This window comes from Pelodiscus sinensis, chromosome 8 (genome assembly GCF_049634645.1).
Source record: "Pelodiscus sinensis isolate JC-2024 chromosome 8, ASM4963464v1, whole genome shotgun sequence".
Taxonomy (NCBI): Eukaryota; Metazoa; Chordata; order Testudines; family Trionychidae; genus Pelodiscus; species Pelodiscus sinensis.
This window is the reverse complement of record NC_134718.1, coordinates 26,226,294-26,298,382: the sequence shown is the minus strand read 5'-3', so window position 1 is coordinate 26,298,382 and position 72,089 is coordinate 26,226,294. Positions and strand designations below refer to the sequence as shown.

At 41.4% G+C, this 72,089-nt stretch overlaps 1 long non-coding RNA gene across 1 annotated transcript; it reads right to left on the bottom strand.

Moving 5' to 3' along the window:
• Positions 1-15,759: 15,759 nt before the first annotated feature.
• LOC142830389 (uncharacterized) lies at positions 15,760-61,564 on the bottom strand. Its single transcript, XR_012905586.1, has 3 exons — positions 61,019-61,564; positions 31,476-31,526; positions 15,760-16,132 (listed from the first exon to the last, which is right to left on the bottom strand). It is a non-coding gene; the product is annotated as an uncharacterized LOC142830389 (long non-coding RNA).
• Positions 61,565-72,089: the final 10,525 nt, after the last annotated feature.

Here is a 72,089-nt window from a genome sequence, read left to right as displayed (position 1 = left end):
CTACACTAGCGCTCCGCTAGTTCGAATTTGAATCGAACTAGCGGAGCGCTTAGTTCGAACTAGGTAAACCTCATTTTACGAGGACTAACGCCTAGTTCGAACTAGCTAGTTCGAACTAAGGGCTGTGTAGCCCTTTAGTTCGAACTAGTGGGAGGCTAGCCCTCCCCAGGTTTCCCTGGTGGCCACTCTGGCCAACACCAGGGAAACTCTATGCCCCCCTCCCAGCCCCGGACCCCTTAAAGGGGCACGGGCTGGCTACGGTGCCCGTGCCAGGTGCAAGCCTGCCAGCACCCAGCTAGCAGACCCTGCACCTGGCACGGCACAGAGCCACCCACCCGATGCCCCCCAGCCCACCCCCTCTTGCCGGGACCAGGCTGGCGGCTCCCGGGAGCTTGCCCTGGACCGCAAGAGGCGGGCACCTTCCTGGGCTAGTGCGGACATCGTGGAACTCGTCCACGATCTCCGCACTAGGCACAGGAAAGTGGCCGTCTAGGGCAGGAGAGCTGCCAGCCTGGCCACCCAGGACCAGGTGTGCATGAAAATCAAGGGGGTCCACTGAGACCCCCGACACTGAGCCCTGAGCTTACAATGGCCGTCCTGGGTCAGACCAAAGGTCCATCTAGCCCAGTAGCCTGTCTGCCGACAGCGGCCAACCCTAGGGACCCTGGAGGGGATGGACCGAAGACAGTGACCAAGCCATTTGTCTCGTGCCATCCCTCTCCAGCCTTCCACAAACTTTGGGCAGGGACACCACTCCTACCCTCTGGCTAATAGGACTCCATGGCCCCAACCTCCATCACTTTATCTCACTTCCCTTTAAACTCTGTTCTAGTTCTAGCCTTCACAGCCTCCTGCAGCAAGGAGTTCCACAGGTTAACTATTTGCTTTGTCAAGAACAACAACTTTCTCTTACTAGTTTCAAGCCTGCTACCCATTCCTTTCCTTTGGTGTCCTCTAGTCCTTCTTTATGGAAACTCAGGAAGAACTTTTCTGAATGCACCCTCTCCACCCAACCCCTGTTTTAGAGACCTCTATCCTGTCCCCTCTCCGTCTCCTCTTTTCTAAGCTGAACAGTCCCAGTCTCTGTAGCCTTTCTTCATCTGGGACCTGTTCCCAACCCCTGATCATGTTAGTTGCCCTCCCCTCTCCCAGCCTCTCTCTTCCCCTCTCCCACCTCCTTTTCCCAGTCTCCCCCAGTTTTTTTCAATAAAGACAGAGTCAATGTTGGAAGAAACGTTATCTTTATTTTGTACATCAATAAGAAGGGGGGCTAGGGAAGGGTAAGTGGAAGGAGGTGAGGGAGGAATGGGGTACGAGCCCCCGATGGGGAGGACTGGGCTGGCTCTGAGGGCTTCTGGGGGTGGAAGCTCTCCTGCAGCCCCCCAATTACTCCCTCTCCCCAGATGGCAGCCTGTGGCAAGTGCAGCCGGGCTGATGGCCGAGTGGTGTGATGTGCCCAGTGTGGGCACTCAGGGCACTCCAAGCCAGAACTTCTTTGCAAGCGGGGCACCCCTTAGAACTGTGTGTCCAGGGTGGGGGTCGGGACCCTTTAAGCGCAGCCCTCGGCTAGCCTGAGACAGCATCTCCATGCTCTAAGTCCTCCTTTTATGCCCTGCCGGCACTGCTTCCGGCCATCCTTAAGCCCTGTTCAGAGTCCACTCAATGTGGACTTACTAGTTCGAACTAGCAAAACGCTAGTTCGAACTAATTTTTAGTTCTAGATGCGTTAGTTCGAACTAGCTTAGTTCGAATTAACTAATTCGAACTAAGTTAGTTCGAACTAGCGCTGTAGTGTAGACGTACCCTTAGTTCGGATTAACTTTAAACTGCCACGTGTAGCCACGGGCAGTTCGTTAGAACTAAGGGGGATTTAAAAATGGCGGCCGGACGGGAACATGTAAATAAAATTCAGGATATTTAAATCCCAGGCTTTATTTGCAACTCTGGTTGCCTGATTTGCCTACCTAGCTCGAATTAACGAGCTAGTGTAGACATACCCTGAGTGAGGCTGTATATTCACCATTAGGTGGCACAAAGAGAGTCATCCCCCCTTCCCTCCCAACCGCCAAAAATAGTCGGATCTCAGTTGCTTAGGGATTTAAAAGATGACAAAACTATGCAAAATATTTAAGTATTCAGTAAGGAACAACCCTACTTTGACATAAACATGATGACAGACTAGATGTCATGGTTATTTAGTAAACTAAGACGTTCACCAAATCATGGCAGGAAATAAATTATTGACATGGATTGAACAGGATCATTAGTTTAGAGAAATCATTATCTAGATTTATTAGGCACTTACTAATATTTCCCTTTATGATTTCAGATTGCTCAATCAGTAATTTGTCAAATCTGTTTTACCCTATATGCATACTTTACAAACAAGCCTGAATGGAGAAAACCAGGACCCTCAGTGCAGATCCACAGAGGGCTTGTGGTTCTGTTTACAGGATCAGGGCCCAAGAGACTAACCAGCTGAATAAAGGACAAAATTACATGGAATACCAGCAAGTAAGTGGCTTATCTTCCCAACTTCAGACCATAATGAAGTCAATTGTACAGTTCACAGTGTGAAATAGGAATTCTTAAACATCTTATTGTTTCATGAGTGTTATATATGTATAACAATGGTTTGATTCCGGTCAATGAAATCTTCAACTAAAGACTCAGGAAAAAATTTATGAAGCACATTAACTTTGTAGTTTCCAAGTTTTGTGAACAATAGTCTTCATTCAAATGGAAATTGAAACCATTGCCTGATAAACGCTGTGTTGAAAAAGTCCTTGTTTTAAAATATGGTATAAAATATATTTTAAACTATAATAAGCACATAAAAATTTTAAACATTAATTCTAGGAACAATGCTAGAAAATAGCTAATTATCTCTTCATATCAGTTTGTAAATAGATAAACAACCAGAACAACATTTTCACTTTGGTGAATGGTAATAAAACATTTGCCAGAACATATGATAATTCACTGGTATTACTATTTCAGTCTATTAAATTCAGTAAGGTGTTTCAGTATAAGTGGATTATAGAAACAATGAGCTACCATTAGAATGAAACATTCATGGAAAATGTGATACATTTCAATTTCAATTGCCATTTAGTGGTATTAACTCAAGGATAAGTCGTTTCTTTTTTCTCCACTCTCACACACCTTGGTATTACTCTGAATTTTTAAAAATATTTTAAAATATTTTTGTGAAGAGTTCAAAACAAAAATGTATGAAAAGCTAATGTTGTCCAAATGTCCTTGTTGACTGAAGAGGATATGGGCAATATTCTAACTCTGTAGTGAGAGAAGTTAATGATTATTTGAAGTCCACAGGAGCCTTCAGTAATTTCAAGGCGCTTTTGATCAGGCCCAATGTGTTGTGCAATAGATACTCTCTTTAAATAGTTGTTACAGGGTTTTAGCTTAATCGCAGCTAAGTCACATGATTAACTCAAACATGTTAGTTTTGATCACAAATATTTGTACTGTACAAATGACAAAAATAGTATTTTTCAATTCACCTCACAAGTATTGCAATGTAATCCCTTTATTGTTGAAATGCATCTTACAAATGTGGACTTATTACATAACTACACTCAAAAATAAAACAATGTAGAATTTTAGGCTACATCTATGAGTTCGGCAAAAAATATGCAAATGAGGGACCCATTTACATGGATCGTGATCTCATTTGCACATTGTCTGCCAATCCATTTTTGCACTGTTTTTTGTGCAGACACAAGCAGCGTGGACGTTTTATTTTTGTGCAAAAGCCCCTTGTGGAAAAAGGAGGTTTTGCGTAAAAAGAAAATGTCCACACTGCTTGTTTCTGCACAAAAACAGATTAGCAGAAAATATGCAAATGAAATGGACTCATGCAAATGAGTCCCTCATTTACATGTTTTGCCAAGAAAACTTGTAGTGTAAATGTAGCCTTAGAGCCTACAAGTCCACTCAGTCCTACTTCTTATTCAGCCAATCGCTAAAACAGTTTTGGTTACATTTAAAGGAGATAAAGTTAACAAGCATTCTGAGGACACTTTTGTAGGTGGCATTGTGATATATATGTGCCATATATGCTAAACATTCATATGCCTCTTCATGCTTCAACCATAATTCCAGAAAACATGCTTTCATGGTGATGTCTCCTGCTTCATGGTTTTATTCACATTGACAGGTTTTGTGTTCTAGTAATTTTGCCTACTTATTTTAGATAAGCCTCCAACCAAATATATTCTTTTGGCTTAGAGTCTGTATTTGGTGCTTCCCTGTGTCCTTCCATGCTTCACCTAACTTACACAATTACACAGTTGTCAGTAGAGCCTCTTTCTTGGCTCCTGTGTTCCTGATCCAAAGTCTTGGTTACTAGATTCTAGGCCTATTGCTGCTTTCATGTTAGAGGCCCCTATTCAGGCCTGATAACTCCATATTACCGACCCTCAACTTACTACAAGTGGGTGTACTAAATTGTCAAGGAGGCACCAATCACCTGCAATCTCTGCACTGGCACCAGAGCTCTAATCAGTTTAGTGCAGAGGGGAGTGAGTGTTTGGAGGGCAAGCTCATTGCACAGTCCCCTGGTGTGGTCAAGGACTACTAGAGAGGGCAGAATACCTGGGTTGGCCACCGTGGAGTCCTGAACTGCTTCTCTCCAGTGTGCATATTTGCCTTTTTTCGATTTTCCAGCAATTCAGATTGTCCATTAGTACAAAAGGGGAAAGACTATTGTCCTAGCTCCCCTTTGCGCCACCTATGTTTGCAGCTCTACTTCCTGCAGCGAATAATCGCTAAGCTGAAAACTGAGCAACAATCTAGTGATGAGACATTCAGGGGAAAAAAACAACAACAATGATTCTGTAGCACCTTAGAGAAAATAAAATGTATAAATAGTATTATGATTCTTTGGGGGCTGCAACCCATTTCTTCAAATGACAAAAAAATCAGTGACCAAAATCAATGCATTACTTACCTCGTGAAAGGGGGGTACCTAATTAGTAAGGGAACATACTTGCTTGTTTATGTCTTAGAACCAACTACAAAACAAAGATAGTAACTCAGTGACCATCATGATAGCTTAAAGTAGCCTTGAAACTTTAAAAAAAAATTGTTTTGTTAACTGGACTTTGTACTGTATCTTCCAAGTTACTGATTTCATGCATAGTGAGAAACCACTTTCCAGCTTCAATTGAGATGGCCATTTTTACCAGTGCTTTGCCAAGTTCATAATGTTCTATGACATTTACCTTGCTTGCTCACATAGCAGGGGAGACTACAAACAGGTTGCCATCTACCACCCCTGCAACTGGAGATTCATGATGTAGCTGGGCAATACTGTCAGCAATGTTAAGATCTAGATATTTAGGCCTGCCTCCTATGGCCTATAGTTACGCTGGCTATATGTCCCGATATTTATGGGCTGTTCTCAAATTTAAATACCGTACTCTATCCCAGAGTCCCCATCAAGTAGTGAAGTGTCCCAGAACCTCCCTTCAGATCTGCTATCAAATCTCCCCTCACTTTTCTCTTCTGCTTACTAAATAGACCCAACTACCTCAGCCTCTTCTCATAGGTCATATACTCCAGCCCCCTAATGTTTTTGGCTGCCCTCCACTGGATCCTCTCCAATGCATCCACATCCTTCCTGTAATTGGGGGCCCAGAACTGGATACACTACTCCAGATGTGGCCTCACGAGAGCCAAGTAAAGAGGAATAACCACATCTCTGGATCGACTGGCAATGCTCTTCTTAATGCAACCTAATATGCCATTAGCCTTCTTGGCTACAAGGGCACACTGTTGACTCACATCCAGCTTCTCATCCACTGTAATCCCCAGGTCCTTTTCTACAGAACTGCTACTTAGCTAGTCGGTCCCCAGCCTGTAACAATACTCGAGATACTTCCGTCCCAAGTGCAGGACTCTACACTTGCCCTTGTTGAACCTCATCGGATTTCTTGTGGCCCAATCCTCCAATCTGTCTAAGTCACTCTGGCTCTGCCCTCCAGTGTATCTACCGCTCCCCTTAGCTTAGTGTCATCTGCAAAGTTGCTGAGGGTGCAATTCATCCCCTCACCCAAGTCATTAACAAAGATATTGAACAAAACTGGTCCAGGAACCGATCATTGGGACACTCCGCTAGAAACTGACTGCCATCGAGCCGTTGATCACTACCCGCTGGGCCCGACCTCCCAGCCGGCTTTCTATCCATCTTACAGTCCGTTTATCCAATCCACATTCCCTTAACTTGCTGGCAGGAATATTGTGGGAGACCGTATCAAAAGCCTTGCTAAAGTCAAGGTATATCACATCCACTGACTTTCCCATATCCACAGAGCCAGTTACCTCATCATAGAAGCTAATCAGATTGGTCAGGCACGACTTGCCCTTCATGAATCCATGCTGACTATTCTTGATCACCTTTCCCTCTTCCAAGTGCTTTAAAATGGATTACTTAAGGATCCCTTCCATGATTTTTCTGGGGACTGATGTAAGACAGGCCTACAGTTCCCTAGATCGTCCTTCTTCCCTTTCTTAAAGATGGGCACTACATTTGCCTTTTTCCAATCACCCGGGATCTCTCCCAATCTCCATGGCTTTTCAAAGATAATGGCCAAATGCTCCTCAATGACATTTGCCAACTCCCTCAGTACCCTCAGATGTATTAAGTCTGGACCTATGGATTTATGTACTTTTAGCTTTTCTAAATAGTTCCTAATCTGTTTTCCCCACCAAGGGCTGTCCACCTTCATCCCATATTGCATCACTTAGTGCATTAGTCTGGGAGCTGACCTTGTCCGTGAAGACAGAGGCAAAGAAAGCATTGAGTACTTCAGCTTTCCCCACATAATCTATCACTAGGTTACCTCCCTCATCCAGTAGGGGCCCTACACCCCCTATGATCACCTTCTTCTTGCTAACATGCCTGTAGAAACCTCTCTTGTTGTTCTTCACATCCTTTGCGAGTTGCAATTGCAATTGCGTTTTGCTTTCCGGATAACTCCCCTGCATTCTTGAGCTATACATTTATACCTCTCCCTAGTCACCTGTCCAAGTTTCCACTTTTTGTACTTAAATTCACGAAGGGTTTCCCCAGTCAGCCAATCTGGTTTATAAGATATTTATTAATAATTTGGGTGCCACAGTGGCACATGTCTGAACAAGCACACACGAACTCAGTACTGGTATACAAGACAAAATTCACTCTGGTCGTGGCAGGAAAAAAAATCTTAGAGGGAACACTTCCCCCAGTCTCTCTCCCCAAGTTACTGCAATGCAAGTTGGGTTAATGCAATTGCATAGTAGTTATATGGGGAGCTCTGTGGGGGCCAAACCCATCCCTAGTGGTAAGACGACATGGGAAGAGCTCTTAGAGGGGTTACATGACACCCTTTACTTCTGGATATGTCCATCTTGACCCCGGGTGTACTACCTCCAGGGGTGGGATTTCTTTTGGCACGGGGTGTGGCTAACATGTCCCTAATTTTGGTTAAAAAAAATTCTGATTCTTTGTTCTTACCTATCTGAAGCTGAGCCTTTAGGTTAAGTAGATGAGGACTTTCCAAACTAGATATATTGAAATAAGGCAATTTGGGGGTGGGAGGTGTTAAAAAGGCCATCCCATCTATCCCCTCAAATAAAGGGAAGAGTCTAGAAGATTTAAAGGAAACTTAGGTTGATAGCTTCCTGCCCAACAAGGACTCACTTATCAATAGTTGGGTTGTAATATCCTTATTGTTTTGTCATTATGCTTGCGGTCTCCCTATTGTGTATCTGTATGGTTCTCTCTGGTTTTTGAGTGTTTCTGTCTCCTATATAACTAATTTTACTGTGCGTAAATCAATTAATGTGGTGGGATATAATTGGTTATACAATCACATTACAATATTATTAGGACTGATTGGTTAAATTTCAGTAGAACGATTGCTGAAGGCATAGCTGTAAATATTCCTCCCTCTCCCTATACATAAGTGTGGAAAAAAAGGAAAAGAATCTGGTTTCATGCTTGCTGGAAGTTAACCCCAATAAACATTGAATTATTTGCATCTCCAGACTTCAGGTGTTGCTGTTCAAGTGAGGATCAGAGAAGTGGGAGGGTGAAGGGATGAGCAGCCTATGAAACCTGGGCAGCTCCAGCACTTTTCATCCTATACATCAGCAATATTCCCCCAACAGCCTCTCGCAAGTTCCTGTGCACAAGTAACATTGTGCTGGCTACTCAGTATTCCTCAGCTGAAACCTCAGGAATGGTTCTAGGATGAGACCTAAAACCCCAGGAATCTATGTCAAGGCATGGCAGTTAAAGCAAAATGTCTTAAAACAATGGTGCTTTCCATTTGATAATATCCAGGTCCAGAAGACATTAAAAATCAATTTCTATATCAAGTCATCAATGGGTTACTTGATACAGATCATAGTTTGTGGTACCTGAAGAGAACCCTGAATGCAAGCCACCTTCAACATACCAAAAGGAGCACTGTGCCCCAGCTTGGGCTAGAAGCACACAACATTTTAGTGGATATGGAAAGTCTTTAATAGTTTATACTGACCAATTTTCAAGTTGTTAGCCAAACAGTAGTCCAGTATTATTTTTAATCTTTTTGTATCTTATACTACTAGATGCTGTTAAGGATATTTAATACATGTCTAATAAAAGTAAATTATTGAATTATTTTTTCATTTAATAATAAAAAAGATCCTAGGAAAATAGTACAAGTAGTCAGTTAAGCAATTGCTTTGTTTTGTATCTTGTCCTACTCTATTTTGCCAACAGCTCCTTCCTAAACAAACGAACCAACCTGCCCGCCCCCTACCCAACTTCACAAACAAGCACAACATACTAGAAACTGTAAAGGACTCCACATTGGCACAGAACAAAATATGATAATTTTTGTGTTTCAAGAAGTTGAATGGGGCTAGAAAACAGTTTCTGCGTAGTTTGTATTAGTAAAAGTACTGCTATGCACGGGATAACAGCATTACTGCTACGTGGACAAATTTGCAGTATAGGGACGGCCTTAGGCAGGCATACTCTGCCAAATTACAAAAGCCACATCTTGCTAAGCTCCCTAACCAACCACTTGGCTATTCCTTTGAAGACAGCCTTGTTTTCTTTAATTACCGAAAGTTCTACAAGGATTTCAAGGTGTCCTTTGCTAAAGCCTGAGATAGAGAATGAAGAGACTGAATATAAGGAAAAGAAACATTTTAAGAAGAGAACAGATCAGATGTCCCTTGACCTCCAAGGTACTTTACTGGAACCTATCTATGCATAGTCTCAAAGCAACAGGCCATTTGCATCCCCAGCACCTGTAAAAATAGAGATGAGCTAGAGCTGAAATGCCTTTTCCACTTAAAAAATAAGAATTTACAGTACAAGATTTTTCAGTTGATCTGACTTGCAAATTCCCTAGAAATTCAGGCTGAGAATTCAGTTCCTAAGCTAAGTACCCCAAAATTACTATCTGAGAATGGACTAAGTATAGTATATTCTCATCTGCATTTAGTATTGTACTGCAGTGGCAATGAAATCAGTGTGGGATGGGATGGGGTGAGGGGGAAATAAAGTATGTTAATAGTAATTTTACAGCATTTTTTCCTTCTTCTCCTAAACTACCCTGAAATAAAATAATGAAGGTGGCATCTGTACAACTGTGTATAGAGCTATATTATTCTGAATATTTAGCTGCTTTGCTAGCCTGTACAATAAAGAGAAATAGGCTTTATTAAAATGAACAACAACAAAAAAACCAACAACACTCTCCCAAATACTTCACATGCAAAATCTTGAAAGCAACAAAGAATAGTTTTGTTGTTGAAAGGAAGAAATGGAAGCATAGTAGAGACTTGCAAAAAAAAAAAAAGTCAAATAGAATAATGAGAAATCTTTGTTCTTTTATGGTTTATACATTTTATGGTCCCACTTTTCTTTGCTTTTATTAATTATTTACTAGAAAATAATGGTGAACACATTGTCTGCAGATTGTGCGCAAACAGTTGCAACTATTCACACTCTACATTACAAAATATTTGGTTGATTCTGATAGGATATGGAAATAGAATGTGGGACCTCTTCCTCAATTAAATGACTCAATTAAATACGGTAACTTCTCAGACTTTTTTTTAGCACAAATACTTGTGCTTATGAATTTAACATTTGCTTAACACATTTTCCATTTCTATGATTATCCTCTGACTTTAATATTTAAGTCCTAGAATATTCATGGAGGGCAAACAGATGGGAAGCAAATGAATGTAAAAATTCTAGTCTGTATTTATGGGAAATGTTTATATGCCCACTTCTACAAGACCCTGCTCCTGCGTGATCTGAGTCAGTGAGAGCTTTGTCATTGACTTAGAAGGGATAATAATGAGTCCTAAAACCTGTAGAAAAGGCAGCTGTCTGTAATTTTTGCAACTCTAACTTGAAAGCAGGGAAGAAAAGTCAGGTGTTAAGTGCGTGCACGTGCATGTGCACAGACACAGGTTAATGTTTCTGGCTCAGATACTGCTGCAAGCACCTAGAGTCAATAAGTACATTGCATTTTGACAACAAAAGATGTTTATTAGTGGTCTTGGGTAGGGCTGGTAGTAGCTTTAAGAAAGACCTTGATGGCTTCAAGAACAGCATTTATAATGGCAGAACTGACAACGGTTGGCAATTTCTTTAATCCCCCTCCATACTGTCACTGCTCAGCACTCTTTAAAGTGGTTGGGCGGCCCTCAGCATCCAGCACATTTGTATCTATTCTTGTTTTTACTGATAATGGTAAGAGACCAGAAGGCCAATGGCTTGCACTGAAACAGGCTTTCCAGCTCACTCAGTGCTACATAGTTCTGTCTTTTGTGTCAGCAGCTGTTTGTGTTCAGGCACAGAACTGTGTTATCTGGAAAAAGTGATTGCAAAAGGGAATAACCTGATAGTGAAGAAATCCGATATCCTACAGGACCCTGTCTCTGCAAATGCAGTTTCAACAATTGGGTTAACTCTCACTGAAGGGAAAGTCATATGCATGGCACTGGTGGCAAATGACCATAGCAACATGTCTCAATTTGCATCAGAGAAATGTTATTAAAGGCCAAGTTAGATTTGATAGAAGAGTGCATAGTTTGTGGGCATCCCAGCAATTACTATCTTAATATCTTAAGAAAGGGTGGCTCAAAGATTGGCTCCAATCTGCTACACAATCCAGTGCTACCCAGTTTAAAAACAGAACAAGTTATTTCCTCCTCTTTTTACAGTCATGCTTTCCTGTACATCATTTTATCATCAGAAAGGGATCCCACAGGGGACAGAGGAGGTCAGATATTTTACTGGTTAGCTTGTCCATGAAGTGCTTTCCATGTTACAGCCCAATCCTGGTTAACAAACAGAAGACTGCTATTATGTCAAACAAAACAATATTCAAATGCTGGGATCTTAGACTGTCTCTATTAAATTCCCTATTACATAGCAGAATGTCATTACAGTCATTTCCTAAAAGCTATATTGGGGGGGGGGGGGGGGGAGGTAGCATCACTTCCCAAGCACTCTCTCACACTTGAGGCTGGCTCTAGGGAGAGCTAATTCACCCTACAGCACCTGGATTTAGAAACTTCTTCTCTAAAAGTCCTTGACTGCAGTACAGAAGAGAACCCAGGCCCACCCACTCCACTGGGTTCCAGTTAAGGGCCCTTGTTTGGAACTGGAACCCCCAGTCCTTCTCAGCCCATACTGTTCCCCTATGCTACTTCTTATCTCCGTAATTTCCCCCCACCCCTTTCTATTCCCTTAGCACATTGGTAGTCTCAAGCAGCTTCTTACTGTAAGCGGGGGAATGGTCCCGCTATTGTGGGGAACTTTCCTGGCTTCTATACCACCCCGGTGAAATGGACCAGCGAAAGGATCTGAGTCCCCGCTCCCACTCCCTTTACCCCACGGCTTCCCTGATCCTGAGGGCTCCCCCTCCACTCTCCTGAGTAGCAGAGTCCTCAAAACCCCAACAAGGCTGGGCCCAGGTTTCCTGGGGCTTAATCCCCGACCTTGTAGTCACTAGGGGCAGGAGTTAGGGTGTCCCCACTCCGAGGTGCTCTCTTCACACTTCATGCTTTCTTGGCCCAGTGATCATTTCATAAGGTTCTAAGCAAATACATTTTATTAAACATCAACACACAGTCCTGCTCTGTAGCATGGGGGCATCAAAACAGCAGCCTGCAGAGTGTAAGGACAGTTCACAGTCTCTTCCTTATAGGCCCCTTAAAGGCCCTGGATGTGCTGCGGGGGGGAGGGAGAGGGGGGGAGCTGAGGCTGGACACGCTTGCTTTTGCAGTGACCACACAGCCTCAAGATCTAAGTGGCCAGACCCCTCTCCCAGTCTGGCCTGCGGGGCCTCTTGGCTGGTGATATCTCCCAGTCCAGAGCCTTTCCCCACACTTTGCTGGTCCCAGCTGCCCACCACACCCAGCTGCAGGCTGTGCTGCTTTGCCAGTCTCCAGATCCTTGCATTGCTTCTCTGTCCCTTTTGGCTCTCTGAGCACTGCCAGTCTGCTGCTCAACACAGGGTCTGCGCTCCTTGGGCTGTGTGTGCCTGGCTCTGTTGCTGCAAAACTGCCCCTCAGCACAGCTTGCACTTCTCTTAGCTGTCTCTCAGCTCTCTCCTTGCTCAGAGAGACCAGAACAATCCCAGCTCACAGGGAAGAGGGGGCCTGGCCTCTTGCTTTCCTCACTGGCCTGTCCAACCTGTCAATCAGGCCAAGCTGGAGTGTTGGCTGCTTTCCATTGTCTCTGGGGTCTGTCAGTCTCAGGGCCCTAATTTTTCATGGACTCTTCACCTTTTGATATTGGGAGCTGGTGAACCAAAAACTCCCACAGAGTTTTAGTAAGGGGCTAACAGTCCCTTTACATTACCAGGCTTCTGGACAGGTCTGTCTCTCTGGCAGTTGCCTTTCTCCTCAGGAGTTCTACCTTAAAAGATCCTTAAGCTTTCATCATGTCCATGTGTTTCCCTGCCTAATTAACTGCCTCCCAGCTGCTTGGTGAGATAACAGCTTACAGGTGAACCTAAGGTGCCTCATTTCCTCTTACAGAGCCTGTTAGTTAGGCTGGATCCTGCCCCTTTTGCAAGGAGCCAGCTACCGTCTGAGGCTGTGTCCAGACTTAGGGGTTTTTTCGGGAAAAGTAGCCTTTTTCCGAAAAAACTTCACCTGCGTCTAGACTGCAGCCGCGTTCTTTCGAAATTAAATCGAAAGAACGTGGCTTTTCTTTCGACGGCGGTATACCTCATTTCACGAGGAAGAACGCCTTCTTTCGAAAGTGCTTCTTTCAAAAGAAGGCGTTCTTGAATGTAAATAGGGCTTCTTCGAAAGAGAGCATCCAGACTCACTGGGTGCTTTCTTTCGAAAAAGCGGCTTGCTCTTTCGAAAGTTCCGTGTGCAGTCTAGACGCTCTCTTTCGAAAGAGGCTTGCAGTCTAGACATAGCCTGATAGTGTAGATTCACTTCTATCAATCTGATGTTAAGAAAGAACTAAGGTAAAATACCTGTATTTGACAAGTCCTTAATTCAGACCAAGCATTAGTTAGTTAAATATGGCACAACTGAGAACCTGACAGAAATTGTTTTTATGTTGATAGCCATTGCCTTGTCTCACTCCCATACCAGTTTCTAAGGTTCCAAACTATTTATTTTATTAATGTCTAGAACTAATCCCAAAATTCCCAAATGAAGTTGTGTAACAACTTGGGGGGAGGGGATTTTTAAAAAAAAAAAAAAAAAGATGTTAGCTTTTCCACAAGAAGATCCAAACAGATTCAAAATTAATACATCCTTGTTCTTTAAAATGAAAAAAAAAAACACCCTTAAAACAAGAACTCATTTTGAATCAATATTTTGCCTTAAATTTTATTTTTTAAAATATAAGCACATTTCAACATTAAAAACACATACTGATTTTTAAGTTTTCCCAAGAAAAACTGGCATATTTCAGTAGAATCAACTTTTCCAGTGAAAAAATTTCAGTTCAGACAAAAAAATTCCAAAATTCCAAAATGAGATTGTTATGGATTTTTCAAGTTCCCTTAGATTCAAAGTGTTATTCTTTGCCACACTCCTCATCACAAGTTTTCCTTTTAGTTTTTTCCTGAGTGTGGGGTATTAATTCACTGGTGTTTGTAGTCATGGCCTAGCCTAAGATGAATAATTAACACATGGGAGGCCTCATTTTGTGAATGACCAAATTAGGGAAGTAAATAGATCATTAGGTTGAAAATAGAATGTTTGTGCTAAATAAGACAAATAAATATGCCAGGAAGCTAAAAAGGCAGAATGTCTGATAAGAAGAAAAATGCCTATGGAGCCATTTACCAACAATGGAAAAGATAAATTAGGAATGTAGACATAAGTCAAAGACTAGGTCCAGCATGGACAGAGCATGTTATACAAGGACTAGCTCCTACAAAGAATCCAAGCAAATTTAAAAATGCATGATGCAATGTATATTAAACACAGTGTATATATCTGAGGAGATTTTCTGTGTAGCTTTGAACATATAATATTCTCCATACCACGTCATTATAATGGACATTACACTGTGTCAAATAAGGAAACAAAGTGATGAAATCTCAAATGAAAGTGAGTTGTTTGGATCCCAGAGAACATGATGAAATCTTCTCCCAGAATTGTGAAAGGGGATCTGGACAAGCACAGTGGAAAAGCTCAGATGGAATCCCAACAGCATTGGCAGCTGCACCCACTGTGGCTAACTTGATAAAATAATTCCAATATTAGCAACTTTAAATATCTCCAGCCTTCTTTGTGCTTTGTTTCACATGTCAGTTTTCTGGAGAGAGAGCAGATCTCCTGCTATTTTCTGTTGGCATTTTTGCTCTCACACACACAAAAAAATGTTTTTGAGGACTGGTGCACAGCAGTAGCATCCCAGGTTTTCCCTCCAATACAAACAGACTTCCTTTTTTTTTTTTGAAGTAATGCATGACAGAGAAAAAAAGAGAGAGAGAGAGAGAGTACATAAGAAGAGTGCTGCACAAAATTGGCTGTAATTATTACAGTTCAGAGAAAAATGGATTCTGCTAACCCGAGGAAACTCACATTTTAATAATTGCATAATTTAACTTAAGTTGCTTCACAAATTCAGTTTAAAAGTCTAATTTTGCTTTGATTGTTGATGTATGCTAATATTTACCATTAAAACTCTGAATGTTCAATATGTACAGACATGAAGCTCTATAAAAAGAAAAACTATGTAGCATAATAGAGTGCATAAGAGAGCAGAAATGTTCAGGAATAGAAGTCTATAAAAAGACAATATTAAGAGGAAGAAAATACAGCGGACCTTTTCTTTTCCTCACTTTTTTGAAACTCTTCCTAGTGGCAGAAATGTTTTCTGGTTTTATATTTAAATACAATAATTATAGGTTTAATTTACCATGCACATGGTTTATATAGTCTTGAGTTCCCCACTTTTTTCTCCACTCAAACTCATCTGAGGATGTGGGTTTTGTCCATGAAAGCTCATGATAATTTATATTTTTGTTAGTCTCTAAGGTGCAACAAAACTACTTATTTTTAATATTACAGACTAACCCTCTGAGACTATTGAAAGTATTGGTGAGTAATAATAAATTTAATATTTAATAATAAACAACAATTACATATTAAATAGTTAAAATATTAAAGTATTATTGATTGAGAAATTCAAACTTTATTCAAATAAATTTTAAACAATCTAATGTAGAGATAATAAGCAATTCAATACATGTGACAAGAAATGGGTTAGTATGTAATGTCTTGGTGACAATAAAATGTACAGTCAAACTGTATTGTTAATGAATAACAAAGGGATTCAGAAAATAAACCTACATAGATGCAGTTTAGTCCAACGCTTATTTTGTTTGTCAGAATTTGTCAACTGTACTATACCTACTATCTTGGTGTATGTGTACAAATAGCTTTGCTTGTGATCTGGCTCACATTATTTTGATCAAAAACAAAGAATGGTTTTCCTTCTTTGCAAGATTCCCAACTCCTGGTTTCGGCTGTTGGCCAAATGCTATATACAGTAAACTGTCGGGTGTTGCCAAAGGTTAAGAAATCCAGGTAGGTGTTTGTGTTTCTTCAGTTCGCAGTAACTGCACATCTAGAAAAAACCCAAGAGGAGAATATACTGCATGGAACAAATAAAAGAGGTGCAAGCAAAGATTTCAGTCACTGTTTTTAGATACCTGTACAAATTTAAGAGCCATTGAATTCTGCTGGGATCTGATTATTCTCTTTGGAGTAAGGATGGAAAAGTTGCTCAAAATATTTCCCCAAACAGTGGAGAACAATGGCCTAAGTGTTTACAGTAAGGGGCTGATGCTCCATAAAAGGAAGCAGTGTTTAGCCTCACATTGACAAACTCCCTCATGTTTCAATTCTTTATGAAACAACAGAGAAGATTGGCAGTAACCATAGCAATGAACTTGCATCTAATCATTCACTCTTATGCATAAGACTGGGGTAAAAGCAATAGATCATCTACTTGCTTTCACTGATACTAAGTAGGAATGCAGATGAGTGAACAATATGAAAACAGTTCATTTTCTCAGAAAAGAGACTATATAAACCATAACAAATGCTGTAAATTAAGGGAAGTAAAATCAGAGGTGTGCAGGAGGAAAACCCATCTAGATCAAACTGTTGCTATGTTCTGGTCAGAGCCATCCCATCCATAGGCTGGTAGAGGCATTTGTCCTGGGCCCCACAAAAGCTACCCCAACTGTCCTATGAATGAGCTAGTCCTCCATATTGATATTAGCCTGAGGGGCCCAGAGCAGCCTGGGGGATTACCTGGGAGGGGGATGGTGCAGCAGCAACAGGGGTTTGGCCCTGAAGAACTCACCACAGTGGTGGGAAGCTGGACAACACAGCAGCCTGCTCTGCTCCACTGCCCATCTCCTAGCTGGGTCGCTCTGCTTCAGTGCGGCATGGGAAGTAGAGTGCACCAGCCCCAACCCCAGCCCCAGCCCACTGCATTCAACTCTGCTGAGCAATGCAGAGCTTGGGGGAGTGGCAGTGGGGCCAAGACACTTCGCTTCCTACCATCACAGTTGGGGGGAGAGCCCTGCTCCACCTATCTACTCTGGAATGTTTTAATGGTATACAGCTTGCATGAAGTGGGACAGGAGATCATTCAATTACAAATATTAGCAACAGAGTAAAATGAACATGGACCATCACGTTGTTTTTGTATAGTGTAGTCATAGTAGTGAACCTGTAATTAGAGGCATACCTGGGAGGTCGACAAATGCCTTTGATGTCGACCCCCGCGCATCCAGACTACCGCGCTGAGCCGACAAACAGCTGATCAATTACATATGCGTAGTGGTTCAGTAGAGTCCAATGACAACTATAGGCAGTCCCCGGGTTACGTACAAGTTAGGGACTGTAGGTTTGTTCTTAAGTTGAATTTGTATGTAAGTCGGAACTGGTACATATTGTAGGGGAAACTCTAGCCAAACATTTCTCCAGAGCTCAGTTTTATTCTCCCACACCTCACTTCCCTCAGTCCTTTATTCTCAAGCTGAGGTGTCTGCTGAGAAAAGCCGCTCCGCATCTCCCTGGTCTGCTGGGTGCGGGGGCCCTAGATTTGCGTCTCCTTGGTCTGCTGGGGGGAAGCAGCTAGTGCGGGGTTGCCTCACCCCGTTTGTAAGTAGGGATCTGATGTAAGTTGGATCCATGTAACCCGGGGACTGCCTGTATTACAGTACAGGCAGTCCCTGAGTTACGTGGATCCGACTTATGTCGGATCCGCAGTTACGAATGGGGTTTTTCTCGCCCTGGAGGACGGGAGCGGCGGGACGCCCAGATGCGCCGCGGTCCCGCCGCCCGCGTCCTCCGGGGCGAGAAAAGCTTCTCCGCGTCTCCCTGGTCTGCTGGCAGGGAGGAGCCCCCCCAGCAGACCAGGGAGATGCTGAGCAAAGCCGCGGAGCATGCGGGCAGCGGGACAGCCCAGACGCACCGCGGCTGTCTTTGCTCCCCATCTCCCTGGTCTGCTGTCTCCAGCAGACCAGGGAGATGCAGAACAAAGCCGCGGAGCACGCAGGCAGTGGGACAGCCCAGACGCGCCGCGGCTGTCCCGCTGCCGGCGTCCTCCGAGGCTTTGCTCCCCGTCTCCCTGGTCTGATCGGAGGACGCTGGCAGGGGGACAGCCGTGGCGCGTCTGGGCTGTCCCGCTGCCCGTGTGCTCCGCGGCTTTGCTCCGCTTCTCGCTGGTCTGCTGGAGACCAGGGAGATGGGGAGCAAAGCGTCAGAGGACGCCGGCAGTGGGACAGCCGCGGCGCGTCTGGGCTGTCCTGCTGCCCGCGTGCTCCGCGGCTTTGCTCCGCGCCTCGCTGGTCTGCTGGAGACCAGCAGACCAGGGAGACGGGGAGCAAAGCCTCAGAGGACGCCGGCAGTGGGACAGCCGCGGCGCGTCTGAGCTGTCCTGCTGCCCGCGTGCTCCGCGGCTTTGCTCCGCGCCTCGCTGGTCTGCTGGAGGCCAGCAGACCAGGGAGATGGGGAGCAAAGCGTCAGAGGACGCCGGCAGTGGGACAGCCGCGGCGCGTCTGGGCTGTCCCGCTGCCCGCGTGCTCCGCAGCTTTGCTCTGCGTCTCCCTGGTCTGCTGGTCTGCTGGAGACCAGCAGACCAGGGAGATGGGGAGCAAAGCCGAGGAGGACCCGGGCAGCGGGACTGCGGTGCATCTCGGTCCACAGCCCGTGTCTCCCTGGTCTGCTGGGGGGGGGGGGTGCAGCTAGTGCCTCCCCTCCCCCAGCAGACCAGGCTTTTCTCCGGACGCCTGTGGTAGAGCAGCTGGGGCGCTGCCTGTTGGTCCCGCAGCTCCGCTCTGGGCACTACTGGACCAACCCGGCAGCACCCCAGCTGATCTGCCCCAAGTGTCCTGATTCAGCCGCCGCTGCTGGTCAGTTTCAGCAGCAGCTGAATCAGGATGCCTGAGGCAGAGCAGCTTGGGTGCTGCTGAGTTGGTCCAGTAGCGCCGAGGAGCGGCGCTACTGGAGCAACCCAGCAGCACCCCAGCTGCTCTGCCCCAGGCGTCCCCAAGTCAGCCCAAGTCAGCCCAGGATTCCAGGAAGCCCGGAGCAGAGCAACTCTGCCTCGGGCTTCCTGTAGTCAGCCGCTGGTCAGTTTCAGCAGCCGCTAAATCTGGATGCCAGTTCCGACTTACATACAGATTCAACTTAAGAACAAACCTACAGTCCCTATCTTGTACGTAACCCGGGGACTGCCTGTACTTCGTTCTACAATAAACCTGGTCTGGCACCTTTGATCCTTATCTGGTTTGTGGTCTTTGGGGGCTCTCTTGGTGTCTGCTGTGGAGACCAGAGGCATAGCGAGGGTGTTATGTGCCCCTCCGTGCCTGGCATGGCCCCGAACCTGGTGCACACCTGGGGGGAACCTGTACCACATCTTCCTTCACCTCCTACAGTTTGGGCCTGGGCTCCCACGTGCACTAACCCACCAGTGGAGATGAAGGAGGGTCGGGCTTGGAGCAGAGAGGCAGGGAGGAGGCTCCAGCTGCAGGTGGAGTAGGAGCACGTGAGCTGAGGGATGATGGGGGGACCAGAATGGGATTAAATTGGCATATCTCCAGCATGGTGCCCAGGGGCAACTGAACCCTCCAGGCGCCTCGCTATGCCACTGCTCTCCCTCCCTCCCCCGCAGATCCATCATCTTATTCATGTGAAGATCTGTGAGAGCCGTCCCATGAATCTGCAGTTAGTGTCCGTGGTGCCGGCTTCTGGGTGGTGTCTCAATGCTGCCACATTCACCTCCAAAGAGGGGGCTTCCCAAAGCAGGTCCTTGCTGCTGACCCCCAAGGCATCTACAGGTCCAGTCTCCTTTCAGTGGGCCCACTTCCCAGGACTCATTGATCTTGGATCTGGCTTCCATCCCCTCTCCAACCTTTGCAACTGCCCAGAGGTGCTCACCTTCCGCCTTATCCATTCCCACCTCGTTCACCCCACAGGGACAGTCTCTGCCTCATGTGTCCTAGGGACTATTTTACCAAGACATAATACAAAGTTTCCATGTAAAAGGACTCAATACAAAGCTAAAAACTTCAATGAGAGAATGATTAATACAGAGACGTGTCTACATCTGTTGCAGGGAGACACCTCCACCTGCCTCCACCCCTCTCCTCCCAGAGTCTACAGCCCCATTGCAAAGCGGGGGAGTGGAAGGATAGAGGCTGAGGCCCATCAACAGGACTGAAGTAGTCATGAGCAGGGAGCCATTCTCCTGTCCATTGCTGGTGATGTGTTGTTTCAGGCACGCTGAAATGCAGTCACCTCTAGGGTGGGCTGGACAGCTGTTTAATACCTGGACAAGGTTTCAGGCAGGGGGCAGTGTGGGCTGCCTTCCTGCAGAGCCTCCATTAGAACTACTGTGCCCTCCTGGCTCAGTAAAAGAATAAACAGGAGGATTGGAAATTAACTCAACCAGTCTCACGTCCCCTAGGCAGGGAATGAGCCATCTACATTAGGCCCCAGCTGGAGTATCATGTCCAGTTCTGGGCACCACATTTCAGGAAACGTGGAGAAACTGGAGAAAGTCCAGAGAAGATCAACACAAATGATGAAAAGTCTAGAGAACATGAGATATGAGGCAAGGCTGAAGGAACTGGCCTTGTTTACCTTGGAAAAGAGAAGACCAAAAAGAGACGTGAGAGCAGCTTTCAAGTACCTATTTCAAATTAGTTTTTGCATCTAGATGCGTTATTTCAATTTACCTTATTTCGAATTAACTAATTTGAAATAGCGCTGTAGTGTAGACATACCCATAGGCTGTGTCTACACTGGGCCACTTATTCTGGAAAATCAGCCGCTTTTCCGGAATAAGCTGCGAGCTGTCTACACTGGCCCTTTAATTTCCGGAAAAGCAACGATGCTCTACTGTACAAAATCTTTACAATTCTTGGATACAAGTTTTCTGGAACTGCAGATTTAAAAATGACTAATTTTAGTAGCTGAAATTCAACATTCTTCCAAGTTATTACTGGAATAGAATATGATACAACTTCCTTGTCTGTTTTCTCCAAATACAGAACATAAATATTTATTAAAGTTTATTTCTACCTTTTCTGCAGCAATTTTGATAATTCTACCATTTTCATCTAGTAACAGACCAATGCAATTGTTAGGGTTCTATTTAATCCTAATATACATTAAAAACTTGTCCTTCATATCCTTAACTCTGCTGGCCATAGAGTTTTCCTTTCATCCCTTTGCTTCCCTTATCAATGTTCTATAATTCTTAGCTTCTGGTTAATATTCACAATTAACTTCTTAATTTCATGTGTAATACCTTTACATTATTTTTAAAACTACTTTTACTTCCCCTCTAAACTAGGTTGTTTATTTTACCAATGCGGTCTCCTTCCTCAACTGTGGAATTATAGATTTGGGGCCATCTTGTAAAATATTCTTTAAAAAAATCCCAATTATCATTATTCTCTTTGTTCTGATTACATTGTTCCCCTCAACTGATTTGATCCACAGCTGTTTAAAGTTTTGAGAAATAGGTCCTTTTGAGGTCCAAAGTGTGTATATATACACAAGTGAGTGACTAGACTGGAATGACTGGTGTTGCATATCATATACAGGCAGTCCCCGACTTACGTGGATCTGACTTATGTCGGATCTGCACTTACGAACAGGGCTTTTCTCGCCCCAGAGCTCACGGGCGGCGGGACCGCCCAGAGCGCAGTGGTCTCACCATCGCGTTCTCCGGGGTGAGAAAAGCTGCTCCGGGTTTCCCTGGTGTGCTGGGGGGGACTCCCCAGCACAGCAGGGAGACCCGAGCAAAGCCGCACAGGTGGTGGGACCCCGCTGCCCGTGCGGCTTTGCTCCTTTGCCCCGGAGCAAAGCCGCACAGGCGGCGGGGTCCCCCGCCTCTGCGGCTTTGCTCCTGTCTCCCTCCTGTCTCCCTGATGTCCGGGGCAAAGGAGCAAAGCCGCACAGGCAGCGGGGTCCCGCCGTCTGTGCGGCTTTGCTTGGGTCTCCCTGCTGTGCTGGGGGGGACTCCCCCAGCAGGGAGACCGGAGCAAAGCCGCAGAGGCGGCGGGACCTCTGCGCCTCCGCGGCTTTGCTCGGGTCTCCCTGGTCTGCTGGGGGGGGAGGGGGCACAGCTAGTGCACCCCCCCCCCCAGCAGACCAGGCTTTTGTTGCGGGACACCTGGGGTAGAGCAGCTGGGGTCCTGCTGGGTTGGTCCTGCAGGGACCTACCCGGCAGTGCCCCAGCTGTTCTGTCCCAGGAGTCCAGATTCAGTCGCTGTTGAAACTGATCAGCGGCTGATTCCAGGAAGCTGGGGGCAGAGCAATTCTGCCTCGGGCTTCCTGTAGTCAGCCGCTGATCAGTTTCAGCAGCGGCTGAATCTGGAGCCAGTTCCGACTTACATACAAATTCAACTTAAGAACAAACCCATAGTCCCTATCTTGTACGTAACCCGGGGACTGCCTGTATGTGATCAAGTCCTGATAATTTTTGCCTACATTACTATTACTTTTTGGCTCTGCGATCAGTCCCTCTTTATCTGTCAGTCAGAATGCAAAAAGCTGTAACAAGTTCTCATTGCTGAATTTATCCGATGCCTACAAAATATACCAGTTATTTATATGGGTATGAAATTTAAACACGATATCTAGAAACAGCTTATAAATACACCACTTTCTCACAGGTTTCATGCTTTATCTACTCTAGTGTCTCAGAATGGGAGCCTTCCTTAGTTTTAGGTCAATGTAAAGAATAATTATCATTTCCCCAGGTGTGAACTCACATCAGTCATCATGGTAATAGTGTATCCAACTGCAGAGGATGTGTACATGATAGGTCAGCTAGTGCCATAATGCTTATCTGAAAAATTTGTTCCTATTTACTTCTTGTTATTTAGCTTGGTTCACACTTTACAACTACAAAGCAGATTTAACAAAGGGCAGCAGGTTTTTACAGTGACCTTTGAAGCCAATATAGAACTGCCCATTTACCTGTTGTGATTTTGTCTTTCATGTTTTTTTTATTAGACTGCATCGACAAAGTTACCGTTAGGTTTCTGACTACAGTGAATTGGTTGCAGTAAAGATTGAGGTAATTAATTTTGAAACACTAGTAGCTGTTTCAGGTTGTACATTATTTTCTTTAGTGAGGTACATCAATCATTCTACAAAAAGGATTTACAATAATACATTAACTCTACTCCCAGTATGAATCTAAAGGTACAGGGACAGATATAACCTCTAAAAAGTCTTTATAAACATTACATTCCTAATTCTTGAATAATTTGTAGACCATAACTATTGTATTCATGCTTACATTGTTTCAAAGTCTGGCCTACGTCCGTAGAAGTCAATGTGGAAACCAAAATCTCAACAGGTAAAAGGGTAGCTCTTTACTGGTATCAAAGAATCGGGCTCTTAATTCCTGAAAAGGGAATTTCAAATAGAAAATACTGAACAGGTTTTAATGGCATAATTGGACCGTCATCAAGAAACAGTAGCCTGAAGCTAAGATAAGAAACTGATGTACTTCAGTTTTTAATTGACAGTAGTGTTTATAGGTTCATTATATGAAATAATGGTTCACTAATGCTATTGTTAAAGTCAATGTTCTACATTCACTGATGTATATTTCCATTTTTTGAGGATATCTCCAAAATACCTTTACCCATAGTCTGAATCATAAAATCATAGGATTGGAAGACACCTCAGGAGGTCATCGAGTCCAACTCCCTGATAAAAGCAGGAGCAATCCCAACTAACTACCACTCATGGCTTTGCCTAGCTGGAACTTAAAAACCTCTAGGGATGGAGATTCCACCACTTCCCTAGGTAACCCATTCCAGTGCTTCACCACCCTCTTAGGGTGCATCTACACTGCACCATAGCTCGAAATAAGATATGCAAGTTGAGCTACGCAAATTGCATATCTAATTTCAATCTTATTTTGAAATAACCTGCTATTCTTAAATGTCCCTTACTCCTTGTGGAATGAGTTTTACAGGGACATCAGAATAGCAAGCCCGTTATATCTTGAAATAATGGGCTTGCTGTGAAGAAGCAGGATAGCTATTTTGGGATACTTCAGTATTCCGAAATAGTGTTGCAGTATAAATGTAGCACTAGTGAAATAGTCTTTTCTAATATCCAACTTAGATCTCCCCCACGGCAACTTGAGACCATTGCTCCTCAATCTGTCATCTATCACCACTGAGAACAGCCTCTCTCCATCCTCTTTGGAACCTCCATTCAGGTAGCTGAAGGCTGCTATAAAATCCCCCCTCACTCTTCTCTTCTGCAGACTAAATAAGCCCAAATTCCCTCAGCCCTTCCTCATAAGTCATGTGCTCCAGCCCCTAATCCTTTTTTTTTTTGCCTTCTGGTGGACTCTCTTAAATGCAACCATATCCTTTCTGTAATGGGGGGCCCAAAATTTGATGCAATACTCCAGATGTGGTCTCACTAGTGCTGAATATAGGGAAATAATCACTTCCCTAGATCTGCTGGAAATGCTCCTACTAAAGCTTCTTGTTAACTTATATCCAGATTCTCATCCACTGTAATCCCCAAAATCATTTTATACCTAACTGCTACTTAACCAGTCTGTTCCGGGCCTGTAACAATGCTTGGAATTCTTCCCTTCCAATTGCAGGACTGCACTTTCCTTGTTGAGTCTAATCAGATTCCTTTTGGCTCAATCCCCCAATTTGTCTAGGTTACCCTGGATTGTATCCCTACATTCCAGTGTATCTTCCTCTCCCCCTAGCTTAATGTCATCCACCAACTTTCTGAGGGCACAATCCATCCCCTAATCCAGGTCATTAATAAAGATTTTGAACAAAACCAGTCCTTGGGAAACTCCACTTGATATGGACCACCAACCAGACACTGAGCTCTTGATCACTATCCATTGAGCTTGATGATCTAGCCAGTTTTCTATCCACCTTATAGACCATTTATCTAATCCATACTTCCTAAACTTGCTAGCAAGAATACTGTAGGAGACTGTATCAAAAGCTTTGCTGAAGTCAAGATATATCATGTTCACTGCCTTCCCCATGTCCACAGAGCCAGTTATCTTGTCATAGAAGGCAATCAGGCTGTTGAGGTATGACTTGCCCTTGGTGAATCCATGTTGACTATTTCTGATCACTTTCCCCTCTTCCAAGTGTTTAAAAATGGGTTCCTTGAGGATTCCCTCCATGTTTTTTCCCAGGACTAAGGAGAGACAGATTAGTCTATAATTCCCAAGATTCTCCTTCTTTCCTTTTTAAAAGATGTTCTCAACTTTGGAACCCCAGGGGATCCCAAGACTTTGTCTAAGACATCTGCAAAAGAATTAAACTGAAAACTGACTGAATAGAATTCAACTATATATACAGAAAATAGATTTCCAAAAGAGGTAAATACCTCCATTGAAAATGTGTAGGTGTCTGCACATGAAAACAAATTGAGAACCACTGGGCTAGATTTTCATGTACCTGGGTAACAATGCAGAATTGACCCATACAGAAATGGGTTTGTTTACTTTGGAAAAGAGAAGACTGAGAAGGGACATGATAACAGTTTTCAAGTACCTAGAAGGCTGTTACAAGGAGGAGAAGGAATAATTACACTCCTTAACCTATGATGATAGGACAAGAAGCTATGGGCTTAAATTGAAGCAAGAGAGGTTTCCGTTAGACATTAATAAACATTTCCTAACTGTCTGGGTGATTAAGCACTGGAATACATGGTCTAGATAGGTTGTGGAATCTCCATCACTGTCTAGCCTATCTGATCTAGATGGTGCTTGGTTCTGCCACAAGTGTAGGGGACTGGACTTGATGACCTCTCAAGGTCTATGATTGTGTATTTGATCCATATTGTTAAGTATGAAATATCCATATATTATCTGCTAATTTTAGAATGATTTTAAACAGTCTCTGTAGTAAGATGAGGGCCTGAAACATAAGCCAATGTTTTACAGATCTGGCTCAAGGCCTGAGCTAATATAAAACAAAGTTAAGCTATGAGGAAGAGGCAGGCCTCTGCTCATAGAAGTTGGCAAAAAGAGGGCTGATATTACAAAAACACTCATTACTAAGAGGTACAAGGTACAGGCTATAAGAACATTTCAGTGAGATCATAAAAGGACACCTCGTAAGAAACATCTCGGTACCAGCACACACCCAACAGATACCAGGAACATAGCGACTCAGGTTCAGAACAGGATCTGAACTGACAATATGATAGACAGTGATTAAACCCCCAGGGTATGTCTTCACTACCCCGCTAGTTCGGGGTAGTGTAGGCATACCGCACTTGCAAATGAAGCCCGGGATTTGAATTTCCCGGGCTTCATTTGCATAAGCGGGGAGCCGCCATTTTTAAAACCCCGCTGGTTCGAACCCTGTGCAGTGCGGCTACACGGGGCTCGAAGTAGGTAGTTCGAACTAGGATTCCATGAGGTGTACCGGTAGTTTGGAATAGGAATCCTAGTTCGAACTACCTACTTCGAGCCCCGTGTAGCCGCGCTGCACGGGGTTCGAACCAGCAGGGTTTTAAAAATGGCGGCTTCCCGCTTATGCAAATGAAGCCCGGGAAATTCAAATCCCGGGCTTCATTTGCAAGTGTGGTATGCCTACATTACCCTCCTAGTTCGAACTAGGAGGGTAGTGTAGACATACCCCCATTTACAAGGTAATGGGGTGGATCTAGGTACATGAGAGAGTGGCAACTTAACACGTCAGAAGTGAAGTGTAACTTATATATACCTGTGTATAAAAATGTACCCCAAAGCATTGGGAACTGACTGAATTGGTTCTTTGTCAGAGGATACATTTGCATAGTGGTTCAGTAGAGTCTACTGACAACTATTATTGTACTCTATTTGACAATAAACCTGGCCTGGTACCTTTGATCCTTATCTGATTTTGTGGTCATTGGTGGCTGCCCTGGAGTCTGCTGGGTTGACCACTTGTGCAAAGTCAACACAGCACATAGGAAGAGCATATACACACACAACCAAAGGATTATCCTCACTGAAGAACCAGAAAACTTGTCAGGACACCCCACCCAGGATGCCTGACTACCACATTCACAGTAATTGCACAGATTTATTTATTATACCTGAAGGATCATATTCTGCAGTTCTTAGGCTAACCTCTTACCAAGACTCATGTCAAATGCTATTTTCATGAGTATTGTCATTTATTTGTATTACAATAATGTCTATGGACTGGAATCAAGGATCTGGCCTCATTATGCAAGATGCAACAAAAGAATAAAAAGATTATATTCTCTGCAACAAAGAACTCACAATAAAACACAATTGGATGAAACAGAATTTGAGAACAAAGTAACAGTAAAACGAATATATTCTGCAAAGTAGCCAGTAACCTCAGTTCATATTTTCTTGAATATCAATTGATATTGTAGTTAGGGATTTAAGCGACTAATTGATTGGTCAAGTATCCAATAAGAATAAGCTTATCGGAGAGTCGACACACTAGTCAGCTAGTCGCTTTCCCCCCTTGATGTATCTATCAGAAAGAGGTACAAAGGGAGAGGAAGGATGTGGGGTGCTGGGGGGAAAGCGTCTTAAAAGCCCGTTACCCCCGATTCAGCTCCATGGGAGGGGGCAGGGGAGCAGCAGTGGTGTTCCACATTTGAAATGTACAAGGGTCCCCACTGAAGCTCCTGTGCATTTCAAAGTGGAAGCATTGCATGGAGCCTGGTTCCAGCTGGGAACTTAGAGAGTCCCAAGGCTCCACATGGCATCTCAGTCTCTGAAATGTACAAGAGTCCCCGCTGGGAAGTCACATACAGACTGGGGCCAGTGGGGAAGTTGGAGAGTCCCCTGCTGGCCACAGCTCCATGGCGCATTTCACTCTTTGAAATGCACAAGAGACTCTGCTAGGGCTATTGTACATTTTAAAGGTGGAATACCACACAACACTTCCACCTTTGAAATGTAGCAACAGCCCAGGGGACTCTTGCTACATTCCAAAGCGGAAGCACCCTTATCAACTAATCAAATAGTCAATGGAAATTCCATCCACTATTTGATGTGTTGATTAATCTCATTTTTAACATCCCTAATTTTAGTTGCTTTTTAATACCTTAAAAATATAGATATTGGACAAGGTAATACAGCTTGCTAACCTCAACTATATTAAAACACCAAACATTAACAAGACCTTTGAATCAAAACCATATCAACATTAATGAGACTGAAAAGATAAGTTTTGTGACAGGGTGGCTCAGGCACTGAGGCCAAAGAGGCCAAAGAGAAGTCATCCAGGAGGCTAGAATGGCGATAGAAGAAATCAGCCAATGGGGACCAGGAAGGTCTATAAGAAGAAGCTATAGGACCAGAGTCAGCTCAGTGTATCTAGAGCCCTGAATCAGTGAAGACTAGCTTTCTGGCTGGTTAGCTACAGGAGCAGCAGCTCCATGGAAAGCTTTCGAGGGGAGCTATTGTGGACTATGATGTACTATATGTTGAGACTGAGATAAGTCCCTAAGGTAAGGGTGAGGAAGCAGTCTCCAGGAGGGGACACCTTGGAGGCACCACTGTCGAACAGAATGGGGAACGAACTAAGGCTACGTCTAGACTACATTCCTCTTTCATCAGAGGGATGTAAATGAGCACTTCGAAAGTGCTAATGAAGCCGGGATTTAAATATCCAACACTTCCTTTGCATTTTCGCATTATGGCACTCTTTCAAAATACCACTATTTCGAAATAAGAGACGCTGTTAAGATGCGGTTATTTCGAGAGAAAACCCTTCTCTCGAAATAACTGGTAAACCTCATTGTATGAGGAATAAGGGTTATTTCGAGAGAAGGGTTTCTCTCAAAATAACCGCATCTTAACAGCGTCTCTTATTTCAAAATAGTGCCATAACACAAATATGCAAATGAAGCGTGGGATATTTAAATCCCGGCTTCATTAGCAATTTCATATGTCTTCATTTGCATCCCTCTCTTGAAAGAGGGTGCAAGTGTAGACATACCCTAAGAGGGACACTAAAAGAGGGCACTGAGATGGGCCCTTGTTAAGAGTGTGCTGTGGAAGGGGTATAAGTGATTCACACCAGGTATTACACCATGAGGAGTAACAGTTAACTCGAACTAAGGACTTAGTTCGAGTTAACATTTGACTGCCACGTGTAGCCGCAGGCAGTTAGTTCGAACTAAGAGGATTTAAAAATGGCGCCTGGATGGGAAGATGCAAATGAAGCCCGGGATATTTAAATTCCGGGCTTCATTTACAACTTCGAATGCCTACACTAGTCTCCCTCATTCAAAATAGGGGGCTAGTGTAGACATACCCCTAGATCAGTGGTCTCCAACCTTTTTACACCCAAGATCACTTTTTAAATGACAGACCAAGCCAAGATCTACCGCCCCGCCCCTTCCTTGAAGCCCCGCCCTCTCTATTCTCCTCCTCTCCATCACTTGCTATCCCCAATCCTTATACTGATGCTTATTTTTTTTATTATTCTTCTGTAGGAAGAGGTTTTTCCAACATTTAGCCTGTCTACACTGGACCAAATGTCAGAAAAAAACCCCTTCTTTTGGAAGCCACCTTATTCCTTGTGGAAAGAGGAATATAGGGGTGACCAAAAGAGCCTGTTTGCTCTTCCACTAAAAAAGCGGAAGAACAAACGCAACCCTGGATGCAGAAGAGTTTTTCTGGGATATCTCCAGAATCCTGAAAAACTCCTGCAGTCTAGCTGGACCATTGCTGTGTTGAGACAGGATGTGTAGGCTCTGGGATGGGAATGAGGGATTTGGGTGTGGGAAGGGGTGAGAGGTGCAAGCTCTGGGAGGAAATCTGGATGCAGGAGAAGGTGGAGAAGGGGACACTGGCTCGGGGAGGAGGCTCCATGCTGGGCAGTGTTGCGATACTAAGCAAGCAACAGGCTTGTGGATGTGAGGGTTCAGGAATTTGGGTTGGGGTATGTGAGGGCCTGAGAGCATGAGGGTCCAGTGTTTGATAGGCTCAGATCTAGGATCTGGGAAAGGGGGAGTGCAGGAGTGGTTGTGGCCAGATGGGGGCTTGGCCCCAATTGGGTGTTTGTTGGCCAGGCTTCATTTTTAAATAGAATACTATGTTAAACACAAAAAGTTTCTGCATTGTCTTTATTTATGAGAATGGCAGGGAACCTGCCTTGAGTCAGGTGTCACTGACCCATATAAAAGTCATTTGGGAGCAGGGGACACAGTACTGGGGAGGGGTGCTAGTGGGTTCTGGAGCAGGGAACAGGGTGCTAGTGGAGGCAGAGGAGACGGGGCAGGGTGCCAGGACAGGTTTCCGCAGCAGGGGACAGGGTGCTGGGGGGGACAGGTTTCTGCAGAGGGGAGCAGGGGGACAGGTTTCTGTAGTAGGAGACAGGGTGCCAGAAGGAACTGGTTTCTGCAGGGGGGCAGGGTGCCAGGAGACAAGTTTCTGCAGGGGGGGCAGGTTTCTACAGTGGGGTCGGGGGGGCAAGGGAGAGGGAACAGGGGGCCAGGAGGGCAGGGGACAAGTTTGGGGCAGAGAAGAGGGAACAAGGTTGGGGGCAGGGAGTTCCCTACACCAGCCACGGAGGGAAGCCTCCAACCCGCACTCCCTCCGGACTGACCGCAGGGCAGCCGGGCTGAAGCGAAGAAAAGTGGCTGCCTGGCCAGCTGGTCATGGTGCTCAGCCAGGGTGCCACCAAGCTCCACGTGAGCAGGCACAGAGGGGAAGCCGCCCAATCAGCTGGAGCGCGGTTCAGTCTCCTCTGGGCTGAACGCCACAGCCAGAAGGCCAGGCAGCTTCTCCTCTGCGCCAGCCCACGTGGAGTGTGGTGCACCCTGGCTGAGCACCATGGCCAGCTGGCCAGGCAGCTGCTTCTCTTCCCTCCAGCCCAGCTGCCCTGCGCTCAGCCCAGGGAGGCTGCGCCTAGCTCCAGCTGTGAAAGCCACAGTCAACTGGCTGGGGTGTTTCAGCTCTCCCGACCTCCCAGCTCCCACCATTCCTCGCAGCTACTCACCTGTGTTGTTGCTCAGTGAGTAGCTGCTCCTCAAATGAGGAAATCTAATGTAAATGTACTGTGCAGGTGCGCAGTTCAGAGAGGGCTCAAGAGCTACTCTTAGAGCCCCTGAGATCTACCGGTAGCTCACAATCTACTGGTTGGTGACCACGGCCCTAGATCCATAAACAGAGATGACGAGTTCCTAAAATAGTGGAAGCAATTTTTCCAGATAATATATACTAGAAGAAATAGCACTCACTTTGTACTGATACGTTGCTAGGCAGGTGAAATAGTGGAATCAAATTCAACCCCTACTTTGAGGATTGTAAACAGTGTGGACCAAACAGATCTAATGAATTGGAGATGTACCAATTTGAGCAGTCTGGTGAAGTGTCTTCAAAATAATTTAAAAGATCTGGTAGGCAACTGGAATGCTACTAAGAGAGGAGAAATATGCCATACCTAGTGAGAACTGATGATCTTTTAATAATCAGCATTTCTTATTGAATCCATCTGCAGATAAGACAAACAGTGTCAGTTTAGATTTTTGTAATAGTCCCATTACTGAAGTATGCCAGTTCCTCATCATTGACAATAATGGGCTCTAAATGCTGCAGTGGCATAAACCCAAATCTCAAAATTAGTTTTATAAAAATGATGATGTGCTCTAGCAATAGTGAAAGAAATATAAAAAATAGGTGTCTAATATGATGCAGCACAGTCAGCTCAAGACATACCATCATCCTCAAAATTTTTCTAGAAAACACCAACACAATACTCTAAATATAAAACACCATGGTAACAGAATTCAGTATTCATTAGTGGAACTTTATAGCTACAAGATAAGGGTTATAGCACCTACAGCCTTTCATCTCGGAGTAACGTGTTCAAACCCAGTTCAAGCTAGTAACAGTAAAGTCATTATAGTAGCCTCTCATGACTAGGCAGTCTCCTACTATTATGTTATGAGCCCCTGAACATTGTCACAAATGGTAATCTTCAAAGCAGTTTTCAAGGAGAAAAGGGAGACAGAACAACCCTCCTATCTTCAGAGATGGTCCATTCAGAAGAAGGTAGAAACAAACTGATAGGCACCTTGCAGCAATCTGCATTGTTGCTCATTATATGCTTCTTTTTTATATAAATAGAAGAAGTCAGGCTAGAATTTTCATGCTTAAACTCACTTGCCAAAGATCAGCAGAAGTTACCTTTTTGTTGATGTGGACCATGCCACTTTGTTAAGGCTATTGATTAACCTCAGTTTGTTTAGCTCCGCCCATTCTCAGATGCCTAAATCAGAATCCTAACAATACATAGGTAATAGCTCTAAAAGACAAGTAATAGGCAACATCTATCTGGACAAAGCAGTAGGAGCTGTGCTAATTAAGTTTAGCCAATGAAATATGCTCTTTGAGGGTTGGCACATGGCATAAGAGCTTCAGTAGATCTGACTCAAGGATAAATCAGCAGGGGAGCCTAAAATCATTTGACTAAAAATGGTGTAGTTCAATGTCCCCTGGCATCTGGAGGAGCAGTATCTCCCTCTGTGACCACAGGGCCAGAAGAGCCATCATCGCCTGGCCAACAGCCTGAGGAGCTCATTATCCCAGCTCTGGCCCTGGTGGAGTTGTGTCCACAATGATTTGGGGGGCCATACCCCTGCTCATCCCCCCTTACATGCCTCTGGCTGTAGGTATTATGCAGAAAGGAATAAAACCTATTGCACTGAACCTCGCTGCAAAACACCCCCAATCCAACAGAAATACCATATCTCTGCTGTATGTGTCTGCCAAGAAATGGAAAGATCATGCAGAGGGTGACATAGAATCCAGCTCCATGGTCATTCTCCTTCTTGGTGCACAAAGTTTCAGGAGGGTTGTATGCAAGTCAGAGCACTGACAGGAACATAAGAAGTTAATCCACAAACAATGGTACTAATGAAGCACAATCCCAGGGTGTCTCTGGGTATGTCTACACAACACAGTTATTTCGAAAACACACATGTTATTTCAAAATAATAAGGTGAGAGTCCACACAGCAAGAGCATTATTTTGAAATTGTTTTGAAATAACAGGCTTCATACTCTGGAATAGCAAACTCTCATTTCACAAGGAATGACACTTATTTCAAAATAGGGTGAGTGTGGATGGCACGTGTGCTTATTTTGAAATAATTTGCCAGGGCTTCTCATAGCTGCCCTGGTAGCCACTCTATCCACACTCATCAAAATTCTATTGTTTCCTTTTGCTTGCAGCCTTTAAAGGTACAGGCAGAAGGGAAAGTGCTTGTGGCACAATGCAGGCCCTGCTCGCACCATGCCACACACCAATACCCTGCCCCACCTTCCCTGCTGCCATGGCAGACCCCAGTGATCCCAGTTACCTGAAAGATGTGAGGGAGGAATGAGGCACAAGCCCCCAGTGGGGCATACCAGTGAGGCTCCTCAGGATGGAAGCTCTCCCGCAGGGCCTCCTGGATACTGACAGACTGCCGATGGACGTCCTGGATGGCAGCCTGCAGAAAGTGCAGCCAGGCTCACAGCAACACATCCAAGAGAAGCACCAATGCACCCAGGGTCAGCTATGGCTCTATGTTGCAGAGTGCTGTGGTGTCCCAAGTGAGGGCAACCAGAGCACGCAGAGAAAATATGCTTTGCTGCTCCTCAGTGAGGTAGGCAAGCAAGCAGAGAAACCTGAGAATCAGCTGTCCAGCGGGGTCCCTTTAAGCACAATCCTCAGATAGCCTCCAGCAGCAGCCACACAAGGTAACTCCTGACCTAATGCCCTGCCAGAGCCAGTTCTGGCCAGCCTTAAATGTGATTCAGCGTTCAATCAGTGTGGATGCACTATTTCAAAATAGCAAAATGCTATTTCAAAATGCATTTTGCGTACAGACACATTATTTCAAAATAAGATATTTCAGAATAATGCTGTAGTGTAGACATACCCTAAAAGAATAAATATTATTTTGTTTATGTAATTTAAGTGAGTCTCCTGCTCTCCATTCTACATATTAAGACTAGTTTTTAAATATTTTAGCAGTATTTATCCAGTCTTTAAAGAAGCTGCTTGTCTAATTTCTTTTATGAGGCTGATGTGAGTTGCCACAATCCTAAAATGTCCAAACCAACTGTCAAGGCTGATTCCCAACTCTGGTACAATGAATGCAGAAGTGGGGGCCCACAAAAGTACCCCCAAACCTTATCTTTACAGTCTTGGGCATAAAGCTTCTCCTCAAATCTTAAAAGCCTAGATTTGGGGGATAAAAATCCACTGCCATCACCCACGTAATGGTAAGAAAACCAGAGAAGAGATCACTTGGGAGATCTCAGCCCTGCAGTAAAACCAGGACACAAAAAATAACCAATACCAGGTTAATAAAAAAGAAAGAACTTTTATTATCACCACAATATTCCTGTTACAAGCATAGTTGGATTGGCTAGATGATAAAAGCCACCAATTAATAAACTCATGGGGAATTTTCCCATGGGGAAGAAAACTTAGTTACAAAAGAGAGGAAAACCCATTTCTAAATGCATAGACATCAGATCCACAATCCCAAACCATAAAACAATAAAACCTAATGGATTTATCTAAACTTTACCCTACTTACAGATAGTGAAGAGTCTTTTCTTGGAGAGAGACATTTTGTCTGTAGCCCTCAGTATCTGGATAGAAACTGATCAGGGATAAAGGAGGGGAAAACCCAAAATTCCCTTGTCACAATTTGAAATTCCTACCTGCATTTCTATTGGCTGCCTGCTACCTGGTTAGGTACAGTTAACCCCTTAGTCCCCAGGCTGCTAGCTAACCCTCATGGTCATGACACCAACAAAAACAAATACAGCACGATGTACTCTAAATTCGGACATACCCAATTGTTCAAATTATTAATATTTACTTCCATTCAGATGTATTAGCCTGTTTACAAATACAGATATATTCATTACTAATTGCTTTGGTATTATTTTTGTAGCTGCTATTTCAGGGAGTTATATTTTCATATCTTTGTTAATTCCTGAAAAATATTGTTACATATAATTCTAACACTGTGTTTTTGCAATTGTATTTAAAAAAAGGGTGAATGTAGGATACTCAGTAACAATTCTTGTGTAAGGCCCAGTTCAATTCCCATTAGAATCCATGTAAATATCCCCTTCATTTTAACGAGAGTTATACATGGTCCTGTAATAAGGTCCTGGAGTCAGTTTAGTGTTAAAAATTATAACTTCAGTGAAATATTTGTTACTTCTGCAACACAGGCAGATGCTGTATATTTTCTTTATACTAACATCTACCAACAAGTATATTAGTACACTTTAATCCATTATAGGAGAAACCTGGTGGTTTTCTTCTTTTATTATTTTCTAACAAAGTATGGACAGCTGAGAGCTTTGTAACACTGCATGTTAAAGTACTTAAAATTAATAATCAGGGAATACATTTGCAAATATAGGGGCCAAGGTTTGACCTTTAAAAAGTATATGCAAGGGAACACAAGTAATTGGTTTTGTAAAGGATGCACATATGTGGTTGCTAGCCCTACAATTAGGGCAAGTTCAGGACTAATCATTGAAGAACACATGCAGCACTAATCCAGATTTACCCCAATAGAGTCTGGTATTGAACAAAAAGGTGTAGCTATACAAGTGCAAAATTAAAACCTAATGAATTAAAATGACCCAACAAGGGGGTGTATGCAGTATGAGGGCATTAACACACAGAGCCATACTTTAATCAGTAACTAAACAACTTTCTGAGAGGGTAGCCCCTCTCTTTATTAAGATCCCCCTACAACACACATCCTCATGCTGTCTGGTGAAGGTGGAGGATAAGGAATTCTATACACACTCTACAGTGGGCAAGGACAGGCAATAACCCAAACAAACCATTAGGAGGTCATATATAGGTAACCATTTTGGGGTTTAAAGAGGATGTGTCCTTTTAACACCTTGTCCTGAAGCAAAAGAAGTGCTGATGCTTCCAGGAAGAGTAAGTGCTGGTTATTCCTAAATTAAGGAAATTAGTTAGGGAAGTGGATTAGACTAAAGAATTTATTAATCTAAAAGTGGAGGAGGCCTGGGATTATTTTAAGTTAAAATTGCAGAAGCTATCAGAAGCCTGTATCCCAAGAAAGAGGAAAAAATATATAGGTAGGTGTTTTAGACCCATTTGGATGAGCACGAATCTCAGGGAGGTGATTAAGAAAAGGCAGAAAGCATATAAGGAGTGGAAGATGGGAGGGATCAGCAAAGAAAGCTACCTTATTGAGGTTAGAGCATGTAGGCACAAAGTGAGAAAGGCTAAAAGTCATGTTGAGTTGGACCTTGCAAAGGGAATTAAAACCAACAGTAAAAGATTTTATAGCCATATAAATAGGAAGAAAACAAAAAAAAGAGGAAGTGGGACTGCTAATCACTGAGGATGGAGTGGAGGTTAAAGATAATCTAGGCATGGCCCAATATCTAAACAAATACTTTGCTTCAGTATTTAATGAGGCTAATGAAGAGCTTAGGGATAATGGCAATATAACAAATGGGAATAAGGATATGAAGGTAGTTATTACCAAATCCGAGGTAGAAGCCAAATTCGAACATCTTAATGGGAGTAAATCAGGGGGCCCAGATAATCTTCATCCAAGAATATTAAAGGAACTGACACATGAAATTTCAAGTCCATTAGCAAAAATTTTTAATGAATCTCTAAACTCAGGGGTTGTACCATTTGATTGGAGAATTGCTAATATAGTTCCAATTTTTAAGAAAGGGAAAAAAAGTGACCTGGGTAACTACAGGCCTGTTAGTTTGACATCTGTAGTATGCAAAGTCTTGGAAAAAATTTTGAAGGAGAAAGTAGTTAGGGACATTGAGGTTAATGGCAATAGGGACAAATTACAACATGGTTTTACAAAAGGTAGATCGTGCCAAACCAACCTGATCTCCTTCTTTGAGAAAGTAACAGATTTTTTAGATAAAGGAAATGCAGTGGATCTAATCTACCTCGATTTCAGTAAAGCATTTGATACAGTACCACATGGGGAATTATTGGTTAAATTGGAAAAGATGGGGATCAATATGAAAATTGAGAGGTGGATAAGGAACTCGTTAAAGGGGAGACTACAGCGAGTCATACTGAAAGGTGAACTGCCAGGCTGGAGAGAGGTTACTAGTGGAGTTCCTCAGGGATCAGTTCTGGGACCATTATTATTTAATCTTTTTATTACTGACATCGGCACTAAAAGGGGGAGTGTGCTAATAAAGTTTGCGGATGACACAAAGTTGGGAGGTATTGCCAATTCAGAAAAAGATTGGGATATCATAAAGGAAGATCTGGATGATCTTGTAAATTGGAGTAATAGCACTAGGATGAAATTTAATAGTGAGAAGTGTAAGGTCATGCATTTAGGGATTAATAACAAGAATTTTAGTTATAAACTGGGGACACATCAGTTGGAAGTAACGGAAGAGGAGAAGGACCTCGAAGTCCTGGTTGATTATAGGATGACTATGAGCCGTCATTATGACATGGCTGTGAAAAAGGCTAATACGGTCTTGGGATTCATTAGGCGAGGTATTTCCAGTAGGGATAAAGAGGTGTTAGTGCCGTTATACAAAGCATTGGTGAGACCTCATTTGGAATACTGTGTGCAGTTCTGGTCTCCCATGTTTAAGAAGGATGAATTCAAACTGGAACAGGTACAAAGAAGGGCCACTAAGATGATCCTAGGAATGGAAATCCTGTCTTATGAAAGGAGACTCAAGGAACTTGGCTTGTTTATCTTAACCAAAAGAAGGCTGAGGGGAGATACTATTGCTCTCTTTAAATATATTAGAGGGATAAATGCCAAGGAGGGAGAAGAATTATTTAAGCTCAATACCAATGTGGATACAAGAACAAATGGATATAAGATGGCTATTAGGAAGTTTAGACTTGAAATTAGGCGAAGGTTTCTAACCATCATAGGAATGAAGTTCTGGAACAGTCTTCCAAGGGAAGTAGTGGGGGCAAAAGACCTATCTGGCTTCAAGATACAGCTAGATGGGTTTATGAAGGGGATGGTTTGATGAGATAACATGATCTTGGCAATTAACTGACCTTTCACTATCAGTGGTAAATAGGCCAATGGTGGGAAGATAGGAGTTACTATAGAGAACTTTTTTCTGGGTGTCTGGCTCGTGAGTCTTGCCCACATGTGCAGGGTTTAGCTGATCACCATATTTGGGGTCGGGAAGGAATTTTCCTCCAGGGTTGATTGGCAGAGGCCCTGGAGGTCCAGACACCATTAGATGTAGGAGCAGCATGGGTTCAGTACAGCCCAACACAAGGGTTGTCTGGTGAGTTGGGTTCCCCTGCAGTGCAGTGGTTCCTGCTCTAGGGTATAACAAGATGGTACAGCCTCTGAATACACTTTCCAATAAGTGCCCGTGTCTGCATTACAATTAGATGACAGGGTTGCACTTGAATGAAAGAACATGCATAAGCTCACAGTCCAAGTCAAGTAATATGGGGTTATAGTTTATCTTTTGTCCATGCTACAACAAACCATTTGCAAGATCAGCAGAAGCAGAGGTTAGCAGACTTCTGTGGTTGAGACATGGTCTCACCCAGATATTTTCCCGGGACTGAAAAAGGGGAACTTAGATCTGGACTTTTCACCCACATAGGATGGTAGGGAAAATACCCTCAGACTCAGCAGATGTATTATTAAATATAAGTCCCAAATAATTGATTCAACATTAGAAACATCCCCTATTGAATATGTATCAAACATGTTCTCGTCAGCGTCACTTAGTATAAAAGTGGGACCTCAGCCAATGGGCGATAGGGAGGAGAAGATGTAGTCCTTGGAAGGGCCAGAATGATGGCTCCTGGTGATGAGGAAGGTGAAGGTAATGACTGAGATGATGGGCTAACATCTAAGATTGTTCTAGAAGGAATGATGTAAGCATATGGTAAGGAAATATGGAGGCACATTCACTGTCTTATGAAATTGAGGTGTTTGTGACTTTGCTAGCCATATTAATAAACTGTAAATATTGTAAATATACAAGAGTTTCTATATTGTGAGTGTTGCAACCATGCACATCAGGGTTCCCAATCATAGTATAATTGAACACTGCACCTGATCCTGGGACAAAGAACCTGTCAACCCTAAAGGTGGGTAATTAGAATTTAAACATAATCTTAGATCAGGCTAGAGCAGGCCCTCTTGCAGTGAAGCAGATGAGAAATCTGCTCAAAGGCTGAGATGGATAAAGCAGCCAAACCCACATGAAGCACACACAACTCTTCACAGTATTGTTTTTGGTTTTAAAAATGGAGTAATCTTCCATCCGCTCATATAGGGATATTGAACAATAAAAATGTATCTGACTTGGGAGACACCAGCTGCCACAAAATTAATTCATTCCTCGTCTATCTTACAATTTGGAATTTGAACTTATTGAAATAAATTTAAGCTCCTAGATGAGAGAGTCTCTTTTTTTAATTGATACGTATATCTTTTATATACATGTACAAGTGTTACATGTATGAAATTCCAAATACAAAATTACTTCCTAGTCATTTTAATTAAAGCATTTATTCACTGTACTTCAGATGTTACGTCTCTACTTTATTACACTTTGAAGCATGAATCACCACAGATTTATACTTTATAATGCTATGTATCCAGTCCTCAGTATCTTGAGGAGATGACTATATATTTGTTTAATTTTGCTACTGTAGATGATGTTACCAATTTATCTCATGTTCTTGTCAATCTGCTCCCTTATACTAATAGACTTGAATTCCATTTTTACCTTCTGAAAGAGTTGCACAACCATTTAATTTTGTCCCTTCTATTATAGCTTTTATTTACCCATTTTTGGAATATTCATAGATTTAAAATGCAGATAGGATATCACAATAATTGAAACTGCCATCAAACAGCCCCTGGTTCCAAGGGCGAAAATACTGCTGGGACACCAGTGGGACACAGAATATTGGAAGTTAGGCTTCAAGCAACATAGTGGCATGGATAGAACAGTCCACAGTGTTTAACAGTGTGCTACTTGTTCATCTTCCTCTACTTTTAGTTTCACCCATTGCAAATAAAACATGGTAGCGGGGATGGAACACTTGGCAGCTCAAGCCATGGAACTTGGGCTGAAGCTCCCTAGTGCCTCATATTTTCCAGACACAAATCTACCCCGGGAATGGAAGGAGAGGAGTGTGAGCCATATACACCTGCCCATCCTGAGCAACAGCAAGAATGTCAATGTTGTTTTAATTTGCCTGGGGGCAATCAGAGAGATCAGTACCACTGTGAAGCTCACCACTGCTCCAATTCTCTCAGCTGCCCCAGGAGCTTATTTCTCCTCAAAGCAGAACAAAAAAAAAAAAACTGGTGAGAGAGAGCCCAATCCAGAGGGGAGAAGATAGACCCCCTACGCTATAGCAGTATGCCTATATGCAATTTTGAGGACTTGACACACTTCCTGATTCTGGACAGGACAGTGCAAAGCACTTGATGTCACCACCTGTGGGGCTCAGCGAATGATTAGATGTGGAGATTTGCAGTGGAAGTCTCAAGAGAAAGGGTGAAATCTTAGGGGCACAATGTCCCCAGAAGTAAAGTCAGTAAGACAAAGGAGAGCAGTTGAACACAATCCCATATCCTCAGTGAGGCCGTGTCCAGACTCAGGGGTTTTTTCGGGAAAAGTAGCCTTTTCCCGAAAAAACTTCCCCTGCGTCCAGACTCAAGCCGCGTTCTTTCGAAATTATTTCGAAAGAACGCGGCTTTTCTTTCGATGGCGGTAAACCTCGTTTCACGAGGAAGAACGACTTCTTTCGAAAGTTCCTCTTTCGAAAGAAGGCATTCTTCAATGTAAAGAGGCCGTCTTCGAAAGAGAGCATCCAGACTCGCTGGGTGCTCTCTTTCGAAAAAGCGGATTTCTCTTTCGAAAGATCCGCCTGCAGTCTAGACGCGATCTTTTGAAAGAGGCTCTTTCGAAAGATGCTTTCGAAAGAGCCTCTTTCGAAAGAAGCCTGCAGTCTAGACATAGCCTGAAATTCATTTCATGTGGGAGATAGCATGGGTGAATACAAAAGCAATGTCCTACCCTAGGACAGCATTAGAAGGAATGTGGCAAGTTGCATCATTTTAACAAGATGTGCAAGAGCAAAAGAAAGTACCAGATTGACTTAGTCAGACTTGTTTAAGATGTGTATGGCACGTCAGATAGCTATGGTGATACAACTGCCTCCTAGATTCAAAGACTATAGGGATAAGAGAGCAACAAGAGATGACACCAACCTCAGTACATGCCACAATGTTGTTAATAAAGAAATGCTTTGTGTGAGTAGAGCAGGATAGCAGGACTTCTTGCAGTGTGATTCCTTTGGGTGAACTGCACTTAACACACCTATTATGGTAACTAATCTCTGAAATGTGCTATGAAAACATAAGGCTGCATATAGAAGAACATGACCCCACAGTAACTAATCTAAATAGCCTCTGAATTGGGAGTTGGAAGAGATACCACTTTCTAATGTCCCCAGCTGATGACATCTTGCAAGAAATTTCCAAAGCCAAAAAGTGAGGACTAGATTTTGACACATACTCTTAGATAAAAAGTTCATATTATAGACAACTTTTGCAACACCATTTGGTTGCTACAGATGGCTGTGTATGCCAATGGGGAGAAGCATAAGGATGTTGCACAAAACAGCATTTTTGCGCAAAACGGAAACGGCCACACTGCTTCTTTTTGTGCAAAACCCCTTTCACAAAAAAAATTGGCAGAAAATATGCCAATGACATCACGACTCATGCCAATGAGTCCCTCCTTAGCATATTTTCTGCCACAAAAACTTGCAGTGTAGACGAAGCCTGAGACATGGCATACCTTGGACATCTACTCACCTCAGAGGGACTGAAAGCAGACCCCAATAATATAAAAGGGAGTCAGACATGCCATTTCTAGTGGATGTGTTTTATAGAAATGATAAATTCGCTTTCCAAGTTCTGTTTACACCTATACATGAGCTCATAGAGCAGGATGTTGACTGAAAGATTCTCAAAAGCAAACATTTCATGCTGAAACAAATGAGAGTAGATGCCTTTGTCTTGAAGTACTATGAGCCAACACTCCTTCCCCGCCCCTGCCAAAAAAAACCCAAACAAACATATTTACAATTGAATGTGATGCATTAGAGAAAGTATTGGGTGTAGCTCTTTTGCAGGACCAGCTGGTCATTCATGAAAATAAAGCCATCCAAGACCAAGCAGAGTATGCCTAAATAGAAAAAGAGCTTCTGGCTGCAGTATTTGAAGTGGAGCAATTCCATCAATACTCCAATGACCATCAGTAATAGAGCAATGAGACCACAAATACTTAGAGACAGTCTTGCAAAGACCTCTTTTTAATGCTCCCAAAGACTTAGCAGTGTACATTGATACACCTTTATCACTACAAGATAGAGATCAGATATGTGTGCGGTACCTCTGAAGATGAACAAGTTAATGTTGTTAACTAAGGCTATGTCTACACAGCAGCATTATTTTGAAATACTGTCAAGCTGAAGGACTTTTTACTCTGACTCCTGTAATCCTTATTTCACAAGGAGTAAGGGAAGTCGAAAGAAGAGTGTTCTTTCTTTAACTTCCTGCTGTGCAGACAGTGCCAAAATCCGAATTAAGCTATTTCAACTTCAACTACACAATTGACGTAGCTGAAGTTGCATAGCTTAATTTGACTTTCCCCCTGCTGTCCTAAGACTGCAGGTTATTGTATATGTTTTCCATAGTTCATGGATTCATACTGTATGCATACTTTGTGCATACAGTCATAAAACAAACCAAGTGTACAATTCTCTTGAACTTCATTAAGTCTATAAAATCTATCATAAATGTAGGAGCTTATTAGGTAATTAGGAGTTTTAATCAGATCCTGCGGGTATTATAATTCATTGGGAAATATTTTGGAAGAGTTGATTACTAGAGCTCCTTTGGGAAGAAGACTTTGGTGAATTGGCATATTAGTAATTAATCGTCTTTATTTAAACCTGAATTTTGGATTCTCTGCCTTTATTGTGTTAGCAATACTACAGTTCAAATGAAGTCCTATTCTAAGAGACTTAGTAAAAACAAACAGAAAAAAAGCAAAACAAAACCGCCTTTCCAAGATAAGCACTTATGCTAAAACAGCATTTTCTACTGTGAATGTGTGATTGGATTCTATCTGAAAAATGTCAGGAGGTATATTGACCTATTTGGCATTTCATTAACCAAAGTATAGTATAATGCCATTTTGACATTTTATATCCTAAACTGTTAGTAGTTACTATTTTTAAGGGTATTAAATAAAATGATATACTGCTATATTCAACTTTTCCGTATTTGAGCAATCAACATTAAAATAACCCAAAAAAGGAAATACAAATGTATGCTTTTACTGTATATTTCTTATCAATCACATTTTTGGAAGATAGACATCCTGCCTGACTTAACAAGAAAGTCAACGATTGGCAAACTGAAGGCTCGCTTTGCAAGACATGCCATTCAGATACGGCATCTGCAAAAACTATTTGCCTCAGAGGAGTTTTAGCCCCACATCTCTCCCACAAACGGATAGAATACCAAAGTAAAATCAGCTGTGAAAACAGCTAAGTTACAGATTACAGCCTGAAGGAGGGATACCACCGAGAGGCGATGGCCAATGATCAGAGAAAGCAGGCACGAGAATACAAGAAATTGACCAATAATACACTAGCCTTGGAGACTAGCACGCATTGAGCATTAGGGAGGTAACAAACGCAGCAGACTAATGGACTAGTGAGAGATTCACTGGCACCCGAGTCACAGCAGACAACAATGTAAGAGAGATCCAAAGGAACAGGAGGAAACTGTGCAGGAAATCTAGAGACCCAACATAGGTTTATCATGATCAGTGGAAGTAGAACCAAAGGGCTCATGTAGACATGCATGCCCCCCATGCAGGTACTCCAGCAGCTAGGCAAAGCTACTGTCCTTGCTAACCTCATCTACATTATTATTTTTAAGCATGCTTGCCTGCATGGAGCATGTGCATGGTGCTAGCATGCGCCCTGCCATAGTACAGATAAACCATGAAAGACAAAGGAAAAGATACAAAGCGTCGGAGAAAAGAAAGGAATGTGAAATGAGGGAAGATAGAAATAAGCAGGAAAGAAAGTTTCACATTTTACAAATACAATAAGGTTTAAGAAAGGGGCTATTAATATATTTAATCCATAAGAGCAGTAAGTGAAACATTTATAAAAGATGCAGTGGAAGTTTGACCACGAAAGTAATGCAATGAAATGCATGTGGGAAAAAAGTGAAGATATTTGAGTGTTTGAATTGCTTGATGGATTTCCTCATCCTGGTGGTGTTTGATGTATCATTCTGAATGTCTAATTTATCTCTGATTTGGAACTCTCTCTCTCAATATGGTCTTTACAGACTTCCAAATAAAATTATTTATCCAAAAAAATAGAAAAGGAAGTTATTTATAAGGAGCTGCTCAGGCCCAGATTTTTAAATGTATTTTGGCACTTTTGCACTCAATATTCCAATGCCAAAGGATATGTCTACACTAGCCCCCTAGTTCGAACTAGGGAGGCTAATGAGGACGACCGAAATTGCAAATGATGCGCGGGATTTAAATATCCTGCGCTTCATTAGCATGTTCCTGGGAGGTTGCCATTTTGGAGATTGACTAGCCTGGAAGAACTGCCCACATCTACACGTGGCGGAGAAGGGTGATTCTGAAGTAAACCATTTACTTTGAATAACCAGTGGAATGAGGTTTAGCTGTTAATTCGAAGTAAGGGGTTTATTTCGGAATTGCCCTTCTCTGCCGCTTGTAGACGGGACCAGTTCTTCTGGGCTAGTCAATTTCCAAAAATGGCAACCGCCCAGGAACATGCTAATGAAGCACGGGATATTTAAATCCCGCGTTTGATTTGCAATTTCGGTCACCCTCATTAGCCTCTCTAGTTTGAACTAGGGGACTAGTGTAGACATACCCTAACTAATTTAGGAGTCTAAATTCCCTCTGATGATGAGATTTGGGTTTCTAAATTAGTTGAGCATTGCAATGCTGAATAAAGAATACCTAAATGCCTTTAAAAATCTGGGCCTTTATGGTTATGAGACCCATATAATCAGAAAGAGGAAGACAAAGGAAGAGAGACAAGAGTAAATAGATAGCTAGTTAGCTCTTATATAGCACTTGGTAGGTAGACCTCAAAAGGGTTCACGAAGTCATTTGTTCAGATAGGGAAACTGAGGCTCAGAGTGGTGAAATGACTTGCCTGTGGCTTACTGTGTGACCTCTGAATAGAGTGCAGGGTCTTCTGAGTCTCAATCTAGTTTTTCATCCATTGGGCCATTACCTGCCAGAAATTATTTTATCTCTGACTCACAAAGATACTTCAAAAGAACAGGAGAATTTGCCTTCACTATCTACAATATTGTCCCCGCAAGCACCTGTTTCTAAACAATTTCCCCAAGAGAGGATTTTTCACAATATTTTCCCTTGCCAAAACCCTGTCATTCCATAGGCCTTATTTCCCATGCTACTCATACACAACATCTACAAATAAATTAATGTTTTGTATACTGTGGAAAGAAAATAGTAGCCAACTAATTGTGCATCTGTGATTCCATCACTGTACCATGTTGTTAAACGAATTGTTTGAGAGAAGTTTTTATTGATTCTGTGTGTCATTCAGCCTTCTTTCAAGCACAGCTCCATTGCTTTCAATTAATTTGCACTAGTTTTGAGTTTGGCCAATGATTAAAATAAAAGCACTGACTGAGAATTACTGTCACTGAAATACTAACAGAAGTGCATCAATATTCAAACAATATAGATTCCCAGTTCATAGCCAAACCCTTATATATGGTATTCAACATTTCATTGCTCAGTTTTCTGCTTTTTCAGCACAAAACAGTAGGAAAAGTGGGGGGTAGATTCCTTACTCCTTTTAGCTACTGAGATACATTTTGAGTATATTTATGTAAGTGAATGTTTCTACTCCAAAAAGACACATCAATCACTGCACTGGGCACTGTATTGCTACTAACCAAAATACTCTTCTAACATTACTCAAAACTCAATTTAGAATTTTCTCTTCTTCTATTGATAGCTAATATACAAGCCTGGGAAGACTCTATCACTGCATTTATAAAGAGAAAATCTAGCAAAAAGCTATCTGCAATGCTAGTGTAAAGCTGTGAACATAGATGAAAGTGATAATCATCATCAAAGATATATATTCAAACTAAATTTTTTTGTTAATTTCTTAGATGAGGTAATTCTGCACTTGAACCTTCCACCTGTAAAGTGAAATCTGAAATCAGAATATTCACTAATCTGAAATCCGTTTTCCCCAGTAGCTTTGCCCTGGGGAAAACTGCTTTTGTAATTTTCTTAATAGCTGTTGCAAACATGCTTAATTTACTTTTGTACTAAAGTATTCTAGCTGAAGAATTAGTTAGGACCCAGTATCAAAATACACCTTCATTTCTTGACCTATAATTTTTTATTACACTTGTTCTCCCCAAAAGAGGGAAAGCGATAACATCTTCACTATGTTTCTCAATATCATACTACAAGTGAAAAGTTTGCTCAAGTTTCATGAGCTGACATATATTTATCTGATGTCTGTGTTTAACATGACAAGGGCAACATGGGTAAGTTCATAACTTTAATTGGTTCAACTTCTGTTGGTGAAAGAGACAAGCTTCTGAGCTGCACACAATTGAAGATGAAGGTCTCAAGAAGAGCTCTGTGTAGCTTGGAAGCTTGCCTCTTTCACAAAGAAAAATAGGTCCAGTAAAAGATATTATCTTACTTAATTTTTTGTCTCTGATATCCTGAGACTAGCATGGCTTTAGCAACGTTGCAAACAGTATGTAATATACTTATTCCAAAGTCAGAGAAGTACATACATTGGCCTATTGTTCAAAAAACGTAGAGTGGTATTTCAAATTTGAAGAGAAAATTCCTAATTTTAAAAATTTCCTTTGGTTGTATGTGCAAGATGTGAAAATGGCAAATCATTGTGTTATAAGCAGCTATGATCTATATCTTCTCTTTGCTGCATATAGGCATAAAGAACAAATATATGTCTATCTTGTTGAAAAAGGTCAGAGGAGACACACAGAATGACACACAGCATCTCTTTTTTTTACCATGAAATATAAAAACGGGAGAATTGTGTGTTGAGAATACAGTTTTTGGCCTTTGTCAACAGGAGTGATATATTTGAGATCAATGGGAATAGAAGTATTGAAAGTGGGCATATGAAAGTATCACTTTCATAATTACCTTGAAAATTCTTTTCCTGAGCAACTGAATCCAGTATAAAGTATTGTCCCATTACATTGGACTTCTAAAATGTAATGTTTTGCATAGAGCTCCTCCCAGCCTAGGATTCTCCAGACTTTCTGGGCCTGATCTTACATTCCTTGCTCAAGAATTTCTCACTAAAGTCATTAGGAACTTTGCCTAAATATCTTCTGTAGAACTACATCCTGCAATCAGAGTGTACGTCTACATCGTACGGTTATTTTGAAATAAGCTATTCCGAAATAGTTATTCCAAAATACTTATTTCAAAATAGCAAGTCTACTCTGCAGGGAAGCCTCAAAAGTAGTCCAAGGCAGGCTTCCCTAATGCAGATGTGCTATCTCAATTTAGAGCCCCAGGAGGCACCGGGAAGGACTAACTTAGAATGACCCTGGTGAGGGACTATTTCAAAATAGCAATGGTGGAGTATCTACACACACCTTATTTCAAAATAGCTATTTCAGAATAGGCATTTGTTGGGGGGGGGGGGGGGGAATCAATAGGCCTTTTTGCATTGGTGGTTAAGGATTCAGCCACAACAGGCATTGCTGCCCTTGGACGTATTTTTTTCCTTTTGTTTTGTACTTTGGGATGACAGGGTCTGGTTGAGACCAGTATAATGTTTTGATATATATAACCTTGCTCTCTCTCTGTTCTGTAGCCTAGGAAACCTGGTAAGTATAGGGCTGCTTTACTTTGTTTTGTCTCGTGTTTATCATTGAATCTGCATAACATCTTCAGGGTCAACTTCCTTGTAATCTCTGTGATCTGTCAGTTTGTAGTATAAAAGTGTTGATTCAATTAGAAATTTTGTAAATACAGCCACTCCCCGAGTTACGATTACCTCCACTTGCGACCATCTGTACTTACGACCAAAGCAGTCATAAATGCGGATCCGAGTTACGAACGGCAATCCGCACTTACAAACAGCGCGGTCACCTTGTAACTCTATGGGATCCGAGTTACGAACACTTCGAGTTACGGCCCAAGTGTCGGTCCATAACTTGTACGTAACTCAGGGAGCGGCTGTAGTAATTAGGGATGGGTAGAACTGTATTCATGATTTGCTTATTAATATTCATTTCATGGGAGTTAACATTACTAAATAAGGCTTTAGGAAAAGTAGTGATAGACATGTGAATTAACATACTAAAAAAGATAAAAGGGTGTGATTGTCATCATGTTGTTGCCACTTGGATATTGTGTTAATGTCCAAGGTAAATGTGCATAGGCAATAAAGAGGTTCAGTTTACCCCGTCCGCTCCTGGGTCACTTGTTTCTTCTCTGATTGCATTATTCCTTGTAGAATGTGGTTGACAGATTTCAAAATAAGCAGTCCGTTATTTCAAAATTATTTCAAAATAACGGAATGGTTGTGTAGATGCTCACATTGTTATTTTGAAATAACGCTAATTATCTCAAAATAACGGTACAGTATAGATTCATCCAGAGTAGATTCATCCATAGATTCATACTTGCTTGCTAGTATGAAAAAAAACCTGTTCTTCATATTTGGGGGGTTTTTACACTTGGTAATTCACTTGCAAATAAATACTGACAAGCAAGATGCTGGAAAAATTATGAGCTCATTATAAAACAGCAAGTAAAATACTATAAATACAGAAACATATTTTTGAATGGAAATCAGTGATTCCCTCTATTCTCTGCCGCTAATAACACTCCTAGGTATTCTAAGCTCATGATACCATCAACATTTTTTCTTAGTGTCTAAGGTGCTGCAGGACTGTTCATTGTTTTTTAAGTTTTATCTTTTAGAGATTATCAGATTTCAAACTGAGACGAGCAATTGTTTGAAAGATCTCCAGTCTCTGAATTATAATCATTTCAAATATATTCAACTGAGTTATCTCCCCGGGTAACTAGTCAACATTCAAGATGTTTAAAATATTATTTGTGAAGTTCTCATCTTCTTTCTAAAAGACCCATGCAATATCATAAACAATTTCTTCGGTAATAATTCAATGCTTGGAGTTAATCATATCCCAAACCTTACTTTTGACATGCAATTGTCTATTTTCACCTAACCTAAAGGACACAGATCACAGCACTTCAGTATAATTCAAATCCTGGTATTTCTGATCTATATTGTATAAGGATGGGGCAGAAGGGTCTGCTCACAATCAGGGAGGAACCAGTAGGGGAAGTAGATGTGGGTGGCAATCTGTGAAGCAGTGATCATGAGATGATAGATTTCAGGATGCTGACAAAAAAAAGATAGGAGAGTAGCAAAATACACACCCTGGACTTCAGAAAAGCAGACTTTGACTCCCTCAGAGAACTGATCTGCAGGTTCCCCTGGGAAACTTACACAAAGGAGAAAGGAGTCCAATAGAACTGGCAGTATTTTAAAGAAGCCTTATTAAAGGCACAGGAAGAAACCATCTCGATGTGCAGTAAGAAAAGCAAATATGGTAGGTGACCAGATTGGCTTACCGGGAAAATACTTGGTGAGCTTAAACACATAAAGGAAGCTTACAAGAAGTGGAAACTTGTACAGATGACTCGAAAGAAGTATAAATATATTGCTCAAGAATGAAAGGGAGTAATCAGGAAGGTGAAAGCGCAATTGGAATTGCAGCTAGCAAGGAATGTGAAGGGTAACAAAAAAGGTTTCTACAAGCATGTTAGCAATAAGAGAGTGATCAGAGAAGATGTGTGGCCCTTACTGGATGAGGGAGGTAACCTAGTGACAGATGACATGGAAAAAGCTGAGGTACTCGATTCTGTTTTTGCCTCTGTCTTCATAGCCAAGGTCAGCTCCCAGATTACTGCACTAGGCAATGCAGTATGGGAAGGAGGTAGGCAGCCCTCAGTGGAGAAATAACAAGTTAGGAACGATTTAGAAAAACTAAACATACAAAAATCCATGGGTCCAGATATAATGCATCTGAGGGTACTGAGGGAGTTGGCAAATGTCATTACAGAGCTTTTGGCCATTATCTTTGAAAACTCATGGAGATTGGGAGAAATCCCAGATGATTGGAAAAAGGCAAAAGTAGTGGCCATCTTTAAAAAAGGGAAGAAGGACAATCCAGGGAACTACAGACCAGTCAGCTGTACCTCAGTCCCCGGAAAAATCATGGAGGGGATCCTCAAGGAATCCATTTTGAAGCAGTTGGAAGAGGGGAAAGTGATCAAGAATAGTCAACATGGATTCACCAAGGGCAAGTTATGCCTGACCAATCAGCTTAACTTCTATGATGAGGTAACTGGCCCTGTTGACATGGGGAAGTCAGTGGAGGTGATATATCTTGACTTTAGTAAAGCTTTTGATATGGTCTCCCACAATATTCTTGTCAGCAAGTTTAGGAAGTATGGATTTGATAAATGTACTGTAAGGTGGCTAGATTGTTGGGCCTAACAGGTAGTGATCAATGGCTCGATGTCAGATGGGCGGTCAGTTTCAAGTGGAGTACCCCAAGGATTGGGTCTAGGGCTGGTTTTGTTCAACATCTTTATTAATGACCTGGATGAGGGGATGGAGTGCACCCTCAGCAAGTTTGCGGATAACACTAAGCTAGGGGGAGAAGTAGATACGTTGGAAGGCAAGGATAGGGTCCACAGTAACCTAGACAGATTAAAGGATTGGGCCAAAAGAAATCTGATGTGGTTCAACAAGGAAAGTTCAGAGTCCTGCAATTGGAAGGGAAGAATCCCAAGCATTGCTTCAGACTGCGGACCGACTAGCTAAGTAGCAGTTCTACAGAAAAGGATCTGGGGATTACAGTGGATGAGAAGCTGGATATATGTCAACATTGTGCCCTTGTAGCCAAGAAGGTGAATGGAATATGAGGTTGCATTAGCAGGAGCATTGCCAGATGATCTAGAGAAGTGATTATTCCCCTTTATTTGGCACTGGTGAGGGTACTTCTGGAGTATTGTGCCCAGTTCTGGGCCCCCACTACAGAAAGGATGTGGACGCATTAGAGAGGGTCCAGCGGAGGGCAATGAAATTGATTAGGGAGCTGAAGCACATGACCCATGAGGAGAGGCTGAGGGATTTAGACTTATTTAGTCTGCAGAAGAGAAGTATAAGGGGGTATTTGATAGCAACCTTCAGCTTCCTGAAAGGAGGTTCCAGAAAAAGAGGATGGAGAGAAGCTGTTTTCAGTAGTGATGGATGGCAGAACGAGGAGCAATGGTCTGAAGTTATAGTGGGGGACCAGGTCTAGGTTGGATATTAGGAAAAACTATTTTACTAGGAGGGTGGTGAAGTACTTGAATGGGTTACCTAGGGAGGTGGTGGAACCTTCATCCCTAGGAGTTTTTATGTCTTGGCTTGACAAAGCCCTGGCTGGGATGATTTAATTGGGATTGGTCCTGCTTTGGGCAGGAGGCTGGACTCGATGACCTCCTGAGGTCTCTTCCGTCCCTATGATTCTATGATAATACATATTCTGATTATCTCCCTACCCCAATACCTTATGAAATGGACTTATAAATACAAATATGCTTTGCTCAAAGATGCTTTGAACAAAGTAGTTCATCTTATCTATCAATATAATGTTACAATCCGCTGGATCTGTCTGTCATATTTGTGTGCATGTATCATTCTTGTATATAAAATTAGGAATATAAGGTATGAGATTTTTTTATGTGAGCTATCAATGCTGTACCCCGAGTCCTTAACTGCTGTGTGATCAATTTAATGGCATGCGATCCACCTTGTTAGTCCTTTAACTCTAAGTAGTGTCTGGTCTTAGGAAGACATATGGCCATACCACTTGGAAGTGGGATACCAGTTTGACCAGGTAATTTTCCATGGAATGTGCGGATAGAGAACAAAAGATTCCTGCCCAGGGAGAATTTATAAAAACAATGGGAAACTATCTGTCCTGTTGTCTTCAGCTGGCCTGGGAATGGCCTGGCTCTGGCACACTAAGGCCACATCTACACTACAGTGAGGATCAAAGCTGCCGCTCTAGTGTCTAGTGAAGACACGCTAATTCAAATTGAGAAGACGCTCTCATCAGCGTTGGTAGTCTTGCTCCTATGAGTAGTAAGGGAAGACACAAGAAGTCATTCTTCCATTCTACTCTGTGCTGATTAGGCCTTTGAAAAAGATGGATTTATTTTGAGTTTAGATCTCATTTATGGGGTGGCTCCTGGGTACTGTGCCCTAGAACTGCATTCTCCCAGAGCCAAAGTGTTTCAGTGTCTCCATTGCTCTTTGGGTGATGGGAGGTTACCCCAATTCTGTGCCTTATCTGGCAGAGGCCAGACAAAGCAATGATTTATGCAATGAATCAGTTTCTATTACAAGGTTTCTCATATCATAAACACAATTTATAATGTTTCTCATGCATGATATGCACCGCTAAATCTCATTTGATGAAAATTGTTCTTATGCATTTTATCTTTCAAGCATGCTAATGAGTGCTCTCAAAAGATTACCCTTAATAGACTGGTTATCTAATTCAACAATTTTATACACTCTTTCACTGAACCAAAGTGAATGGCTCAATTTAAATGATTCTTCACTAATAATTCACAACTGTGCACACTCCTCACTGTTGTGCATGATAGTTGAGGTATTTTAAAATGTAAAAAGATTTACATTTTTATGAGCTCCTGTATCACTGAAAGACTGTTACTTCAGAATGTTAGCAAATTTTCCCCAGGAAGCGAACTCTACCTGTTTTGCATGATATACTTTGTACCACCTTTTAGCTTCAGCATTCCTGATCCTCATACAGGGATGCAAGCCAGCAAAAAACCATTGAAAACAACAGAGTTGCACTTGTATAGTTTTTAAATCAGTATGAAAAGAGTGAAGCTCTAACATTGCAATTTGCCAGAGTTTGGGTCCAGTTTTCTGATTGTACATACATATTAGGAGAAACATTTGCTTATTAGAATTATTTTCTTTTAGTGATAGAAATGTAGCCGTGTTAGTCTGGTGTAGCTGAAACAAAAAACGGGACGATGTAGCACTTGGACAAATGTCTCAGACACTTCGCCAAAGGATCAATGCCCACAAAACAGATATCAGACGGATCACAAAGAAAAAACAGTTTCTTGCCATTTCAACCAGAAAGGACATTGTCTCAACAACTTGATTACCTGCATTCTGCTTCAAAAGCCTTTTAAGACTTCACTTGAAAGAGAATCCTCTGAACTGTCATTCATGCTTACATTTGACACTTTACACTCAAGTTTGAATAAAGATGCTAATTATCTTACCCATTACAAAGATAGCTTCCCCAATTATCACCTCTAATATCATTAGCTCACAGACATTTACCTCCTCCCCCCATCCCCCTTCTGTTCTGAAATTTGATTTGTCCTTTTCATATGTGCTCAGTTTTTTAATTGTATCCTTTGGTATATATGGTTGTGACAATTTTCTTCCACTATTTGATCTGAGGAAGTGGGTCTGGCCCACGAAAGCTCATCACCTATTAAATCATCTTGTTAGTTTTTAAAGTGCTACATAGTCCTGTTTTTTATTTCCTTTTAGTTATTTATCATTGCCCCAACCATAGTGCCTCATGGGAAGGGTAGCTCTCAGGGAGAAGTTTCCATGAGGGAGTTCCCATACAAGCAACCAGTTACATTTAGTGGGAGTATTCCTCATATACCTGACAGGTCCTGGATATGGTGTAGAATCTAAAGCCATCACCTGGATGAACCCTGAGCTTCAATATCAGCTATGTCAGCCCTTCTCTCCCATCTCCACAGAGGTAGCACAATTTGAGACTGCCCCTTGTCCCACAGCTACTCTCAGTATCCCTGGGCAGGCAGGCTCAGAGGAAGTGAGATCAGTCACAAGTTTTATTTTTTCTGACAAGGTTCTACAGTTTGTGGGGAGGGGCAAAGAAGCAGCAGTAAGAGCAGAGGACCTATCTATGGGTGGAGATGTGTCTATAGACCCCAAAAGGAAGGAACCATCAAGGTCACTTTGAGAAGACTCTGACACACTTTCCATTTAAGTAATGACAGAACTCCCGTAATCTATAAGAGGTACAGAAAAATCAGACTTTGCATTATGTAGTCCTTTATAAGCTTCCCCTATACAAAGTAAATCTCCCTTTCCTCCCATTATGTTTGTGTCTAAAGACAATAATGTCTTTCCTATTATTTTTTTGGAATATTCCTTGAGTTTGATGTACCTTTTTTTTTTCAATTTTAGAGGGTTAACCATTTGGATGGCTGAACTGGTTTATATAAAATTTGGACTGGATATTACCTTGTTGTAAGTTTAATGTATCTTGTGTTCTTAGTAGCGTAGGCTGGACCAGAGCATGAATACTCAATATATGACTGACTGTTCTTGAAATACTTTAAACTCAAGTGAAGCCCCAAAGAACTGAAAGGTGAATAGAAGATACTTTTCAAATGAACCTCAGTGCAACAAAGCATTTAAGTACAGACAGTCCCCGACGTACGCGGATCTGACTTATGTCGGATCCGCACTTACGAACGGGGCTTTCTCGCCCCGGAGGTCGAGGTGGCGGATTGCTGCCTGCGAGCTCCGGGGCGAGAAAGCCCCGTTCGTAAGCTGCTCCCGGTGCCCCTGGTCTGCTGGAGACCGTCTCCAACAGACCAGGGGCACCGGGACTGAAGCCGCAGCAGCGGCGGGTTCCCGCGCTTCTGAGGCTTTGCCAGAGCAAAGCCTCAGAAGCGCGGGAACCCGCCGCTGCTGCGGCTTCGCTCCCGGTGCCCGTGGTCTGCTGGAGACGGTCCCCAGCAGACCACAGGCACCGGGAGCGAAGCTGCAGCAGTGGTGGCTGCTCTGGCAAAGCCTCGGAAGCGCGGGAATCCGCCGCTGCTGCGGCTTCAGTCCCGGTGGCCCTGGTCTGCTGGAGACAGTCCTCAGCAGACGAGGGGCACCGGGACTGAAGCCGCACCCCAGCTGCTCTGCCCCAGCCGTCCCCAAGTCAGCTGCTGCTGAAACTGACCAGCGCTGACTACAGGAAGCCCGAGGCAGAGTTGCTCTGCCCCAGGCTTCCTGGAATCAGCCGCTGATCAGTTTCAGCAGCAGCTGACTTGGGGACGCTTGGGATTCTTAAGTTGAATCTGTATGTAAGTCAGAACTGGCGGTCAGTTACAGCTGCGGCTGAATCTGGACGCCAGTTCCGACTTACATACAGATTCAACTTAAGAACAAACCTACAGTCCCTATCCTGTACGTAACCCGGGGACTGCCTGTACATACCTAACATTAAGAGTATGAGTAGTCCCTGTGAGGCTTTCTCCTGGGCTGTGTCCAGACTCAGTGGTTTTTTCAAAAAAAACCTAGAAATTAAATCAAAAGAACGCGGCTTTTCTTTCGACGGCGGTAAACCTCATTTCACGAGGAAGAACGCCTTTTTTCGGAAAGTGCTCTTTCGAAAAAAGGTGTTCTTGAATGCCAACAGGGCTTTTTAGAAAGAGAGCATCCAGACTCACTCGCTGCTTTCTTTCGAAAAAGCGGCTTGCTTTTTCGAAAGTACTGCTTGCAGTGTAGATGCTCTTTTTCGAAAGAGGCTTTTTCGAAAGATACTTTAGAAAAAGCCTCTTTTGAAAGAGGCTTGCAGTCTAGACATAGCCCTGGTGTCCAGAACTGCACGTTACCAGCTAGCCCTCTCTCTCAGTATTAAAGGGATTTGCTAGTGATGAAGTGAATGACAATTTTTTGCTACTCCAGTTTATCATCTAGCCCCATTGATTTCTCAGGAGTCTGCCATCTTCACTTTGCCTTGCAGGTTAACCCATAGTGTACTTCAGCTCCCAAATGCTTCAAAAGCATCTCCCCACATCATTTAGACCATCACTGGGCACTGACAGAAATTACCAAGTCTGCTACCTCGAAAGGGGCAGAATACACATCAGCCTATTGGTTCAGCTGACAGGTTACATCTCATTTTAAATATTACATGGAGATGAATTTATAATAAAACAAGAATACGTTCATTTATGAAAAGATGTAATCAATATTAAACAAAGACAAGAGAAACAGAAAATGGTTGCAAAGAAAATAAAAGTATAATCATTCTTCTAAGACACAACATAACACCTTAGCAGGCGCCAATCTTTAGATAAAAAAATCCACACTTATAGCCACTTCTCAGCATCATCAGCCCATGTGGTTGCGGATCCACATTCATAAATGAAAAAAAGTGCTGACCTTGTTATCTATCACTGAGGGAACAAAGGGGTTCTCTCCTCTTCTTTTGAGAAGTCCAGTAAATATATCTGAAGTATATTCTTCTGAAGTGTTTCCCCACATACAGTTTTTCTCTATCATTTTTCTCTGCTGTTTGTGCTCCAGTGAGAAGACCCCATGCTCTTTTCTTATCCTCCTTATTTGCATTTTAAGTTAACATAAAAATCTCATATTACAAATTAATTTTATCATACAAAAGTAATTCTCCTGTTTCCAGTTATATTCTTAATTGCTTAGTTATATATTACAATGCAGCTTTCTATAATATAAGTTTTGCTACCATGAAGTTTACCCAGTCCAAGAAGGTCATGCTTACATTTCCAGTTATTTCTTATATCAGTCAGTGTGATTAAATAGAAAATATACATCATCAAGTTATTTAGACTTGAATCATAAAGAGACTAAGCCACTTATTAATTTTCCTCCTGTTTAGTGTGATAATTTTGTTGTGATGTTGATGGGAAAAATATTGTCAAGATCCATATCTAATTTACATAAATTAATTTTCCAGTATAATATTTCATTATCTCTAATTGCTAACTTAAGCACAAATCCAAAGGACATTTTCCCCTTAATTAGCACTTTCATGACACCTATTGTATCAAAACCTTGTAATAGCCAGGTTATTTGTTTTTCCAGAGCTTACCACTTTGCATGTCGAAATTCCTTTCAGCATGGTTTAGGGAAGAAAATTTCTGTGCTATTTGTCATTAGCATGAACACTAGGTTGTGTCTTCACTCCAGATTTACTTCCCTTTGAGGTCAGATTGCAGATTTCTTCTCTGCAAGGTGAGCTTCCAACAGTTAGCTCAGTGGAAAAATCCAGTGAAAGGACTCAGCTCTTTCTAAGAGCTAAGGAAAACTTTGCATCTTTTTAAAAATTCTGGTACTACTTGCTGAGCTCCTGTCAAACGTTTTCACAGAATTAACAGTGGCCATCCCAGGAGTGGAGACTGGAAATGTATGACACTTCCCCCCCCTCAAAAAAAAGGGGATTAAGACAAGTAGATGGGTGAGAAAGAAAGGGGCAGAAGACTCTGTGATCACTGGAAAACTGTCCCATCCAGAACTTGGAATGGAATATTTGATTCCAGAAACACAACATGTCTCACCTGTCAAAGATCTGTGGCCCCTCTACTCCTATTAATAACTGCATTAAGCGAAAGTAGTAGCAGTCTATAGGGTGTGGATCTAAAGCTTCCAAACTTACTGATGAACCATGTACATTTAAATGGGATACTTTGTGCTACTGTGCCCCTGTTTCTTTGCTTAAGCACGTACATTCACAGAGGACCTTATTTAGGTTCCACAGTCAAGCACTCAAAAGTAAGGAAAATCAGAATGAAAGTTACCTATGTAATTCAGGCAACGGTCTTGATCTAGTAGTCTTTATTCTCATGTGAAATTCATCTCAGTTAAACTTTATATGCAAGAAAAAGACAACTATTTAATGACAACAAACATTAAAATTTAAAAAGCTAAAGCTTTAATACTGTTAAAATACAAATTATTTCTAACATGTCAAAACACAGTAAATGTCCTTAGACCATTGAGTTCTTTGAGAAGCATGTTTTGAACTTTGTTATCTGTATATTTTAATTATTGTGAAAAGAAATATCTGTCAATTTGTGTGTACAGTGAAGCTAAAATTCACTGATAGAAATGTAATCTTTCCAAGCCTATAAATACTGTAGAGAACACAATTTATTATCCAAAATTTCAACCTATCAATTTAAATTTTAAGTGTGTTTAACTGCACAGTACAACTCTAAGTAATACAGTATTTCAGTTTATATGCTTATTATATAGGAGCAGAATATATTTCAGGGGGAAATGGGCAGTAAGTGCAGTCAATCCCTTATTTGAGTTACTATCTGTATATTAGTTCCACATAGCACTTTTTCCCTAGAAGGAGTTATTATAGCAGGTGATGGTGGGATGGGGGATAAGAACATAAGAATGGTCATACTGGGTCAGACCAAAGGTCCATCTAGCACAGTAACCTGTCTGCTGACAGTGGCCAGCACCAAGTTCCCCAGAGGAGGTGGACTGAAGACAATGATCAAACAGTTTGTCTCATGCCATCCGTCTCCAGCCTCTGACAAACAGAGGCCAGGGACACCATTTCTACCACCTGGCTAATAGCCTTTTATGGACCTAACCTCCTAGAATTTATCTAGGGATGGGGAGGAACACTTTTCAAGTTAACTTTCAAAATTTGTCCACATTCTGTACAGTTATGGAATGAAGACAGACTCTTTCAAAATGTTTTCACATAAAATGCAATTGTGGCAAAAAAGTCCATTCACTGATCAAAACAGATGCATTTCCGTTTAGGAAGGTATCTGTGTGTGCTGGTGGCTAGGGCACTAACTTGGAATGTGATAGTTTCCAGACTTAGCAACTGCTCTGACTGATTTAAAGCAGAATTTCTCATCTCTAAATCAGGCAACATAGCAACGTATCACTGTTTCATCCACATCCTCATCCTGGGCTCTAGAAGCCAGGCTACTGAGCATGCATGATCCCTCTTCCCCCTCTCCAAAATGTTATAGTAGTGACAAAAAAAGCCTATTTAATTGAAAATGTTTCTACTTGCTCTAGTCATTAGCCGAAGCCTTTTAAAAAACTGGCAATGAGTTCCTACCATCACACTGAGTAATATATCCTATAGAGCATACAAGTCATTTCTGTAAAATGGAGCTATATAATCACCAAGTTTTGTTTAGTTTCCAATTTTTTTCATAGTACAGGGCTCCAATCCCACAAAGTTAACACACTTGCTTAAGCTTAGACAATGTCCTTTGTTCCCATGAAGTTTAAAGTTTTTCTGGTTTCTTTTCATATTTGGTATCTAAGGAGATGTAGCACAAGATGGTGCCCTGACCAGAAAGGGTAAATAAACGAATGTGACAAATGCACCGGTGTCTCCTCATGTCAAGACCCAGCATTCCAGCCCTCTGCTTATGTGTGCAGTAGCTTAGCACAGCCACTTAGCTCTCTGACCAAGTCATTAGCCAGAAAACCAGCTAGGGCATTGAAGTCTAACCCCCGCCCCTCCTCCCACCTTCCACCATGCACACAGTCTTTGTCCCAGCCTCTCCTTCCCAAGTGGTCTTTCATCTCTATTTCAGGCACCCTTTTGCACATCCTTTGGGTATAGCTTGCACCCTTCCTGGGCTTCTTTCCATCCTCCCCCAGAGCCACCTTTATTTTGCCCCTGGCTCTTTCCTGAATCTTCACTAAAGAGTCCGTTGCGATTAGGGGTGATACATTTAATTTAAAACTAGTCAATTAGTGGATAAGGAGGGGGGGGGGGAAACTTCGGAGCCACAGGGGTGTTAGCTCCTGGGGCCAGGAGCTAACCTCTCTGTGGTTCTACCTGTTAAATGTATTAAGAGCCAGCAGGTCCCCACCAAGCCTCTGCCTTCCCTGCCCCCCTCGGAGATGGGCTTTTTAGCTGGCTCCCCCCAGCACCAGCTCCTGCTCTCCCCCTTGCCACCTCTTTCTGATAGAGGCAGCAAGGGGGGAAGCAACTAGTTGAGTCGCTAATTGACTATTCGTTAAGCATATACATGGGCCCTTATTTGTCCCTTACACTTTTAACTAGGAAAAGCCAGGAATTCTAACAATGCTGTCAGATTAGGATATGGAAAGAAGCATTCAGATATTTCTTAGTCTGAAACTGCAAGCTAAATAATGGCTAATGCAAAAGAGCATAAATGAAGGACACAGTAGGAAACTGAGTGGAGACCACAGAGAAGTGATATGCCTATTGTTAAATATAGTAGAATTACTTAAACATAAAAAGACATGCATCATTTGAATAAACCCCTTCTGGTTGACAATGTATTTCATATCTCTCCGCAGACACACTCCATAATTTGGAACCACTAGCTGCAGTTTTTCAAAGAAAAGCAGAGATGTGATTACAGATCATGTATTTCTTACTAAGTAATGTAAATCAGTGTAATGTGTGGTTAAAAACATATTGATCGTCCAAAGCAAGGTTTATTTGCTTATGATGCTGCCAAAAATTCTTGCCCTTTGAGGAAACTGTAGCATTTATAAATCACATTATTTCTTTCCAAAATTATTTGCAGTGCCAGTACCACTACCTTTCAGATGTGAAGTTTAATACTTCATAGAGTAGACCAGACTTGATAGATGTGCTGGCATCCAGTGAAAGTTTTCGGTAACCAGGTTTGGTTCTTTAAAGGATTTGAAACCACAGAGAGAGGAATACTTCTTTTTAGGGTCAAACAAAGATTATTTATTTTTTCTATTTACTTTATAATCAATTTTCCATTTAAATCAATTCATTATTTTTGATTCTTTTAAGACAATATAATATACAAAGAAAAAGTAGAAAAACAGTACAGTAAAAATAACAAGAAATAATAACTTCTCCTACTGATATACCCTCCTGAGTTACCTTTAAAAAATTTATGGAGTTAACAGTTATATAATACTCACGTTAAGAAAGATAGAAGCATTGCTTAGATTCAGGAGATATTCTTTTCTTTATGTTTTTCCTTTCTTTGGATTTTTCGTTGCAACTTACGACCGGTATTCGTTCCCCTTTCGGAGCTTATTTGTTCCCCTTTCGGAGCTTATGTGCGGCAGCGAGATTCAGCGCCAGGGAGGGAGCCCTGGTTGATCAGACCTGGCTTTTCGGATTCGCAACCCGTCTGCTTGTGGTCTGTTTCAGCCCACCTTATATACCCTGTTTCGGTATTTTGGTACTCCTCCACTCGCCTGACAATTGCTGACGTTAGATTTTTGTTGTCTCATTCTGCCCTTACAAAAAACTTTCGTCTGCTCCATTTGGGGTAATCAGCACTTTGTTGCATACTGCTGTCTGAGTTACTTACTTCCCTAAAAGCGGGGTTATTGTTGGTCAACCAATCAAATTTTGTTTTTATTTTTATCTCCTGTATCTGAGAGTGCTGCCTTTCCTTTCCACTTACAATTAAACTGGTGCTCATTTGACATATTCTGGGTAGGCCTCAATACCTTCCTTTCACAAAAGTGAAGGGGTGAAATTCTAGCCTTGCTGAAGTCAGTAGCAAAACTCCTTTTGTCTTCAGATGGCAAGATTTCACCAAAGCAGGCAAACAGATTTATTATTATAATTCTAGTTATGGAAGAGAAATAATCAAGTAGCAAGAGAAGTAGAATTAGAAATACATTGAATTTTTTCAAAGGTGACTCAAATTTAGCTGTAGTTTACAAAATTCTATCCTCTCAATTTCTTTACAAAACATCAACTTACCAAATATTGACTTCTCTGGGGCCAGGATTTTACTCCTAATATCACTGAACTAAAGAAAATGTTGGAGAATAACAATTTCTTTATGTAACATCACATTTTTATTAAAATATCCATCTCGGTGGAGTTTGAGTTTTAAGTTTAATTATCTTCTCAACTTTCTACATATTTTTCTCAATAGACTGTACTCTAACTAAGATGTTTTTAGAGAGTTAGGCTTTGAATCAAGAGTCACATCTGGACTCTACTAAAATTCTTTAAAAAAAGAAGAGAAAAGAAAGCTTTAGTGATCCACTTGACGAAGTCATCTGGTCTGTTTCCATGCAGCAGCGGTGAATGGAATAGGGATTAGTAAATAAAAAACAGAAAGTTGCTCCTCTGCTTAGCATCTTTAGATGTGACAATTCTACCAAGCACCTAAAAATCAGGGACCTTCTTCTTTCTCAGCTGCAGTTGAGAACAGAAGCAACATAGAGCAAGGAGAGGGGAAGAATAAAACAGCCACCTAATGTACAAAGTGTATAAAATAACGGGCAATATCCTCAACTAGTGTAAATGAGTATTGATCTGCCATCTTCTGTGCACACCATGTGAGGACAGGTCAATGAGATTTTTACTACTGATGAAGAAGCTGAATCAGCTACATTTTACTATATTGGTTATGCCCTTTTCCACAGTTTCCCTTTTGAGTCCCCAGTAACTCTATATGGGTATGTCTACACTTGCACCCTAGTTCAAACTAGGAATGCAAATGTAGGCATTCAAAATAGTCAATGAAGCAGGTATTTAAATATCCTGCACTTCATTAGGATGATCTCGTCAGCGTGTTACTCTGCTCAACAGCTGTTTCGAAAGCGAAAGTGTATGCCAGGATGCGTTAGTTCGAACCAAGAGGTCCTGGAGCACACTTTCACTTTTGAAACACCTGTTGAGCGGAGTAACACACCAGCAAGATCATGCTAATGAAGTCCGGATGTTTAAATCCCCGTTTCATTGACTATTTTGAATGCCTACATTTGCATCTCTAGTTCGAACTAGGGTACAACTGTAGATGTACCCTATGAGTTTACATTGAAGGTAGTGTAATATGAAAACAATTTAGTGGAATGACAAAAGTTGACAAGAATTTATTTTTAAATCGTGATATATGGTAAAAAAAACCAACTCAAAACATTTATCACAAGACTAGTAGTAGTAATGAGTAAGTTCATGTCATACATACAAATAGTTTGGTGCAAAAGTTTGGAGTGAATATTTCTGAGAGATCTAATTTTTATGTGATCCAGGACATCCATCCCTAATTATAACATAAGGTCATCACTATAATCAATAAGGTATAAAGTGGTAACTGCATTGACTATGAGAATCTGTACAAAGTATATGAACAATTATGATAGTTAATTTCCCATATTCCTTTCAGAAATTATTTAAATAATTCAGCTGTGTTACAACTTTTTTACATCTAATACTAAGTTATGGAAACCTACAACTATCTCTCTCTCTCCAGGATATGTGGAAAAAGAAATCAGAACTAGAAATACAACTGACAACATAATTACAATGTAAACAATAAAACAAAGAGTCTATAACTCATTCTGTCACCAAAGTCATTTTGCCTCACATATATTGAAACTTGGAGTACACAAATACAAAAAGGAAATGCAGTCAAATAGCAGCTGATAATGTGGATCTTGTAATAAGACAGCCTTGTCTCTCTTGTAAAATGCTATGTGCAGACACATTTTCATGTCATAGAAATAAGGATGATTCCAAAGTTGGCAAATGGTATGAGTAAAATAACTACTGTGTCCAGAACATATAAAAAGAAAATCTGAGCAAATTGCTCATGTCACCTAAATCTCTATGGCTATGTCTAGACTATATCTATATGTAAATGAGGACTCAGAAATGAGGTTTATGCGCCTTTTCGAAAAAGGAGGGAAGGTGCAGAAAAAAACGCATCTAGATTACCTTTCGAAAGTGAGATTGGAAGAAGATATGCAAATTCCATGGGATTCCTCTTTTGAATCTTCCCTGTAGTCTAGAGGAGCCCTCATATAGATGGCACTATGGAGATACCCACCAACTACAGTACTACAGAGGGCAAGGAAAGTCATCTCTTTCTTTATGAGTTTTGTAAGTATTAAGTTAAAAGAACAAACCAGAGGATAGCAATTAATATTAGAAAGAGAAGGGGGATTAGATAATAAATATCAATTGGAAATATTTCTATGGAAACATATTTTTGAACTTTGATTTTAGATTATTATGTTCTGATGTAAAGAGTGGAAAACTGATGACTGATTTACAGAATATGTACATGACACATGTGATGGCAATAACCATGTGTTGAGTTGTAGTCATGTGTTGTTTTAAGGCCTGTGAAAGAATGAGTCTGCAGTTTTAGTATTTGCAAATATTTCTACCCAATAAACATATCTGACACAGTGTGAAATTGAGCTTTTGGCTTAAATTAAATGTAGCTTCAAACCAGGCGACCAGGGGAGCTGTTCATCATGACTCCTACTCACAAACCAGAAGAACCAGTCAAGGATATAAGAGTGGATAAGGGCAGGAAAAAGGTCTACAGAAGAAGGGAATAAAGGACAGAGAGTAGGCTCCAGTGATGGTCCGAGGAAACAACTGGGCTCTGCTATATGACTGAGGGACTTTCTTCTTTATTCTGGAAACAGTTAAAGTCAGAGAAAACAAGTCAGAAGAAATAAAAAGCAAATTACAGTTTAGAGGAGATTTAGACTCTTGCTGTTTGCTTGTTAGCTTTTAAGAAGTCAAGGATGTAAGAAAAATTACTGTAGGGGAGCCTCTTCCTCCTTATTTCAAGGCAGTTCCAATCCCTTTCCCAAGTGAACATTTGTGTCTATTTACTCCTACTAAATGACTAACAGAATAATTATGCAGTTTACTGTTTTATAAAGCACACTTTACATGTAATGATGTTGACATGATAAGCTGTTCACCTGTGCAAAAATAGTTTCAGGGCTACATAATGTTACCTGCCCTCTGCTCACTCATCCATTTTGCCAAGATTTATTTAATATTCTATTCCCCAGAGCAGCTTCAAACAGGTACAAATCTTTTATTGACATTCATTTAGCATGAGCTGAGTAACTCATTGTTTTGCCGCTCAGGAGTTACGTGGCCACCCGAAACTCAGAACAACAAAAATCTTTGAATCAGTTCACAATCCTGTATCTGTATGGGTAGCATGGCATATATTCCAGTACTACTTCTGTCATGCATGTGTGTGAGAGATTTCTGTATAAATGAATGAGATGGTACTGTAGCATATAAATCCACTGGTTCATTCTAAATGTGCTTAATTATTGATATGAGTCAATATTTTATTCCAGGCAAGTATTTTAGGGCTGAATTTAAAATAAAATAGAAGAGCAACTTTTATGTCTTAAAAATTAAGACAATCCTGAAACTACAGCTCCACAACAGATTTGGCAGTGTGAAAGACAATTTACTAAATACAGGCCTCGGGTTAAAAATCCAAATTTCCATTTTATATATAATGAGATATTTTTAAACTATTGGTACTCTGAGTATCAATCTCTTTTTATTACAATCATGAATATAATATAAAACAAGTTCTTATAAGGTGATGAATTTTTGATAGATTTCTTCGATTCTATTGAATGCTTTGTTTTGCATGTTTTTAAGGAGTTATGAGATTCAATTTTAACACTAACAGCATTTTGTATTTAACCACATCAGTTATGTATATTTATGCTGTTTCCTAATTACAAAAAAAATTGATTCATTTTGAAATCCATTATATTAAAATATTATTCCATTCTGTTTAGGGAATTTATTATTAAGGATTTTTTCCTGATTTTTGACAAAGCTAATGTAAATCAAATTCTAATGAAAATAAGAGTAGCTGGTCAATGTTTTCCTCCTATTACAACCAGGTATTTGAGTATGAATGTTGTTTTTAGTAAATTATTACAAATCACAAGCAAGTGTTACTCCTGGTGAAAAGCAGGAGTACAGAGTTTGAATTCCATGGTCCATTATTTTGAAATAACAAGGTTGGTAGTATGGATGTACTGCTTATAAATTCAACCTTGGCAGGGTATTTTGGAATAATGTCCTATTGTAGACCATGGCTACCTGAATTGATATCTATTATTTCATAAAACTTTGGGCAGACGGTATAAAATTATTCACTATCTTGATTTTCATTACTGTAAATGCAACAAAAATACAATTTTAAATCACTTTTCAGATGTATCATTTCAATTTCAACAATGTTCAATGAATTATTCAGCCTCATTTGTTACAAGCCAATTTACAGAAAGATAACTGAAGTCAGTGCAGAAATACCTGATTAGCTCTGTCAAAGTAAATATCAGCTGTTTTCTGATGTGGTTTAGATTGCTAAAACCGATTTTGGTAGAACTAGCAAGTAACACTTTAAAATGATTGTACTTAAGCAGTTTTTTGAAGCTCATAAAAACACGTTAGGCATAGAACGTATTTCAGAAATATAGCTGACTAAATAGTAAGAAGTGGTTAAGGAGAGCTATCAGAGAAGATTTATTTAAAAGAGTCTTTGTGTCGTCAGTTTGTGAAACAGGATTCTAAATATGACAGCTGGGAGTGGCACAGTAGAGAAGTTCAAGACTAAAGTGGCCAATTAAGGCACATTTCTGCTACCAGTACTCACAGTGCCTTACTATGTAAGTCCAACTGAAGGCAATGAGCCTCCACAACATAAGGATGGCAGAAATGGGCCTTTAAGAAGAAATAATATAAAATCTACTGTAATACTTTATTATTATAGAAATCACAATGATTTATTGGAACACTGCGGCTACATCTACACTGGCATGATTTTCCGGAAATGCTTAAAACGGAACAGTTTTCCGTTATAAGCATTTTCGGAAAAAGAGCGTCTACACTTGCAGGATGCGTTTCTGGAAAAGCCCTTTTCCCGGAAAAGCGTCTGTGGCCAATGTAGACGCGCTTTTCCAGAAAAAAGCCCCGATCGCCATTTTCGCGATCGGGGCTTTTTTGTGGAAAAGACTACTGTGCTGTCTACACTGACCCTTTTCTGGAACAGTTTTCCGGAAAAAGGACTTTTGCCCGAGCGGGAGCAGCATAGTTTTTCGGGAAAAGCAGCTGATTTCTTACAGTAGATCGTCAGTGCTTTTCCAGAAATTCAAGGGGCCAGTGTAGACAGCTCGCAGCTTATTCCGGAAAAGCGGCTGATTTTCCAGAATAAGTGGCCCAGTGTAGACACAGCCTGCAAGTATGAACCTCTGCACCATGGGCAAGACTTAGGGTGCACCTACACTGCACTGTTATTTTTAGATAACTAACATTATTTCAAAATCACAATGCTAGCTTCTACACAGCCTTTCCATTATTTCAAAATAATTTCAAAATAAAGGACGGCTTACTCCAAAATCTGTAAACCTCATTCTACAAGGTATAATGGCTATTTCAAAATAGCTATTTTGAAATAAGGTGTGTAGATGCTCCACTGCTGCTATTTCAAAATAGCCCCTCACCAGGTCCATTCAAAGTTATTCCTCCCCAGTGCCTCCTGGAGCTCTAAATTGTGATAGCACATCTACATTAGGGAAGCCTGCCTCTGACTAATGTTGAGGATTCTCTGCAGTGTACACATGCTATTTTGAAATAAGCTTTTTTGGAATATCTATTTTGTAATAAGTATGCAGAGTAGACGTACCCTTAGATTCCTACTAACTCCTTTTCCCCTCCTCTGCCCCAATCAGATCATCACAGCATTTCTGTTGCATCCTTCACAAAGGTACGAACACTGCACAATTAACCAATGACAAGCAGTGGGTAGTGGTACAGTTGCTGGTGTGCTGAGGCCATAGGCTTTCATACTGACCAAGAGTGTCTCATTTCTTCCTGGGAAAAAATCTGCAGGAGATGTCACTAAAATAAAATCTCTTTTAATCTTCTAAAAGGTTCTAGCTGCGCTAGACAGTCTCTGTCCCTTTCTCTGTCCCTTTCCAATTTAGTCCAGATGAGCAGAGAGAAAGAATTATTACAATTTGATGAGTCTTCAGTTCCCAGTGGCCATGTGTCCACATTAAAAAAAAAATCCATTGCTGCCATCGACACTACTTTGTACTTTGCTGACAGTCTATGTCTGCTGATTGAACTATCATTTCTCCTCCCAAAGTTGGCCCCTCTGTGGCTTAGGAACAATGGCACTGCAGTTTGGGTTACATTGCACTAATGATTTCTCCTTCTATACTCAGATTGAGCTAGAGTCATCTATTTGACATGTTTCACAAGCACTAAAATGAAAAGAAAAAAACTATCCGGCTCGGTCTCCTTAGAACAGCACATGTAGGATCCCTGAATATGAATCTATCCATCTCTTAGTCAGTCAATTATATTTATTACCAGAAGAATAAATCAAATCCCCAGATTAGAACACTCCTGCAGATGCAGAGCTGAACTTTGAGCCCATTTCTAACTGCTGAGGTTAAATCCCTATTCAAAAGCAACACCCTTTCATGAAAGTTAGTCTTCACCTCAGTAATCAAAAACTTCAGTGAAACAAAACCTACTATTCCTTCACAATAGCGATATTCAACATGAGTAAGAGTATCAGAGTGACCTTTAATGAACCCTGAGCATGTAGGATATATTCTTTATACAATAATGAGTGTTCAGCCACTGTAAAAGACCCAGTTCTCAAAATCCCTTGTATTCATTACCCAACGAACAATTGATTAGCTCATATTCAAAGTCTATATACAGCCAACTCTGAACTCAGTTTCAATAGCATGGTTAGCAGTCATTCTCTGAGCTACTTGAATAGAACAGAGACTCAATACTCCTGCAACTGTTCTTCAAAAAGCACAAAATGAATGAAACTCAAGTAATCTTCCAGCTTTTAAGGTTAGTTTAGAAAGGTAATGATTGTCATAGGTCATCTGTCTGGTGATTGGCTTACTGTAGTGCTCTATAAAAATGGTTTACTTTTCATTAATCTTTCAAAGGGATGACATTGTATTTTGTGTAAATTAAGTTCTATACATAATTAGAAAGTTCTTAAGGAAATGGGGAACATGAGACAAATTGTTCCTGATTCAGTTCTATAAAATTGGAATCACTTTGGTTTTCTCTTTGGCTAAAATCTGTGTGCAGGTTCCCAAAACGAAGTAACAAAAGTTACTCCTCTGTAGGGGAGTAGAGAGATGTCTTCAGATTTATACCTAATACCAGACCTCAAATAAGCTGGATAACATTATCCCTGATGGGAAGCAATTACTTTGCTATTACTAACATATGCACAGGCTCCTTCTGTTTAGTCATTTTAAAAGATCTTTTGTAAAGACACTTCACACACTAAAGAGACAAATCATTATAACTTTAAAACAATCTGCACCATGTGGGTAAATTCTCATGACAAATAGGAAGTATTAACACTGGCTGAAACCAGTCTAGAAGATGGCAACTGCAAACATTCCTGAACAGTTGGAGCAATTTATCTCAGTCTGCACCAGCAACAAAGCTTACCGCTAATTCTGTGGATTTCAGGATTTTGCATATGTAATTGTGTCAGTATAATGTTTTTGCAAATAGTAGGCTCAGGATACTAAATTTCTACTTGTGACTTAAGTAGGAAATTGATCTTTGTTTTTTCAATGTATTTAAGTTATTTACACTTTTTAGTTATACAATAATTTTCCAGTAAGCATATTAACTGCCTTCCAAATAAATAAATCCCTCAACATCTTTAAGCGAAGAGAGTCCACAAATATTATTTCAGGCTTTATTTCCCATTTGTTGAAACAACATGATAAGCTATTATGACAGTCAAATCTGTGCTGCTCATTTTGAAAAAGCTTTTGTTTTATTAAATTACATCAATTTCAGGTAGTCTTTTCTTATACCGATCTACTTTGACTAAACTGATCCACACTCTCAGTTCAAAGAAACCTAACATCTAGGGCATCTTTTTTCTGGATTGAGAGAGCATTTAAAAAAAAATTCTTTAACATTTATATCATTTCTTAGTTCAATGGTTGGAGTCCATTTTTCCTCTCACATGCAAACCAACAAGAGTGACCCAGAAAAAACACCATTATGAACATGAAACAAAAGACAGGACTATGCAGCACTTTAAAGACTAACAAGATGGTTTATTAGGTGATGAGCTTTCTTGGGCCAGACCTACTTCCTCAGATCAATATGTGGAAGAAAATTGGCACATATTGATCTGAGGAAGTGGGTCTGGCCCACGAAAACTCATCACCTAATAAACCATCTTGTTAGTCTTTAAAGTGCTGCATGGTCCTGTCTTTTGTTTCAGCTACACCAGACTAACACGGCTGCATCTCTATCACTATTATGAACATGATTTGTCTCACACTATCTGAATTAATTGTGGAAGTGCAAATCATAACAACTGTTGATCATAACATAATCATAAGTGAAAACCATAACAACTGCTAATCTTGATTGTGCTTTTTGGAACAACGATAAAAGAATGTGACTGATGCTAGTTTGCGCTGATGATGAAGCAAGAGCTCTACCTCTATCATCGCTGAATAAGTCAAGGATTTTTCAGGATTTTCTTTATTTAAAAAACTGGCTGTCAAAACCAAAGCTATTTGCATGAACACATTAGTCCCAGTGAAACTTTCATTAGTAAGGTTCCTCAGATCTGAAACCAAATTTCAAGTCAAAGAGTAACCCTTGTCCACGAATATCCAGTAGCTCAGTGGAATCAGACAGAGCAGGGACTTGAATATGGGTGTCCAATAGCCTAGATAATCTCCAAATATCAGGCTATCATGGGATGGGTCTCTTTTTGTGAACAGTTTGAAAGGCCCAGTTTCTGTTTTGTATCAGAACAAGAAATATTTAGCAATCTCAAAGTATTTCAGAAAAACTGAATTCTTGTTTTCCAGCCAGTCCTGCTCATTAGAACACTGACCCTCCAACATCAATATCTGATGTAGAATTTAAGCAAAGTTGCTAAATACAAAAAGAGAATGGACTCTAACATGACATTTGCGGGTCATAAACCCAAACAAAGTGTTTTTAATGAAAACATATGGGCATAAAAGTGATAAATAAACTTGAAACATTGAAAATGGTTAGAATTTTATCAGTATGCTACTTCAATAAGTATGTTTTATGAATATATGAATGCAAATAATTTTCTTCAATTGATGGATATAAGGTTAGGCATTGTGGATTTTTTGATAACATATGGCTCACAATATGTCGCAAACTATTTGTTGGTTACAGATTATATGAACAGCTGTGCATCTTATGTGAAAGATGGTATGAAGAATCATTAATTATCTAACAAACTGATGTAAATTGACTTACTGATGTTCCAATCTATTTTTAGTTTTAAAAACTTTATTACTAAAAATTAGAGATTGACCAACTGCTGTGATTTTATCCTCATTTCAAACACATTATCTAGTTTTGGATCCAGGTTAGACTTAAGCACCATCTTTGCTAAAAGTGAAAGTAACCCCTTCAAGAGTAGGAAAGTGAGAATGGCCAACCAGCACAGTATTTAACTTTCATACCTTTGATACTTTGGTGGTATTCTGATCCTTGTACTTTTTTCAGGAACCAGTGAGAAATTTTTCAAACTGAGAAATTGTACAAAGATCTTCAGAAACAATAGCAATTGTGGGAATCTGGAATATCTGCAGAGATTTACTGCCCTTCCCGCTCCCCTCCCCCCTGAAGTATTAGAAGTCTTGGAAGATTTCTGGAAAAAAAAACCCCGCAAGTACCTACTCATGTTTGGTACTAAATTGCAAACTTCCCTATTAATAAGAGGGCATATGGTCACCTGTGGAATATCAGGAAAGATAAGGTGTTCTCTTCAACATCTCTGGAGATCAGCCTATTGGAAAGTAACCTAGGGTACGTCTAGACTACAGGCTTTTGTCGACAGAAGTTTTGTTGACAGATACTGTCGACAAAGCTTCTGTCGACAAAGAGCGTCTACACTACATTCAGTTCTGTCAACAAAGCAAGCTGCTTTGTCGACATGGCAGTGTAGACACAAGGACAGTTTACATGCAATAACGCTTTCTGTCGACAGAACTCTGTCGACAGAAGGCGTTATGTCTCGTGAAATGAGGTTTACCAGCGTCGACAAAACTGCTGAGTTCTGTCGACGTTATGTCGACAGAACTCAGCGGTAGTGTGGACGCAGGTATAGTTTTGTCGACAAAAGTCCACTTTTGTCGACAAAACTCTGTAGTCTAGACACACCCC